We start from the raw sequence: 72,089 nt of genomic DNA on the forward strand, positions 1-72,089 counted from the left end.
AGCTCTACAAGGAGGGCAACATAACCAAAAAATTTGGGTCAGAGGTCTTTTCTGAGACTGATACTCCAACCCAGGATCATGCATGGAAATCACCTAGATGTAACCCCTGCACAGATGTAACCCATGGCACCTCAGTCTGTAAGTGGGTGCCCTAGTAATGGGAACAGGGACTGTATCTAACATGAACTCAATGGCTGGCTCTTTGATGACCTCTCCCTGAGGGGGGAGCTGCCTTACCAGGCCATGGAGGAAGACAATACTGCCAGTCCTGATTGAGACCTGATAGGCCTGGGTCATAGGGAAAGGGAGGAGGACCTCCCTATCAGTGGACTTGAGGAGGGGTATGGTAGGAGATGATGGAGGGAGGGTGGGATTGGGAGGGAATGAGGGAGGGTGCTAAAGCTGAGCTACAAAGTGAATAAACTGTAATTTATAAAAATGAATTCATTTTTAAAATTTTATCATATAAATAATACAATTGGAATAAAAACACTTTTTTCAAATAAAAGAGTTAACATGCACAGGTACACTTATTTTAGGCAGGCTAAATTAAGTCCTTTAAGCTCTTGCACCAATGAGTTCTCTAGGTGGGTTCTTCTAAAGTTGCTTAGCTCATGAATGTATATAATTGTGATACTTGGAGAAAATTCTCTACAGGAACTTAGTGATTCTGTATAAAGTACATGGTATGCAGGTGCTGATGTGAGACTTGAAGGACTGTATGAAGCCTAAAGTAAATTCCTTCCTGGAAAAACAACAACAACAACAAAAAAAAAAAAACACTATAAAATCTGAGTCATGTGAAGTTGGGAGCGTTTCTGAGGAAGCTCAAGGAGAAAGGATAAAGAATAACAAACTTAATTAGGGCTATTACCACTGGAAGCTTTGGGTAGGCAGGCAGTCAGAAACCCCAGTTAAACAGACTTCTAGGCACAAATCAGCAAACCTTACAAGCCACGTAGGCAAACTGGAAGGCTTTACCAAAAAAAAAAAAGACATGATGGCTTCCCAAGTCACACCCCTGGATACTCAGGAATGGAGGAAAATTAGTTTGCAGTAGCAGCTGAGGTAGCCAAACTGATAAAACAATGGCCCCCGGGAGACTCCACTGTACAAGGAAGGAACCTGGTGATAGAGAGATCATTCTTGGGGGAAGCTATCTCACAAGGTAATGGACTTATAATTGCACATATTTTTTATAAAGTTTCAATTAAGCCACTGGATTCATTTCTGTCTAATTTGGTGCTCCAAACACTAGTTTCTCTTCTAGAAATCACGGTCTGTTAGGTGTTTGACCAGAGGAACCACCCAGAATCAGAGCAGGCAGAACTGCTGGAAGCTAGAGTTTCAGATTCCAGACACATTTCTCTAGGAGATTACTTTCACATTCATTTGCAGCTTTCTTTGGGCTTCCTCTTCTGGGAAAGGTGAGGGCTGCCTCCTGCCCCCAAGGCCTCTGTGTAACTCCAGAAAGCCAGCTCCTTTGAACAGGCCCGCACTTGCTTTCTTGTCACTAATGGAGAGGTGGATTCCTCACACCCTCAGATGCTTCTGAAAGGAGGGGTATGTAGGCCTCCCTCTACCTCAACACATTTATTCTTTCTTCATTCAGGCTTCTTGCACAGATTTTTCTTCACAATTTCCTCTGTGACAGCTTCAAGAACAGTTTCTCCAATCATCTCACCTCAGCTGACACAGACCTTTCCCTTTCCTGAGTAACTGTCAGAGGTAAGCAAGGAAAGACCACAACGAAGAGAAAAGCCAAGGTCAGACAAGCTCTGACTTGAGTGCCAGCTCTCGAATTTACAACCCAGGAAATTTTACAGAAATTTCATCTCTCAAAGGCTCCTCTCATTGTTAAAGTGACTATATTTAGCCATATATTCCCCTTTCTTCATAGGCATTTATAAGAATTAAAAGCTGGAATAAATAAAAATCACATATATTTACAGTGTACTAGACTAGTCTTTCAGTTAACTGTATACGTTTCTTGACTTATTTTAGAGATTCAGAGAGGATTTGCAAAGGGTAATCAGCTAGTGGATAGAGAAAAATTAAACTTAGTAACCAGTTCTTGACTTTAATTTTTATACTATATCATACTATATGTAAAAATGAAACAAAAATACAATACCTCAAATCATGAATGATCCAGAGTGATGAAGATTCTCCCAATGTTTGTCTCTAAAATAGAGTATAGTGTATTCCGTAAGAAGAATGTAAACTTTGGAACAGAGAGAAAACTTCTAGACTTTTCACTTCTTATATCTTTGTATCTAGGAAAAAGTAACTCTACATCTATAGTTTCCCCATCTGTAAAATGGGGATGGTTATAGCACAATCCCTACATATTGAGCAAATGATAGCTAGCTTATTTCCTCATTACATTCATCATTTGACATTTCCCTATGCTGTTTAATACTGGAGTTCTTTCTTCATTGGTGGCTCTCATGTCTACCAGTGCATGAAAAGATTTAAGAACCAAAATCATATCCTATACTTCTTAAGAAACCCTTATCATAATGTTATTTTTCTAAGGTATCTATTCACATTTCAGACTCTTTTCTTGTAGTCATGTTTCGTGAGGACCTAGTCATTAGGTTATGATTCACACAGAGTTTTTATGTCTCCTTCAAAATACATTATCTTATTGTTACTACAAAAATGCACACTCAAATACTTTGCAAAAGCCAAATTCTAAGGTTAACTTACTTTATTCACTATAAAAACCAACCCAAGCCCTGAAATATCTAATGTGCATGTACTATCCAGCAGTAACTGTCATATATTTTTAATTATAATACGGTTGTTTTTGCTATAAAGCAATTGTACAGGTTTCAGTTTAACAAGGTAAGTAAAATAAAGGTTCATACAAAATGAACAGCATCCCCAGGGTCAAATAGTTTAGAAACATTGAGTCAGGTGTCCAAATTTTAAAACTGTGGTTTAAAAAAATCCATAACAAAAATAACTTTTGTTTTGGTTTTGGTTTTAGAGAGAGGGACAAAAACAAACAAACAAACAAACAAACATGAAGTTGTATAGGTAGGGAAGTGTGGAGAATCTGGAGGAAGGGGAAGAAAATGATTAAAATGTATTTTTATGGAAAAAGTTAATTTAAAATATATCCTATATGTTAAAGGAAACATTAGAATTTGGAATTTGGAAAAAGAAATATTCTTGTGTGATTTTATTGCATAGGCAACCATTTCCATTAAGTGTTTAGAACAAGAAAATCTCTCCCCCAAAGACAGTAGTACCACAGTATACAAAGTAGCAGTGTGTCTCCTAAAGCAGTTTCCTACAGAAGAAAAAAAAGAGTATGATGAAAACTTGGTACTCCAAACAGAAAAGAAGACCAAATTGACATACCAGGCAATTCTCAGACTGCCACTCTCTGGTTTACCCTGAAAAATTACTTCTAGTTGTTCTAATATAGTATATTTTGTCTTTTCTTCATGCCTTCACATGAACTGTTAATTTTTCCTAAAATATTCTAAGTCTACAACTTTACCTTTTTATTCTTATTTATCCTTCTGACCTCTGTAAAATTTGGCACTATCCAAAAGTTTTTTTAGTAACCCCTCTCCACAGTGTGAAGTAGTAATTATTGTTATAAGTGAACAAAAGACATATAATATAGAACTGGTATCATATCACATTTTAGTAAAATTGTTCACTTGCTTGGTCATTCATTCCCAGTAAATGCAAGCTTACTAAAAGAGAAAGAGCATATTTCTTTTTCAAAATCATGTCACACTGCTCAAAGTACATACACTGCCCAGAAGTACTTACTAAGCCAATTCTTTTTTCCTTTTTTTGATTTTTTTGTTTTAATTTTTATTAATTATACTTTATTCACTTTGTATTCCCCATAAACCCCACCCTCCTCCCCTCCTAATTCCACCTTCCCTCCCCATTCTCCACACATGCTCCTCTCCAAGTCTGCTGAGGGGAGAGGTCTTCCTCTCCTTCCTTCTGATCCTATTCTATCAGATCTCATCAGGAGTGGCTGCATTGTCATCTTCTGTGGCCTGGTAAGGCTGCTTTCCCCTCAGGAGGAGGTAATCAAAGAGCAAGCCAATCAGATTATGTCAGAGGCAGTCCCTCTTTCCATTACTATGGACCCCACTTGGACACTGAACTGCCATGGCTACATCTGTTCAGGAGTTCTAGGTTATCTCCATGCATGGTCTTTGGTTGGAGTATCAGTCTCTGGAAAGTCCATTGTGTTCAAATTTTCTTGTTCTGTTGCTCTCCTTGTGGGGTTCCTATCCTCTCCAGCTCTTACTATTTCCCAACACTTGGCCATAAGTCTCAGCATCTGCTTTGATAGTCTGCAGGGCAGAGCCTTTCAGAGGCCCTCTGTGTCAGGTTCCTAACTTGTTTCCTGTTTTCTTCTTCTTCTGATGTCCATCCTCTTTGCCTTCCAGGATTGGGATTGAGAATTATAGTCAGAGTCCTCCCTCTAGATTAGTTTCTTTAGGTTTCCTTTTCAAAATCATGTCTCACTGCCCAATGAAGTACTTACTAAGCTAATTCTTGATCAATTGAATTTAAGTGTACTAGAAGTATGAGAGATAACAAAGAAGTAACCTTATGACTGGGAAATAATATTTTTGCAATATAATATACGTGGTATGAAGTACATTTTAAAATTACCTCCCTAAAGAATAAGAATCATAGTGTAGTTACCATAATAGTTAAGGTTACTACTATGCCCCTAGCATATCTAACTATGTAGAGGTTACAGAAGAAAGTCAATCAAAATTTATTGAATTTATCAATAAATGAAGCTATCTGTAATGATACACACCGGTATCCCCAGCACTTAAGTGGCTGAGGCAGGAGAAATACTATCAGTTCAAGGCCAGCCAGGTCTGCACAGCACAACACTGTCTCAAATAAATATAACTAATTAATTTGATTAAAACATTTCATTGTAAACAGTTTCTTCAACTCAGGAGCTTTCCTAAACAAACTGGGTTTACCACATGAAAAATAGTACTGGCATATAACAGTGTATAAGTCAGAATAACCACTGTCCTAAAAAAGGTTGTATTATTCAGATTTTAAATATCTTTTAAAAACAAACCAGCTAGTTTATTTTGAGAAGAATTCCCCCAATGGATCTTTCATAGTTTTTGTTTGGGTGGGCCTTTGTACATGCTTATGCATACACACATTTATGTACATATATATATATATATATATAATGTTTTGTAAATACACTACTCCATGCTCAATGATAAATGGAACATCTATACCATACTCCTTCTCCTTAGAGCTCAGATATCATTATGAAAGATGGAATGGAAATATTATAAGAATCGGAGGACAGGGAATATTAAGTGCAAATGTATATTCTAGAAATGACAGGACCACTGAAATCAAGAGCTCACAGCACCTGTGGTTGCTTATGCAAGACTCAACACAAGGTCATGTCAGTCAGCATTGAAGCATGGATTAGGGAGAGGCCCATGAGCCACCACTCCTGGTTGAAGAGTTGTTGGCAGTTAAAAGCTACTAGAGAAAGGAAAGTCAGTTTTATTTAAAAGTATGGCTCCTGGTAGGTCAAGCTCATGCCTCAGTGGATGGACGCATACCCAAAAGACTATGGGAATTAGCCGTATTGGATGGGCAGACTGGTCTGAATGTGTTTTTAAAAATAGTAGGAGTCATGAAGTTAGGGGAGTGGTTGGGAGGGTGGTATGAAAGGTAGACCTTGGAGGAGTTAGGCACAGGAGTAGTGGATATGATCAAAACACAATGAATGTATTATGAAGTTCTGAAAGAATTATTACAAATACTATATTCAAATCTACTATAAGGCAAACAACAATTGACTATACCAATGAGAGTTCGACTGCTGGTTATGTTGTTTACACAAGCACTTCACATATAAATAGTTTCTATAAGTTATATGTAATTTGCCTCTGAGCTGAAGGCAATGAGTTTTTCAAGGGAAACAGGATGTCAAACATCTGGATTGGGGCCTGAAGAAGTGGCATACTGGTTAGGAGCACTTGTTCCTCTTGCAGAGGACACATGTTCCATTTCCAGCACGCACATGATGGCCCACAACCATCCATAACTCTAGTTCTTAGGGAGCCAATGCCCTCTTCTGACCTCTGTAGACAAGGCATGTGCAAGCTGTACACACATACATATAGGCAAAACACTCATACACATAAAACATAAATCATTTAATCTGAATAGGCATTAGATAAACTTTATGTAAGAGAAGGGTTATTACTATTCTGATTCAAATACATCTGAAATAATGAGGTCTTCTTGGTGAAAGTCTTTAAACCAAAAGTTGCACTTCAGCATGGAAGTGCTATAGAATAAGAATGACTTTTTTGAGCTTTTATATTTGTGTTTATTCTTTACTTAACTTTTAAAACACTACTACAGTGGAATATTAAAAAAAATAGACAAGTAGTGAGCATATTATGATTACAGTCCTTCCCACATTCAGTACTGCATATAGAATACCAAAGAGTGACTGGTGCATTAAGAGGTCTGACACTGAATGCCACCTATGGGGTGATGTTCATGTTCCTCATATGCTCCTCCATTAAAATGGTGCCATCTTTCCTGATTTGGATCAAAGTCTACCAGTTCTACCTAATCCATTTCATCAGTCTCTTCTACTTCTTTCCTTTTGGGAAGGAGTTTTTCCAGCAAAGAGAGTTTACAAGGAGAGGGAAAGCATTTTCAGGGAAGTTTACCTTATACTCAATGATTAGACATCCTTTTTCATATGGCGAATGGTATATTAGCATACTTTCATTTAGCATGCATTTTATATTTCCATGCTTGACAATCTGACCTGGATTAGACTATGGTTTGGCTGCCAAGAGTGGATATTGGCTTTTGGAAGCCACACAGTTCTTCAACCAGCTATATGTCCATCCACATGAAAAGGTCTTCTCCTGGTCATGTGACAACAGCATGCTCCATCTGGTCTAACACAATGATAATGTTTCCTGGTTCCAGTCCTGGTTCTTGGTCTCCTTCACCATGGCATGTTATCTTCTGACCATATTTCATGTCTTTAGCAATATGAACTTCTAAAATTTTCTTCTCTCAAACTATCTTTCTTCCATTGCAGCTTTTACATCTGTCTGTAGGGCTGGTGCATTCTCCATGACCTTGACACTCCATGCACACTGACTGGATTTATTTAACCATTCCTGGTCTTATCTGATGAATCCTTATTTGCAGGCCAGTCCCCCTGGCAGTTGGGACAGAAGTCCACTACTCCTTTCTTACCACTTCAGCCTTCACATTTGTCACAAATCGCATTCTTTTGCAGAGCCAGTTTTCTTGTTGCACCATAATACAAGACTTCTAAGGTCACTGAGAGCTGATGCACAACATTTTGACCTCTCCTGTCTCTTTGCATCCTTCTTCCTCCTCCACAGAACATATAAAAGATATCCATGGGCAAGCCAAAACCACCACCTGCCTACTCTCCTCCTTTTACATATAATTGCCTTTTATTGACATCAGCAAGAACTTCATGAGCTTGAGAAATCTGTTTAAACTTCTCTCCTTCATTTGGATTCTTATCAGGGTGCTACTTCAAAGCCAATTTTCTATATTTCCTTTTCAATTCTTCCTGGGTAGCATTGGCTTTGACCCCAAGAACATCATAGTAAGTGGTTTCTTTTACTATGTTTTACAGCCTGTGAGTAGGCCAGTGCAGAACAACGGAGAGAGGAACATAGCACAGTGCAGTTGAGCCAGATACTGCTCCTCCAGCACCCACCAAGTGTTCTGAAAAGTTCCCAAGAATGGCTTTTATTAATAATTATCTTTCAAGACAGTGTATATTATCTTAACATTCAGGGAGTAGTAAGTTTTCTCGCCATTGATTCTAACCTGATTATTGGCTTCTGTCTACTATACTATAAAGAAATGGATAATCAGACTATATGATAAGGTACTTCTAGTGAGCAACACAGTGCATAACATTCAATGCTTGACAGCTCAGTCATTGTAAGAGTGTAGAAATAGAATAGCTGATTCTGGTCTGTACATTTTAGGGTACAAAAATGTCAGCTTCTGGGAGTCACATTAGGATAGAAGATATGAATGGTACCTGTTTTCAGTCAAGTGAGCATTACTGACCACTTTAGTCATGATGAAAAGTATTTGGGCAGGTGATTTAATTCCAGACATTGGTCACTGGAAAAAGGCTTTGAAAGTCTGTCTGCATACAAAAGAGTGTCAAAGTTATGGTTTCTCCTTGACTTGGGAAGATGTCAGGTGATTGTTCAAGAATAGCCAGATGTTCTCTAAGTAGAAGTCAAGGATGTCTGAATCTATCTCTAATTTTAGGTTGATAATGTTTTTAATTATGTAAAACCATTGATTAAGAAAGACAACTGTCACAGCACAGAATAAAAAGTATGTAAACAATTCAAGTGCATTATTATGTTAGCAAGAATATTTAGCAACGAGAAACTTTCAATTGAAGATTCAATGATCTCAAGAGAAGAAAACATTTGTTTCTCCCCCTACATATACACAGCAACCCTTTCAAACAACTCCTTCCACTGTTTTGAGCTAATCTACAGCAAAATACAAATAAGGCCTGCTGAATGTGAATAGCACCAATGTCACATTCCTCACTTAGGTAAAGCTGAAACCACAAAGCACACACCCAAACCAGTGACCCTCTCTCATCATACTGAAAAACAGTCCAGAAACCACAAAAAGACTGTCCTAGACTGAAGTATAGACTCCAGGAACAAACAGTGAGAGTTACAGATAAGCAGATGTCAAGAGGCCGACATATGAACACACCCAACAAAAATCAGGAGATCATGGCTCTACCAGCAACCTGCCAAATCAATGGACACTTCAATTCACTAGATACAGAAGAAAACGACTTTAAAACTATGCTGTTCCAGCTATTAGAGGCTCATAAAGATGAAATGAACAAACCTCTCAAAGAAATAACCACACAAATGGAGGCAAAAAAAGAAGAAATGAACAAAGCTCTCAAAGAAATACATGCAAATACAGCCAAACAAGTAAAGGCACAATTAATGACATATAGAGAGGAAACAAAAAAAAAAAAAATAGAAGCCATCATTGAAAAACAGAACTCCATAAAACTAAAAAAAAAAAAAAACAGAACTCCACATTCAAACAGATGAAAGAAACGGTTCAAGACGTGAAAACAGAATTAGAATAAATAAAGAAAACACAAAATGAGAAAAACCTGGAGCTGGAAAACATAGAGAAAAGATCAGGAACTACAAAGGCCTCAACATCAACAGCCTCAACTCTCCAATAAAAAGACACAGACTAACAGAATAGTTGCAGAAACAAGATCAAACATTCTGTTGCAAACAAGAAACACACCTATGCAACAAAGATAAATACTACCTCAGAATAAAGGTGTGGAAAAAAGTTTTTCAAGCAAATGGATCCAGAAAACAAGCTGTAATAGTTATCTTAATATCTATCCTAATATCTAATAAAATAGACTTTCACCCAAAATTAATCAAAAAAGATGAGGAGGGGCGCTATAGAATCATGAAAGGAAAAATCCACCAAGAGGACATGACAATTCTGAACATCTATGCCCCAAATACAAGAGTGCTTACATTCGTAAATTAAACATTATTAAAGCTTAAATCACACATTGATCCCAATACCTTAATAGTGGAAGACTTCAACACCCCACTTTAACCAAGGGACAGATCAACTAGACAGAAACTAAATAGGAAAATAAAGGCACCTACAGATTCCCTAAATCAAATGGACCTAATAGACATCTACAGATCTTTTCACCCAAACTCAAAAGAGTATACCATCTTTATAGCACCTCATGGAACTTTCTCAAAAATAGACCATATAGTTGTTCACAAAGCAAGCCTCAACAGATACAAGAAGATTGAAATAATCCCCTGTATTCTATCTAACCACCATGGACAAAGCTGGACCTCAACAACAATGGAAATATCAAAAAGCATACACCCACATGGAAACTGAACAACTTCTTACTCAATGACAGCTGCATTAAGGAAGAAAGAAAGAAAGATATTAAAGATTCCCTAGAATTCAATGAAAATGAAGGTGCAACATACCCAAATTTATGGAACACATTCAAAGCAGTGCTCAGAGGAAAATTCAAAGCACTAAATTGCTTCAAGAATAAATTTGGGACATCTCACACAAGCAACTTAATGGCCCAAATAAAAAAAATCTAGAAAAGAAGAAGAAGAAGAAGAAGAAGAAGAAGAAGAAGAAGAAGAAGAAGAAGAAGAAGAAACAAATACACTAAAGAGGAACAGACAGTTGGAAATAATCAAAATCCAGGCTGAAATCAATCAATTAGAAACAAATAAAACGATTCAAAGAATCAATGAAACAAAAAACTGGTTCTTTAAGAAAATCAAAAAGATAGACAAAACCTTAGCCAAACTAACTAGAAGGCAGAAAAAAAATCTATCCAAATCAGTAAAATCAGAAATGAAAAGGGGGACATAACTACAGACACTGAGAAAATCCAAACAATCATTTGGTCATACTACAAAAGCCTTTATGCCACAAAATTTCAAAATCTAAATGAAATGGACAGTTTTCTTGATAGAGTCCATCTACCAAAATTAAGTCAAGATCAGGTAGAAAGGCTGAATAACCGTATATCCCACAAGAAAATTGAAGCAGTCATTCACAGTCTCTGCTCCAAAAAAAAAAAAAAAAATGCTGGACCAGATAGTTTCAGTGCATAATTCTACCAAACCTTCAAAGAAGTGCTAACAACAATCATCCTCAAACTATTCCACAAAATAGAAAGAGAAGGAACATTACCAAATTCATTTTATGAAGCCACAGTCACCTTGATACCTAAACCACAAAAAGACCCAACAAAAAAAGAGAACTTCAGTCCTATTTCTCTTAAGAACATTGATGTAAAAATACTCAAAAATACTGGCAAACCGAATCCAAAAACACATCAAAGATATCATCCACCATGACCAAGAAGGCTTCATCCCAGGCATGCAAGGGTGGTTCAAAATACAGAAATCCATCAATGTGATCCACCACATAAACAAACTGAAGGAGAAAAACCACATGATCATCTCCTTAGATGCCAAAAAAGCATTTGACAAAATCCAACACCCATTCATGTTTAAAGTCTTGGAGAGATCAGGGATACAAGGCATGTACCTAAACATAGTAAAGAGAATATACAGCAAACCTATAGCCAATATCAAACTCAATGGAGAGAAACTCAATCCAATCCCATTGAAATCAGGGACAAGGCAAGGCTTCCCACTCTCTCCATATCTCTTCAAATTAGTACTTGAAGTCCTAGCTAGAGCAATAAGACAACTAAAGGAGATCAGGGGGATACAAATCAGAAAAGAAGTGGTCAAAGATTCACTATTTGCAGATGATATGATAGTATACCTGAGCGACCACAAAAATTCAACCAGAGAATCCTTCAGCTTATAAACACCTTCAGCAAAGTGGCTGGATACAAAATTAACTCAAAAAAATCAGAAACCTTCCCGTACATCAAAGACAAATGGGCCGAGAAAGACATCTGGGAAATAAAATCCTTCACTATAGCCACTAACAACAAAAAGTACCTTGGTATGACTCTAACCAAGCAAGTGAAAGACCTGTTTAAGAACAACTTCAAGTCTGTGAAAAAAGAAATTGAAGAAGATGGAAAGATCGCCCATGCTCATGGACTGATAGGACTAACATAGTGAAAATGGCTATTCTGCCAAAAGCAATCTACAGATTCAATGCAATTCCCATCAAATTAACAACATAATTTTTTATAGACTTTCAGAGAAAAATTATCAACTTCAAATGAAAAAAAAAAAAACAAAAAAACAAACACAGAATTTCCAAAACGATCCTATACAACAACAGATGGTCTGGAGGCATCTCCATCCCTGATCTCAATCTGTACTACAGAGCAATAGTAAAAAAAAAAAAAAAAAAAAAAAAAAAAGAAAGAAAAAAAAGAAAAAAAAAAGCATGGTATTGGCATTGAAACAGAATAGTTTCAATGGAACCGAATAGAATCCCCAGAAATAAACCCACATACCTATGGATACTTGATTTTTGACAAAGAAGCCAAAACTGTACAATGGAAAAAAAGACAGCATCTTCAACAAATGGTGCTGGTCCAACTGGATGTCTACATGTCTACAGATAAATGAAAATAGATTCATATTTATCACCTTGCACAAAACTAAAGTCCAAGGGGATCAAAGATCTCAACATAAAACCAGACACTCTAAATCGGTTAGAAGAAAAAGTGGGGAAGAGCCTAGAACTCATCGGCACAAGTGACAACTTCCTGAACAGAACACTAAGAACACAGGCTCTAAGAGCAACAATCAATAAATGGGACCTCATGAAACTGAAAAGCTTCTGTAAAGAAAGGACACTGTCATCAGAAGAAAACTAATGCCCAAAGATTGGGAAAGAATCTTCACCAACCCTCTATCTGACATAGGGCTGATATCCAGAATGCATGAAGAACTAAACCGGTTAAAAAGCAACAAATCAAGCAATCCAATTAAAAAAATGGATTGCAGAGCTAAACAGAGAATTCTCAGTAGAGGAATAGAGAATGGCATAGAAACACTTAAAGTAATGTTCAATGTCCTTAGCCATCAGGGAGATGCAAATCAAAACGACCCTGAGATTTCACCTGACACCCATATGAATGCCAAAGATCAAAAACTCAAATGACAACACATGCTGGATAGGTGTGGAGAAAGGGGATTCCTCCTCCATTGCTGGTGGGAATGCAAACTTGTACAACCACTTGGGAAAACATTCTGGCACTTTCTCTGACAATTATGAACAGTGCTTCCTCAAGACCCACCTATACAACTCCTAGGCATATATCCAAAAGATGCTCAAGTACACAACAAGGACATTTGCTCAACCATGTTTGTAGCAGCTTTATTTGTAATAGCCAGAACCTGGGAACAACCCAGATGTCCCTCAGTTGAGGAATGGATACAGAAATTGTGGTTCTTTTACACAATGGAATACTACTCAGCAAGAAAAAACAAGGAAATCATGAAACTTGCAGGCAAATATGGGACCTAGAAATGATCATCCTGAGTGAGGTATCCCGAAAACAGAAAGACACACATGGTATATACTCACTTATATAGACCTATAAGATAGGATAAACATAATGAAATATATACACCTAAAGAAGATAGACAAGAAAGCAGACCCAGGGTAAGAAGATCAATCCTCACTTAGAAAGGCAAATGGGATGGACATTGGATATAGGAGAAAACAAGTAACAAGACAGGAGTCTACACAGAGGGCCCCTGAAAGATTCTTCCTAGCAGTGTATCAAAGCAGATACTAAGACTCATAACTAAACCTTCTGCAGAGTGCAGGGAATCATAAGAAGGGGGAGTTAATTATGACCTGGAGAGGACAGGAGCTCCACAAGGACCAAATATATCTGGGCACCAAATATATCTGGTCTTATATGTGATTGTATCTCCAACCAAAGACCATGTATGGATATAACCTAGAATCTATGCTCGGATGTAGCCCCTGGTAGCTCAGTATACAAGTGGTTACCCTAGTAAGGGGAACAGGGACTATTTCTGACATGAACTCAATGGCGAGCTCTTTGACATCCCCACCCACCAAGGGAGGAGCAGCCCTGCTAGGCCACAGAGGAGGACTTTGCAGTCAGTCCTGAAGATACCTGATAAACCAGAGTCAGATGAAAAGGGAGGAGGTCCTCCCTTATCAGTAGACTTGGAAAGGGCCAGGGAGGAGATGAGGGAGGGAGGGTAGGTTCAAGAGGGAATGAGAGAGGAAGATACAGCTGGGATACAAAATTAATAAACTGGAACTAATATTAAAAAATAAAAAAATTTAAAAAATGCTCATGAACTGTGTCTTTACAGGGTACCATTTAATTGCTAGAGTTGGAAGCTAGACATTTACTAAGCACCTTGTATGAAAATAAGATGCAATGAATCCACAATGAAGCATTCATGATGTATCTCCTCTCTTAGGATATCTGCAAAAGAAATCTTTCTGAAAAAAAGGAGACATCTTTACTAGCTGGTAATGAAGTAACCACTTTCTTAGAAATCTCAGTGTGTTCAGAAAAGAAAATTGTCAGTAGAGTTCATCAGAATATCTACTCTTCCAGAAAAGGACTCTTGACTAAGCAGAAGCCACTTGGCATCATTTCAAATCTAAGTTCCAAACAGCTAGATGCTGTTTCAACAGCTTCAAGTTTTTTAGAAGTGGTTATCCCAGATTCCTCTAGAAGAATGAAGGTTCCTTATTTGTTAACATCAAATAATCATGTTGCTCAACCAAACAGAACTTAAGAATACAGAAAACTGTGCCTATATCTAAACACCCAGTAAAAATTCCCAGTTCTGTGCTATGAAGATGATTATTGGCAAAGAGAATCCTGAAATTACCCTCATGGTATGTTTCTCCTCGGCAAAACACCAAATAGCCCTTTCTTTTCTAGCCAAACTAATGGAGAAGGATACATCCACAGATGGCAACAAGACCTGTATTGAGCCAATCATTATAATCTTTTCTCCCACCAATGATTTTACCATACATCAAGCAGCTATCAAAGTACCAGAAAAATACCCAGAAGGCATGCAGCAGAAGGGAGGTGTGGTCTGGCTAGTCAGAGTCTGGACAGTTATTCCTGAGTAATTAAAAGCTGGCTTAAACATCAGTCCTTCATAAGCTTACACATAAAACCAGTTCCTAACTAACTTTATGCTGTTTGTTAGTTATTCCTCCTAACTTCTCCAATTTTTAGTGATCTTATGCTATACTAAGATGATAAAATCTCTGATAAACTCAACACTAATGTTACTTATCTATATTTTCAAAGAGTATTTCAGAAAATAATATTCCTTCTAAGATGTCAGATGGAAGGTAGCCTGATAGAGATTGAAGGCAAAATCTCCAGAACTGACATTAAAATCGTGTCATTTTCAGTACTTCTCTAGCTTTCCTTTAGAAAACTCCTTTATTGCCATGTTTTCCTTCCACTGCACAACTGGACACAAATGATTATCAGTGCACAATTAGACATAGATGATTGTACCTCAGGTACTAGTAGTCAACACTGATCAGAAGAATGTCCATCTACATAAATAACCCTGCTCATAAGTGCATAGTGCCTGAAACAGACATATTTTAAATAAAAGCAAGAAGGGTAGTATCTCATAGTAGATTAAGAGCGTGGATTATGTGTTAGATGGCACCCAGTTCGAATGCTAATGGTATTGTTTATTAATTGTATAGTATTGGAAAAATAAAATTACCTTTCTGTTCACACACATACACACACACACACACAATTGAAATGCAATTCCATTGTAAACTAGTAAGTGTGAGTATGTGGATGTGTGTAGTATTAGGCAGAATAATGATCACTGGCACAAATTTCTTTAAACTCAGAAACCCATGAATATATTACCCAATGTGATGAAAATAACTGAGTAGACATGATTCAAGTTAGAGACTTTAACATGTGAAATTTATCCCAGGTTTTCTAGGTGGAGTCACTGAAGATAGAATAGTGAGACAAAAGAGAAATGACTACAAAATAATAAAAAAAATACATTATTGCAGGTTTGAAGACTGAGAAAAGATGTCTAAATGAAGAAATAAATTCATTTATTTTTATTTGAGGTAATGATGTAAAAGCAACATTTCATTTAACAATTTGCATATATAGCTAGCTAGTGTTTTTGTGAAGAAGTATCTTTTAGATTTAGAATAATATAGAAACTTCTTAAGTCACAGATCATATGAATCATTACTAAGTATATCAGTTCTCAATTGTCAGTATAATAAAATGACATGGTCAAGGTAACTTAAAGAAAGAAGAGTTATTTGGGCTTATAGTAAAAAAAGAAATAGTTCTAATTGCAGGGGAGGCATGGCAACAGATGACTAGAATAGAAAGCTAAGGTATCGCATGTCTATCTAGACATAACAAACAGACAACGCAAGGTGGTAGTTAGGTATGGCTATAAAATCACAAAGCCTGCCCCACCCTATGATATACTTCCTTCAGCAAGGCTCTGTCTCCTAAAATTTCTATAATCCCACCAAGCAGTGCCATTTCCTTGGAACAAGAATTCAAATACCTGAGCCTATGGGAAACATATCTTATTCATAATACCACACTGTGTTCTGTTGTTTAAGTTATACTTTGTGGTTTCAGTTTCAGAATGGAGTCTTGCTATGCAACTCAGGTTGACCTAAAATTTCTATGCAACCCCAAATCTGTTCTGGCTATAATTATAATAATATTTAATTGTATCTACTTAGTATAAAGGTTTTTAAAGTATAATTAAAATAAGACAAACACGTAATTTCTATTTTAAATATGTTAGTTCCTATAAATTATTTACTGATATAAAAACTGGAAATTTTCTAGTGTTAAAAAATGGTAAAAGGGGGCCAAGATGGCAGCACCAGGAGAACACTGTGTCTAAGAAGCGGGACAACACACTCCTTGCAGCGACCAGGAGACTGAACTCTGGGCCCTAAAACTACAGAGATTGTGTTTCCCAGGTGAGGGGAGGCTCCCACTACGTGGGAATCAGTCGGGTCCACTCTCGGCTGCCACACAGCCAGAACCCGGAAGAGATCCCGGGTAACTTGGGCTCTGGATTTCAGGGCTGGAGCCAGCACCCCTGCCTGTCCCGATCACTTTCCCAGGCTGATTGGTGGGCACAAGGGTGCCAGAAACTGGGAGTCCCAGTCGCAAGAAAACCCCACGGGGAAGCAAAATTGGGAGACTGATCACAGGTCACCCAATCTTTCCCTGGAAGGTCTCAGAGACCGCAGGTACACACCGCCATCACAACTAAGCCCCCTCCACTCAGAGAGCAGCTGCACACCCAGCTCAAAATCCCTACTCCCTCTTCGGAGGAGGCAGGAGGCGTCCAGCAGAATCTACCAAAGACCACATTGTCTGTACCCCAACACGAGATTGGGGCTGAAAAAAGCCAATCCTTTCGGGCACTCTCCCAAACACCACCATAACCCTGCCACAGCAGAGCAGAAGGATAAAGAGGCACACAGCAGATGGATTCACAGTGCAGGGACACCAGTGCTGCAGGCTGCTCCTAGAAATCAAACTTCAGCTCAGGACCTGGGACTGTGGTCATTCAACAGGTCCAGCGCAATAAGGTCTAGCACCAAGTCCTAGCACCGGGGGCCCCCCAACCCCTGGCAGAGAAACCCCAGCTCAGGATCAGTCTGAGAAATCCCAACCCCTTCTTGGCACTCCCCTGAGAGCACCACCATAAGCTTGCCCCGGCAGAGGGGAAGGTCAGAGGGGAAGGACAGAGAGGCAGCCTGCCACAGGACACAGCAACCCCTCTCCAGCTCACCCAGTGGCCCCGGGCAGAGAAACCCAAGCTCTGGATCTGAGGACACTCAACCCTACCTGGTACTCTCTCAGGATCAGCAAACATAGGTTCTACCACCAGGCTGCTTCTGGCAGAGAGATCTGGGCCTGGGATCTGGGATTGAGAACACTCAACCTAACTCTTTCCCGCACTACCCCAGGACCAGTCAACATAACCACTCCTGGCAGAGGGAAAGGACAGAGAGGCAGCACACAGGAAAGGTAGACACCGAGTCCTGTGGCCACAGTGTCACAGAGCTGACTGTTAGCCTACCCCCGCATTTTCTGCAGCAGGACCAAATCAGAGAGTAGAGAGCAAGGGGGAACCCTTGTGCTTTCCAACTGGTCCTGCAAGAGAGTGAGTGAGCCTTCTGGGGATAGTTTTCCCCAGACCCAGGGCTTCTCCACAGAAGCAACCAGACGAGATCCCTGCCAACCACAACCCTAGTGTGGGCATCATCGGGATTCTTGGGATAGCGATCCAACTTTGAAGCCTCTGCCTTGTGGGTCCACCAGTGTAATCCAGGCAAACAATCCATGGATCTCAGACAGAACTGCATAATAGTGGCTTGCAAGCCACTGCAATAGTCAGAGAATCTGTGCATGCACACTGTGCCCGCTAAAAGCGCCAGTGTCACATTCCTTACTTAGCTAAAACTGAAACCACAACGCACACTCCCAAACCAGCAAACCACTCTCATCTTCCTGAAAAAACAGTCCAGAAAACAGAAAGAGATGATCAAAGCCCGAACTACAAACTCGAGAAACAAACAGTGAGGGTTATAAATAACCAGATGGCTAGAGACAGACGTAAGAACACACCCAACAAAAATCAGGACATAATGACCTCACCAGCAACCCCACAAACCAATGGAAACTTCAGTTCACTAGATATACAAGAAAACGACCTCAAAACTATGTTTTTCAGCTATTAGAGGCCCATAAAGATGAAATGAACAAAGCCCTCAGAGACATAGCTAAAGAAATCGAGACGAACCAAGATGAGACAAATCGAGCTCTCAGAGAAATAACCACGAAAATTGAGGCAAACAAAGAAGAAATGCACAAAGCTCTCAAAGAAATGTCCACACAAATGAAGGCAAACAAAGAAGAAATAAACAAAGCTCTCATAGAAATACAGGCAATTATACCCAAAGAAGTAGAGGCACAATTAGTGTTACATAGAGAGGAAACAGACAAAAAAATTAGAAGCTGTCATTGAAAAGCAGGACTCCACATTCAAACAGATGAAGGAAATGGTGCAAGACATGAAAACAGAATTAGAATCAACAAAGAAAACACGAATAGAGAAAAACCAGGAGCTGGAGAACATAGAGAAAAGATCGGGAACTACAAAGGTAAACATAACCAACAGAATACAAGATATGGAAGAAAGAATCTCAGGACCTGAAGATACACTTGCAGAAATTGACAAATCTCTCAAAGAAAAAATAAAAAGAGAAAAGTTCCAAACACAAAACATCCAAGAAATCAAGGACACCATGAAAAGACAAAATCTAAGAATAATAGGAGTAGAAGAAAAAGAAACCATCAGGCTCAAAGGTCCGGAAAATATTTTCAAGAAAATTATAGAAGAAAACTTTCCCAACTTAAAGAAGGAAATGGCCATAAACATACAAGAGTCCTACAGAAAACCAGTAGACTAAACCAGAAAAGAAATCCTTCATGGCACATCATAGTCAATACGCTGAACCAACAAAACAAAGAAAAAATTCTAAAAGCAGCAAGGGAAAAAGGCCAAGTAACATATGAAGGTAGACCTATCAGAACCATACCAGATTTCTCAACAGAAACTATGAAAGCCAAAAGGGCCTGGACAAGAATCATACAGCCCTTAAGGGACCACAGATTCCAAACCAGACTACTATACCCAGCAAAACTTTCAATCAACATAGACGGAGAATTCAAAATATTCCATGACAAAACCAAATTTAAACAATATCTACATAGTAACCCAGCTCTACAGAAGTTACTAGAAGGGAAACTCTAAACCAAAGAAAACAACTACATCTAAGGAAACAGAAGAAATAGATAACTACACACAAAAAATCCAAAAGAATACAAGCAATGAAACTCAGTGACACCACCAACCCCACATCAAAAGTAAGTAACAATTGTTGGTCACTAGTATCTAATAACATCAATGGACTCAACTCCCCAATAAAAAGACACAGACTGACAGAATGATTACAGAAACAGGATCCAACATTCTGTTGCATCCAAGAAACACACCTGTGCAACAAAGATAAACACTACCTCAGAGTAAAGGGCTGGAAAAATATTTCTCAAGCAAATGGTTCTAGAAAACAAGTTGGAGTAGCCATCCTAATATCTAATAAAATAGACTTTCAACCCAAGTTAATCAAAAAAGGTAAGGAGGGCCACTATATTCTCATCAAAGGAAAAATCCACCTAGAGGACATCACAATTTTGAATAACTATGCCCCAAATACAAGAGCACCTACATTCGTAAATGAAACAATATTAAAGCTTAAATCACACATTGATCCTGATACTTTAATAGTGGGAGACTTTAAAAATCCACTCTCACCAAGGGACAGATCAACTAGACAGAAAACAAATAGGGAAATAAAAACTTACAGAGTCCCTAAATCAAATGGACCTAATAGACATCTACAGATCTTTTTATCCAAACTCAAAAGAGTATATCTTCTTTTCAGCACCGCATGGAACCTTCTCCAAAATAAACCATATAGTTAGTCATAAAGCAAGCCTCAACAGATACGAAAAGATTGAAATAATCCCTTGTATTGTATCTGACCACCATGGACTAAAGCTGGACCTCAACAACAACAGAAACAACAAAAAGCCGACACGCACATGGAAAATGAATAACTTGTTACTCAATGACAGCTGGGTTAAGGAAGAAATAAAGAAAGAAATTAAAGACTTTCTAGAATTCAATGAAAAGGAAGGCACAACATACCAAAATGTATGGGACACATGAAAAGCAGTGCTCAGAGGAAAATTTATAGCACTAAGTGCCTTCAAGAAGAAATTTGTAACATCACATACAAGCACCTTAATGGCCCAACAGAAAACCCTAGAAAAAAAGAAGCAGATACACCCAAGAGGAGCAGACAGCTGGAAATAATCAAACTCAGGGCTGAAATCAATCAATTAGAAACAAAACTATTCAAAGAATCAATGAAACAAAAAGCTGGCTCTTTGACAAAAATCAACAAGATAGACAAACCCTTAGCCAAACTAACTAAAAAGCAGAGAGAATCTATCCAAATCAGCAAAATCAGAAATGAGAAGGTGACATAACTAAAGACACTGAGGAAATTCAAACAATCATTAGGTCATACTACAAAAGCTTATATGCCACAAAATTTGAAAACCTAAATGAAATGGACAATTTTCTTGACAGATTCCATCTCCCAACATTAAGTCAAGATCAGGTAGAAAGACTGAATAGCCCTATATCCCCCAAGGAAACTGAAGCAGTCATTCACAGTCTCCCCTCCAAAAAAAGGCCTGGGCCAGATGGTTTCAGCATGGAATTCTACCAGACGTTCAAAGAAGTGCTAACACCAATTCTCCTCAAATTATTCCACAAAATAGAAACAGAAGGTACATTACCAAACTCATTCTATGAAGCGACAGTCACCCTGATACCTAAACCACACAAAGACCCAACAAAAAAAAAAAGAACTTCAGACCTATCTCATAAGAGAGAACATTGATGCAAAAATACTCAATAAAATACTTGCAAACCGAATCCAAGAACACATCAAAGATATCATCCACCCCGACCAAGTAGGCTTCATCCCAGGCATACAAGGGTGGTTCAACATACGGAAATCCATCAATGTAATCCACCACATAAACAAACTGAAGGAGAAAAACCACATGATCATCTCCTTAGATGCTGAAAAAGCATTCGACAAAGTCCAACACCCATTCATGTTTAAAGTCTTGGAGAGATCAGGGATACAAGGCACATATCTAAACCTAGTAAAGGCAGTATACAGCAAGCCTATAGCCAACATCAAACTCAATGGAGAGAAACTTAACTCAATCCCACTGAAATCAGGGACAAGACAAGGCTGCCCACTCTCTCCACACCTCTTCAACATAGTACTTGAAGTCCTAGCCAGAGCAATAAGACAACTAAAGGAGATCAAGCGGATACAAATCGGAAAGGAAGAGGTCAAAGTGTCACTATTTGCAGATAATATGATAGTATATGTGAGCGACCCCAAAAATTCAACCAAAGAACTCCTCCAGCTGATAAACACCTTCAGCAAAGGGGCAGGATACAAAATCAACTCAAAAAAATCAGAAGCCATCCTGTATACCAAAGACAAAAGGGCCGAGAAAGAAAGCTTTCCAGAGTGGTTGTACCAGTTTACATTCCTACCAGCAGTGGAGGAGGGTTCCCCTTTCTCCACAATCTCTCTAACATGTGTTGTCACTTGAGTTTTTCATCTTGGCCATTCTGATGGGTGTAAAGTGATATCTCAGGGTTGTTTTGATTTGCATTTCCCTAATGACTAATGAGGTTGAGCATTTCTTTAAGTGCTTCTCTGCCATTCGATATTTCTTTACAGAGAATTCTCTGTTTAGCTCTGTTCCCCATTTTTTAAGTGGATTACTTGGTTTTCTGCTTTTCAGCTTCTTTAGTTCTTTATATATACTGGATATGAGTCCTCTATCAGATAAAGAGTTGGTGAAGATTCTTTCCCAATCTGTATAGGCAGTCGCTTTGTTTCGATGACAGTGTCCTTTGCTTTGCAGAAGCTCTTCAGTTTCATGAGGTCCCATTTATTGATTGTTGCTCTTAGAGCCTGTGCTGTTGGTGTTCTGTTCAGGAAGTTTTCTTCTGTACCAATGAGTTCTAGGGTATTCCCCACGTTTTTTCTAGCCAATTTAATGTGTCTGGTTTTATTTTGCGGTCTTTGATCCACTTGGACTTCAGTTTTGTGCAGGGTGATAAGTATGGATCTATTTTCATTTTTCTACATGTAGACATCCAGTTAGACCAGCACCATTTGTTGAAGATGCTATCTTTTGTCCATTGTATGGTTTTGGCGTCTTTGTCAAAGATCAGGTGTCCATAAGTGTGTGGGGTTATTTCTGGGTCCTCTGTTCGGTTCCATTGATCCACCATTCTGTTTCTATGCCAGTACCATGCAGTTTTTAAAACTGTTGCTCTATAGTACAAGTTAAGATCAGGGATGGAGATACCTCCAGAAGATTTTTTATTGTAGAGGATTGTTTTAGCAATTCTGGGCTTCTTGTTATTCCATATGAAGTTGAGAAGTTGAGAATTTTTCTTTCCAGGTCTGAAAAGAATTGTGTTGGTAATTTGATGGGAATTGCATTGAATCTGTAGATTGCTTTTGGTAAGATGACCATTTTTACTATGTTAATCCTGCCAAGCCATGAGCATGGGAGATCTTTCCATCTTCTCATATCTTCTTCTAATTCTTTCTTCAGAGACTTGAAATTTTTTTCATACAAGTCTTTGACTTCCTTGGTTAGGGTTACTCCGAGGCACCTTATGTCATTTGTGGCTATTGTGAAGGGTGTTGTTTCCCTAATTTCTTTCTCAGCCCTTTTGTCTTTTGTATACAGGAGGACTACTGATTTTTTTTTTTAGTTAATTTTGTATCCGGCCACTTTGCTGAACGTGTTTATCAGCTGTAGGAGTTCCCTTCTAGAGTTTCTCACGTATACTATCATATCATCTGCAAATAGTGATAATTTGACTTCTTCCTTTCCAATTTTTATCCCCTTGATCTCCTTCAACTGTCTTATTGCTCTAGCAAGGACTTCTAGCGCTATGTTGAAGAGATATGGAGAGAGTGGGCAGCCTTGTCTTGTCCTTGATTTCAGTGGGATTGCTTTAAGTTTCTCTCCGTTCAAGTTTGATGTTGGCTATAGGTTTGCTGTATATCGCCTTTGATAGTGAAAAATTTTACTACTAAAAATGCAGAAGACAAATGACAGACTAAAAAAATTTGTTTTTCTTTTAAGAGAAAAATAAATTCTAGCATAATTAAAGAGCTATTAAAATTCAGCAAGAAAATTGAGTAAATATAAATGAGTAGGAGACAGAATAAGAATTTCAAATTACCAATAAACATACAAGTACACATTCAAATTCACTTATACTTAAATATAAAATGAAACAATAAGATACCATCTTCTGCTTATCAGATTGATAAAGACTATGATTGTTTTAACACTTTAAAATCAGTGTATTAGTATAGGTGTGTTCATAAATGTTGTATATGCATTAAAAATATCTAAGAATATACATAGGAACCTTAGTAGTGAATCCTAGCAAGAGTAGGTAATAAAAGAATAAGACTTTTATTTTTCATTTATTTTAGTTTCTATCGCTGTGATAACAGGCCATGACCAAAAGCAACTTGGGAAATTATTACCTGGCTTACACTTTCAGGTCACAGACCATCATGGAGTGAGTGCAGGGCAGGAACAAAAGAAGAAACTTGAAAACAAACCATAGAGGAACACTGCTTGCTGGTTCACTCACAGGCTCAGGTTTAGATTTGCCTGCAAGTTTTATGATTTCTTTGTTTTAATAGCTGTGTAATATTCCACTGTGTACCACAATTTCTGTATCCATTCTTCAGTTGAGGGACATCTAGGTTGTTTCCAGTTACTGGCTATCATGAATAAAGCCACTATGAACATAGTTGAGCAAATATCCAACAAATGATCCTGGTCTAACTAGATCCCTGCACGTAGAAAATTGCAAATAGACCCTTATTAATCACCTAGCACAAAATTCAAGTCCAAATGAATAAAAGACCTTGACATCAAATGTGAGACTCTACATCTATTACAAGACAAAGTTTGGAAAAGTCTGGAACTCATAGGCATAGGAAACTACTTCCTGAACAGAACAGCAACAAGCTCTGAAATCAACAATCAATGAATGGAATATAAGTGTAATGTTTCTGTAAGTCAAAGGACACTGTCAATAGAAAAAAATGGTAGCCTGCATATTGGGAAAAGGTCTTCACCATTCCTACATCAGACAGATAGCTAATATCTAAAATAGAGAAAGGACTTAAGAAATTAAACACCAACAAATAAAATAATCCAATTTAAAAATGAGGTACAGAGCTAAACCGAGAATTCACAACAGAGGAATTTTGAATGGCTGAGAAGCACTTAAAAAATGCTCAATGTCCTTACCATCAGAAAAGTGCAAATCAAAGTGACTCTAAGATTCCATCTTATACCAGTCAGAATGGCTAAGATCAAAACCACAAGTGACAATATATGCTAGCAAGTATGTAGAAAAAGGGTAACTCTCCTTAGTTGCTGGTGGGAGTGCAAACTTGTACATCCTCTCTGGAAATCAATCTGGTACTTCCTCAGAAAATTGGGAATAGTTCTACCTCAGGATACAGCTCTACTACTCTCTGGAATATACCTAAAAGTTGTTGCTTGTTTTTGATCACTTCCTCCTGGTGGGGAGGCCTTGCAAGGCCACAAGGGAAGAGAATATGTTCAGTTCTGATGTGACTTGATGTGTTAGGGTAGGTTTGTGTGTGTGTGGGTTCCAGTTTTCTGAGGAATAACAAGGGGGAATAGGAAGAAGGAAGGGAAAGTGGGACCAGGCAAAGAAGAGAGAGAAGGGCTACAATTAGGATGTAAAGTGAATAAATAAATGAATTAATTTAAAAATAAAATATGAAAAGAAAAAATGCCTAAAGAAATGGGGATGTAGGAGATCAAGGGGATACAAATCGGAAAGGAAGAGGTCAAAGTGTCACTATTTGCAGATGATATGATAGTATACATGAGCGACCCCAAAAATTCAACCAGAGAACTCCTTCAGCTGATAAACACCTTCAGCAAAGTGGCAGGATACAAAATCAACTCAAAAAAATCAGAAGCCCTCCTATATACCAAAGACAAAAAGGCTGAGAAAGAAATTAGGGAAACAACACCCTTCACAATAGCCACTAATAACATAAAGTACCTTGGTGTGACCCTAACCAAGCAAGTGAAAGACCTGTTTGAGAAAAACTTCAAGTCTCTGAAGAAAGAAATCGAAGAAGATATCAGAAGATGGAAAGATCTCCCGTGCTCATGGATTGGTAGGATTAACATTGTGAAAATGGCCATACTGCCAAAAGCAATCTACAGATTCAATGCAATTCCCATCAAAATACCAATTCAATTCTTTACAGACCTTGAAAAAAAGATTCTCAGCTTCATATGGAGAAACAAAAAACCCAGAATCTCCAAAACGATCCTGTACAACAACAGATCATCTGGAGGTATCTCCATTCCTGATCTCAAGCTGTACTACAGGGCAACAGTAATAAAAACTGCATGGTACTGGCATAGAAACAGAAAGGAGGATCAATGGAACCGCATAGAAGACCCAGAAATAAATCCACACACCTATGAATACTCGATATTCGACAAAGAAGCCAATTCCATTCAATGGAAAAAAGACAGCATCTTCAACAAATGGTGCTGGACCAACTGGATGTCTACATGCAGAAAAATGAAAATAGATCCATATTTATCACCCTGCACAAAACTAAAGTCAAAGTGGATCAAGGACCTCAACATAAAACCAGATACCCTAAATCAATTGGAAAAAAAAGTGGGGAACAGCCTAGAACTCATTGGCACAGGAGACAACTTCCTGAACAGAACACCAACAGCACAGGCTCTAAGAGCAACAATCAATAAATGGGACCTCATGAAACTGAAAAGTTTCTGTAAAGCAAAGGATACCGTCATCAAAACAAAACGACTGCCTACAGATTGGGAAAGAATCTTCACTAACCCTTTATCTGACAGAGGACTAATATCCAGTATATACAAAGAACTAAAGAAGCTGAAAAGCAGCAATCCAAGTAATCCAATTAAAAAATGGGGAACAGAGCTAAACAGAGAATTCTCGACAGAGGAATATCGAATGGCAGAGAAACACTTAAAGAAATGCTCATCCTCATTAGCCATCAGGGAAATGCAAATCAAAACGACCCTGAGATATCACCTTACACCCATCAGAATGGCCAAGATGAAAAACTCAAGCGATAACACATGCTGGAGAGGTTGTGGAGAAAGGGGAACCCTGCTCCACTGCTGGTGGGAATGTAAACTGGTACAACCACTCTGGAAAGCTATCTGGCGCTTTCTAAGACAAATAGGAATAGTGCTTCCTCCAGACCCAGCTATACCACTGCTAGGTATATACCCAAAGTTTGTTCAAGTACACAAAAAGGACACTTGCTCAACCATGTTTATAGCAGCTCTATTTGTAATAGCCAGAACCTGGAAACAACCCAGATGTCCATCAACGGTGGAATGGGTACAGAAATTGTGGTATTTTTATACAATGGAATACTACTCAGCAATCAAAAAGGAGGAAATCATGAAATTTGCAGGCAAATGGTGGGATCTAGAAAAGATCATTCTGAGTGAAATATCCCAGAAGGAGAAAGACAAACATGGGATATACTCACTTATATAGACCTATAAGATATGATAAACATAATGAAATCTATACACCTAAAAAAGATAATCAATTGAGCGGACATGGGGTAAGATGATCAATCCTCGTTTAGAAAGACAGATGGGATGTGCATTGAACGTATGACAGGAGTCTACTGAGCGCACCTGAAAGACTCTAACTAGCAGTGTTTTCAAAGCAAAGATTCATGACCAAACCTTTCGCAGAGTACAGGGAATCATAAGAAAGAAGAGGAGTTAGTCTGATGGGGAAAGGATAGGAGCTCCACAAGGACCAAATATATCTGGGCACAGGGTCTTTTCTGAGACTGACATTCAACCAAGGACCATGTATGGATATAACCTAGAACCTCCACTCAGATGTAGCCTGTGGTAGCTCAGTAACCAATTGGTTTCCCAAAGTGAGGGGAACAGGGACTATTTCTAACAGGAACTCGATGGCAGGCTCTTTGACCTCCCCACCCCCGAAGGGAGGAGCAGTCCTGTTAGGCCACAGAGGAGGGCTTTGCAGCCAGTCCTGAAGATACCTGATAAAACAGGATCAGATGAATGGGGAGGAGGTCCCCCCCATCAGTGGACTTGGAAAGGGGCACGGTGGAGATGAGGGAGGGAGGGAGGGAGGGACTGGGAGGGAATGAGGGATCGGGACACGGCTGGGATACAAAGTTAATAAAATGTAACTGATAAAAAAAAAATAAAAAAAAAAAAAGAAATGGGGATGTGCTGCATGAATTTGTTGGGTATCAAGCAGAGAAGAAAAGAGAGGGAAAGGCAAAGATCCAAGCAAAATTCAAACTATTGTTTTCATATTGCTTACAGAGAAAATGGCCATATAGAAATGAGGAACAAAGTGCCTGTTTGTTTCATTAAGGTATATAGTTTCATTAAGGTTGAGAACAGAGAAGAAAGCTGTCTTTATGCAAATGCAAATCCTGGTACTATGACTTTGAGGCACTGTGTACTTGACAATATTGCTTAACTTCCCTGAGTTACAGTGTCCATTTCCTTCTGTATAAAACTAAAGCCATGAAAAGCCTCCAAAAAAATCTCTTAGGAAAAAATAATCAAGGTGATTAACAAAATATTTAATACAGTACTTGGAACATGGTAAATAACCTATAATGTGAATAATTAATTAAATTTTGAAGACCTAGAACTATTTTAAAATCATGTGAAGAATAATCTCCCTTATCATAATGCAGCTGAGAGAATAACATGAAGACCAAGCTGCACATTTGCTACATACGTGCAGTGGCCTAGGACCAGTCCATGCATACTCTTTGGTTGGTGGTTCAGTCTCTATGAGCCCCCATGGGCCCAGTTTAGTTGACTCTTTAGCTCTTCTTTTTTTCCCATGGTCAATTGTCAAGCTTCAAACTGGAGTTATTGAAACCCAATATTGTTCATTGGTAAGTATTCATACAGCTCACCATCAAAATGAAAAAAGTATAGCAGTTAAATTCCAAGGCACAATGCTTTTCTTACCAACAGTCCATCCAATATGGGAACATTTTTAAAAGGTGATGAACAATGACATCATCATCAGAGAAAGAAAGATAAATACACAGAGGAGAAAAATAGGTCTTTAGTAATATTTAACAGTCCCAATAAACAACATTGCTTATTTTAATAACATATATTCTCAAAACAAGCTGCTAATTATATTTTCAGAACTTAATGACATGAGTAACTCCTTGATTTTGTACAAGCTGGGAAGATAGCCAGCCAGTCCCTACAATGGAGGGAAGGCCTGTCCTTCCACAGATGTTCCCTAGAAAAACAATGCATAAGTCAAGTGGCTTACAAGTAGAGGACAATTGTACATGTTGCTGTTGGAGGTGACAGTGGAGAGGAAGTTTATAATCACTACACTGACTGATAATCCATCTCAGAAGTATCTTTAGCTATGATAAATAGCAAAATGAAATAGGTATGCCAAAAGAAACATCTGTATCTTCATATTTACTGTATTATTCACAGTCACTAAGAAATGCAAACAATCAAACTGTCCACCAACTGATGAATTCTAACAATTTTATGGAAGAGATATAGAGACAAATTATCTAGGCTTTAAAAGGAGGTAGAACAATCCTGTCATTTATCCCATCTCATTTATTATATGACGGAATCTAAAGAACTTTATTCTAAGTGACATACAAGACACAGAAAAACAAAAAATAAAACAAGGCAAAAACTTTCATTTTAAGAATGGTCCTAATTTTTAGATTTTTTTCTCCATTAATTTATTTATTTATTCACTTTAAATCCTGAACAAAGCCCTCCTCCTCTCCTCTTAGTCTCCTACACATACCCCTCCCTTTATTCTCCCCTCTCCTTCTTTTCAGAGAAGGGGGAGGCCCCCTCATAGGTACCAACTTACCCTGGTTACAAGACTAGGCACGTTCTCTCCAACTGAAGCCAGACAAGGCAGTTCAGTTAGGGGATCAGGATCCAAAGGCCAGTCTCATAGCCAGAGAGAGAGGGTCCCCATTCCAGTTGCTGGGGGACCCACATGAAGACCAAGCTGCACATCTGTTACATATGTGCAGGGGCCTAGGAAGAGTCCATGAATGCTCTTTGGTTGGTGGTTCAGTCTCTATAAGCTCTCATGGGCCCGGTTTAGTTGACTCTTTAGGTCTTTTTTTCCCCCCATGGTCAATTGTATTATTTTTCTATTATTAGTTACATTTTATTGACTCTGTATCCCAGCTGTATCCTGCTCCCTCATTCCCTCCCAATCCCACCCTCCCTCCCTCATCTCCTCCCTGCCCCATTCCAAGTCCACTGATTGGGGAGGACCTCCTCCCCTTTCATCTGACCATGTTTTATCAGGTATCTTCAGGCCTGGCTGCAAAGTCCTCCTCAAAGGCCTAGCAGGGCTGCTCCTCTCTTGGGGGGGGGGGGGTCAAAGAGCCTGCCTTTGAGTTCCTGTCAGATAGTCCCTGTTCCTCTTACTAAGGAAAAACCAATTGGTTACTAAGCTACCATGGCTACATCTGAGGAAAGGTTCTAGGTTATATCCATACATAGTCCTTGGTGGAGTATCAGCCTCAGATATATACCTGTGCCCAGATATATTTGGTCCTTGTGGAGCTCCTTTCCTTTCCCTCTTCTTTCATATGATTCCCTGCACTCTGCCAAAGGTTTGGTTATGAGTCACTGCTAGGTAGATTCTTTCAGGGGCCCTCTGCAGTAGGCTCCTGTCCCATTACTTGTTTTCTCCTACAGCCAATGCACATCCCATTTGTCTTTCTAAGTGAGGATTGATTATCTTACCCCGGGTCCTCTTTGTTGTTTTTCTTCTTTAGGTGTATAGATTTCATTATGTTTATCATATCTTATAGGTCTATATAAGTGAGTTTATACCATGTGTGTTTTTCTCCTTCTGGGATACCTCACTCAGAATGATGTTTTCTAGATCCCACCATTTGCCTGCAAATTTCATGATTTCCTTGTTTTTGTTTGCTGAGTAGTATTCCATTGTGTAAATGTAGCACAATTTCTGTACCCATTCCTCCGTTGATGGATATCTGGGTTGTTTCCAGGTTCTGGCTATTACAAATAAAGCTGCCATAAACATGGTTGAGCCAATGTCCTTGCTGTGTACTTGAGCAAATTTTGGGTATATGCCTAGGAGTGGTATATCTGGGTCTGGAGGAAGCACTATTCCTAATTGTCTGAGAAAGCACCAGATTAACTTCCAAAGTGGTTGTACCAGTTTACATTCCCACCAGCAATGGAGGAGGGTTCCTCCTTCTTCACAACCTCTCCAGCATGTGTTGTCACTTGAGTTTTTGATTTTAGCCATTTTGATGGGTGTAAGGTGAAATCTCAGGGTCGTTTTGATTTGCATCTCTCTGATGGCTAAGGATGTTGAGCATCTCTTTAAGTGTTTCTTTGCCATTCTATATTCCTCTACAGAGAATTCTCTGTTTAGATCCATACCCCACTTTTTAATTAGGTTGCTTGATTTATTGCTTTTTAACTTCTTTAGTTCTTTATATATTCTGGATATCAGCCCTCTGTCAGATATAAGGTTGGTGAAGATCCTTTCCCAGTCTGTTGGCTGTCATTTTGTTCTGACTTCAGTGTCTTTTACTTTACAGAAGCTTTTCAGTTTCATGGGGTCCCATTTATTGATTATTGCCCTTACAGCCTGTGCTGTTTGTGTTCTGTTTAGGAAGTTGTCTCTTGTGCCAATGAGTTCTACGCTCTTCCCCACTTTTTCTTCTAACTGATTTAGAGTATCTGGTTTTATGTTGAGGTCTTTGATCCATATTTATCACTCTTTAGGTCTTTTTATGGAGTCTTTGACCCTTCCAGCTCCTCCAATTGTTCCTGCACTTTTCCATGTGACTTCCATGTGACTCCATTAGACTCTGTTTAATGTCTTGTTGTGGGTCTCTACATTTGTTTCCATCAACTGCTGGGCAAAGCTTCTCAGAGAAGTTATGCTAGGCTCCTGTCTACAAATATATGAGAGAAACAATAATAGTGTCAGGGATTGGTTCTTTCTAAAGTCTATGCTAATTTCACAGTGATTGGTTTAATTTACATCAGCAGCAGCATACAGTAGTTCCTCCTCACTGACATAGCTTCACTAGTATTTACAATCATAGAGCGGCCAATTGTCATGGATGTGGTAGGAAGAATTTATGCAGTAAGTAGGAGGGTGGCTTAATTTCAAAGATCTTTCTAATCTCTGTGCTTCAGATGGCCTAGCTATCTGATTCTGTCCCTGTTTTAAAAGCTATCTCCAATATTATTTTCTGCCCAAGCCCTTGCCAAATTACAAAATTTGTTTGTTCTCCATAGTTAAAACTAATTATCTATGGCTTTACATTTTTAGTTCCAGGTGTCAATACAGCTATGCCCAGAAACACAGAGGACATCTCTGCACATGTGCATTCTCTCCAATGCACACACCCACATACCCCACACATTTCTTACAGAAGAAATGAATAAAAATCTTCCCTAACTTTTATGTCATTGTTGAATTTTGTCCTAAGCCCAATACAATCCCCACTGTTTCACTCATTGTTAAGCTCTATTTTATTTGAGATATTTAAGCCTCTACCTTCCTTCCATCAACCCTTTAACCCTTGAAAAGAGAGTTGTTGTTGTGCTTTTTTGTTTTGTTTTGTTTTGTTTGTTTGTTTGTTTTTTGCTATACCCATCTCTGCCAACAGCAAACACAACAAGTAGTCTCCTTCAAGTTGTCTGCCAAACTGTTTCTCCATCTTTCTCCTTCAAGCCTCCACACTGTCCATCTCTGGTCTTTCCAAAAGGCCACAATTTCTCTTTCTGAGCTCTGGTATTTATATACCTCATAGTCTTTGACTGTGCTCCTCTCATACTGCAAGAGTCAGGCCTTTACCACCGGGGAAAAATCATGCCTCACAGGAGGCAACTATCACCCTTGCACAAACTATGGCTCAAACTAAAATCTCACACTTGGGATTAAATACAAAACTATATTTAAATAACATAACTGAATGTTTAAAGAAACCAAAACTTCAGTACACCCACCCTTTGGGGAATCCAGGATATAGTAAAAGTGAAAGAATGTATAATTTCACCCATACAAAACACTGATTTTGTTGTTGTTGTTGTTGTTATTGTTGGTTTCTTGACTTCTTATTCTACGGATCACAGAGCAAAGTAAACTCTCTGCCTTGTGAATCTTGCATATATATGAAGTACAACTGCATAAAAAGCACAGTGTATCTTGGCTTACAGTCTCCCAAATCTCCTTTCAAATATGCTCTGCTCAATCAGGTTTATAGATTTCATGACCTAAATTTAATCCTTGGAAAACACACACATTCGAGAATGACAACAGATTGTAGAATTGTTCTCTGACATCCACGCACACAGATACTCTTTCTCTCACACACACAACACACTCACACATGCACTCACACATATAATTAAAATAATAACAATAATAAAACACATAAATTCAACATTTATGGAACACTTACTGTGTGTTGTGTACCTTGAAATTGCACTCAATCCTGCAGCAACCCCAAGTAGATTTTTTTTTATCTTCACATTTATAACATACAAACCATGGCTACTAAAACTAATTTACAAGTAGCAGTAATTTAGATTATGGTAAATTGAGCATTTAAGGTATACATCATGATGTTATGGGGTATATAGAGATGATTTTAAAAGTACTACACTGAAGCAAATTAACATACCCATAATCTCAAATGGCTACTCATTTCTTTTATTCTTCTTCAAAAATAAGCTAAAATGTACTAATTAAGTAGGAATCCTGAATATTATATATTTTTCCAACCAGACTCTGAGCATCTCTTATCCAAAATTAGCTAGATAGAGAAAAACCGGTATTGCATGCTTTCTTTCATATGTGTATCCTAGATTTTATAGCATTTATATAATATGTGATATATATATATATATATGAGACACAAAAGTAGAAAGAACACTATTTTTTTAATTTTCAAAAACATTTTTTATTTTTTAATTCCTTATTATTTATATTTTATTCACTTTGTATCCTCCCTGTGGTTTCCTCTCTCCTCCTGTCCCAATGCCTCCATTCTTCCCCTGCTGCATGCATGCCCCTCCCCAAGTCCACTGATAGGGGAGGTCTTCTTTTCCTTCCTTCTGATCCTAGTCAGTTAGGGCTCATCAGGAGTGGCTGCATTGTCTTCTTCTGTGGCCTGGTAAGGCTGCTCCCCTTTCAGGGTGAGGTGATTAAAGAGCAAGCCAATCAGTTCATGTCAGAGACAGCCCCTGTTCCTATTACTATGGAAACTTCTTGGATACTGAACTGTTATGGGCTACATCTGTGCAGGGGCCTAAGTTATTTCCATGTATTGTCCTTGGTTCAAAAACAATTTTTAACACTTACAGTAGAAGAATTAGTCTTCCCCAGAGAAGAACACAGCAATTGGCCATCCAATACCAAATTGTCATCATTGAAAACATACATCAGGGAAACACTTAAAGAAATGATCAACAACCCCTGCTCGGATGTGGCCCATGGTAACTCAGTATCCAAGTGGGTTTCCCTAGTAAGGGGGACAGGAACTATTTCTGACATGAACTCAGTGACTGGCTTCTTTACCTCCTCCTGCCTCCAGAGAGGAACAGCCTTTCCAGGCCACAGAGGAGGACATTGCAGCCAGTCCTCAAGATACCTGATAAGCTACCATCAGATGGAAGGAGAGAAGGATCTCCCCTAGCAGTGGACTTGGAAAGGGTTAGGGAGGAGATGAAGGAGGAGGGTGGGATTGGGAGGGAATGAGGCTATGGCTGGGATACAAAGTGAGTAACCTGTGATTAATATTTAAAAAATAAAAATAAATAAATAAATAGATAAATAAATAAATAAGAAGAAAGAAAACATACATATAAGTAATATTATACAGGGGGAGAAGGTAATACATGTATATAGGAATACAGTGTATATACATACTTATGCAATAACAAATAATGAAAAAAGTAATCCACTTGAAAGATAACAAAGAGTGGTAGATGGGAGGTTTGAAGGGAAGAAAAGGAAGGGAGAAATAATGTAATTTTATTATAATCTCAAAAGTAAATAAAATTTAGATTACTAAAATTTAGATTACATTTTACCAACAATAAGGATGAAATTTAGCTAGCATGTTTAACAACAATATGACCAAAAAATGGGAGATAGTGCGGAAGGAGATATCAACAAAGATAGTGTGAATAAGATGACGATCCATTATGTGAATGGATGAAAATATCACAATGAAATTTGTTACTCTGTACAATAAGTATATGATAATAACTTTCTGACAGCTCTTCTGTGTTAGACTACTATGCTCCATAAACTTTATATGGAAGGCAAGTTCTTATTTCTGTAAATCTTTGGCTTTTGCTGATGATGACCTTTGAGCTTTGGCCTGCTTACTTCTAGGTTAGTATCATCTGCAACCAGCTATAAATGTTTATCAAAGAAGTTAATAACCATATCTGACTTCAACAATAGATGCTAAGGCAAGAACAAAAATGAAAACAAACATACAAAAAATACTCCAGGAGATATAATTGCCTTTTGACAACAACCCAGATGTCCCGCAACTGAAGAATGGATACAGAAATTGTGGTACATCTACACAATGGAATATTACTTAGCAATTTAAAAAAAAAAAAAGGAAATCATGAAATTTGCCTGTAAATGGTGGGATCTGGAAAAGATCATCCTAAGTGAGCTATCCCAGAAGCAGAAAGACACACATGGTATATACTCACTCATATAGATATATAATATAGGATAAACCTACTACAATCTGTACACCTAAAGAAACTAATCCTAAGGGAGGACTCTGGCTATAATGCTCAATCCCCATCCAGAAAGGCAAAGAGGATGGACATCAGAAGAAGAAGAAAACAGGAAACAAGTTAGGAGCCTGCCACAGAAGGCCATTCTGATAGGTGTAAGGTAAAATCTCCGGGTCGTTTTGATTTGCATTTCCCTGATGGCTACTGACATTGAGCATGTCTTTAAGTGTTTCTCTGACATTCTATATTCCCCTACAGTGAATTCTCTGTTTTGATCAAGAGAGAGGACCCTGACTAAAATGCTCAGTCCCCATCCCGAAAGGCCAAGAGGAAGAACATCAGAAGAAGAAGAAAACAGGAAATAAGCTAGAAACCCACCCTTTCAGAGGGCCTCTGAAAGGCTGTGCCCTGAAGATTATCAAAGCAGATGCTGAGACTTGTGGCCAACTGTTGGGCAAGGAGCATGGAATCTTATGTAAGAAGTGGGAAATAGTATGATCTGGAGAAGACAGGAGCTCTACAAAGAGAGCAACAGAACCAAAAAATTTGAGCACAGGGGTCTTTCCTAAGACTCATACTACAACCAAGTACCATACATAGAGATAACCTAGAACCCCTGAAAAGATGTAGCCTATGGCAGTTTAGTGTCCAAGTGGGTTCCATAGTAATGGAAACAGGGACTGCTTCTGATTGGCCTGCTCTTTGATCACTTCCCCCTGAGAGAGGAGCAGCCTTACCAGGCCACAGAAGAAGACAATGAAGCCACTCCTGATGAGATCTGGTAGACTAAGATCAGAAGGAAGGAGAGGAGGACCTTCCCTATCAGTGGACTTGGGGAGCGGCATGGGTGGGGGAGGGGGAGGGAAGTTGGGATTGGGAGGGGAAGAGAGAGAGGTTTATGGAGGGGATACAAAGTGAATAAAGTGTAATTAATAAAAGTTTTTAAAAAAAGAAGGGCAGTTAAAAGGACTATGCATGTATATAACCTAGAACCCCTGCTCAGAAGTAGCCCATGGCAGCTCAGCACCCAAGTGGGTTACCCTAGTAAGGTGAACAGGGAACACAGTGGCTGGCTCTTTGACCACCCTGCCCCGCCCCCTAGAGGGAGGAGCAGCCTTGCCAGGACACAGAGGAGGACATTGCAGCCAGTCCTGATCAGATTTGATAAGCTAGGTCAAATGGAAGGGAAGGTGGATCTCCCATATTGGTGGACTTAGGGAGGGGCATAGGAGGAGATGAAAGAGGGAGGGTGGGGTTGGGAGGGAATGAGAGAGGGAGCTACAGCTGGGATGCAAAACAAATAAAATGTAATTAATGTAAAAAATAAAATTTTAATTTAAAAAAGAAGGGCAGTTAATAGAGAACTGATAAAGCACACGATACACTTGAATGAAAATACCATTTCGAAATTCATTATATTGTACAATAATACAGGTGAATAAAAAATAAATGAAAAAAAAAAACCTTCAAGATCAAAAAGGACAGTGCCAAATTTGGAAGTTCATGCTGTCCTGGTAGTTCTATATTGTAACTCATGCTAAACCCAAACCTGCTTATAACAGCTACCCTAGATCTGCCCTCTGAAACTCTAGACAATGCCTGCTTACTGTCCCCCACATGATGAGCTTCCACATTTTAGGACACAGATTTCTAGTCTTCCTGAATCAGGCTGTAGTTAGAAAGATATTTCTCTGTTGGAATCATGGAAAACATGTGTTGGCCCAGTACCTACAGGAACATTGTCATCTCATTATAGCCCACCCAAAGGGGAAAGCAAGTCTGAACAAACAAAAGAGATAGAAATGGATCTGGTGAAATAATCACCACTAAAAGCAGAAACTTGCTGGGTGGGCTCCAATTCACAAAAGAGAGCAAAAATACATTTAAATAAGGAAGAGGGAAAATGAATCCACTCTTTCCTGAAATGAAACAATAGTTGAAATATTTTTAACACACAAGGAACTATTCCCTAATGTTGAGTCCAGAGGCTCCTTAACTGGACAGTACCAGGGAAAACCAGAGTTTTTCCCTTTTGCCACCTTATTTCCACTACCTTGGGAGTAAATTTGTCTTTTATATCCAGGGCCAAAGTAAATGTCCACACAGTGGGTGAGCCTCACACAATGTGTGTTCATAAGATGACAAGGAGAGTAGCTGCACTTACAGAATTTCATAGCAAATTCAATAGAATGGTGAGGAGGTGAAGGATTTTAGCAAGAAATATTAAGTGTCAAAAGTAACATGTTTCTATGATACTCTCTAAAATTAAGCCATGCTTATCTCACAGAGAAATTGGTCATAAGCTAATGGAACAGACTTTAATTTCATACTCTGTCTATGAAACTCTTGTTTTCATTTAAACAGTGTTACTGGAGAGTACACTTTTACCAGCAAGTTTATATTCCCCAGATGGATTTCAGGAATGTTTTCCCTCCACAAACTGTGAGTACCCTACTTTTCCAATTTTAGCTTCAATTTTGCCACTTCTCTGATTGGTCTATTGGTCATGTTCCCAAACTACTCAGTGTTTTCCTGAGTACCTCCTGAATACACCACAATTTTCCTCAGTTATTTCTTCTACTGGAAAGTTTCACTGCCTTATTTGTTTTTTAATTGTTCTTTCTCCATGAATTTTCTATATTCTCTCATACTATCCCTTTCCTCTAAATCCTTACGGTAATTTATCAGTTCTAGCCCAGGACCAAAGCCTACTTGAGTGTTGACAAGAGAGGGAAAGATAATACTAGAAACAAAGAGTAAAATACCTTAATGTCCAAAGCCAATTAAAAATTTTAAAGGCTAGAACTGAGATTAATTAGTAGATCATAATATTGAACAAATATCTAGTAAGTCTTAATATGTGCAGACATCCTATGTAGCATAGTGCTGAAAAAATAAAAAAGAGATGATGAACAAATAATAATTAATATATAGATTAAAAAGGCCTTTTGCTTGAGCAGGGAAGTAGGTGGTGGTAATATTTTGGATGAGAGAACTGGAAGAAGTGCAAATTGGACTAGAGCAACAGGGATTTGAAATTTCAATTTTGGCCACTTAACTTTTGAAAATGATATGCAATCCTCCAGAGAAAATGTCAAGCAGGCAATTGCATATAGAAGTCACAGACTCAGAAGATGGGAGGAAGGGTAAAAGTCAACAACCAGGAAGTCAGAAAATAGTTGAAAGCAAGTGTACCCCACCCCTTCTTTTATAAGATTCCCTGCACTCTGCCCAAAGTTTGCCTATGAGTCTCAGCATCTCTGTCTATAATCTGATTGATAGAGTCTTTCCGAGGTCCTCTAAGGGAGGCTCCTGTCTTGTTCCCTGTTTGCTCTGGCTTCTGATTTCTAACATGTTTCCCTTTTGAATGAGCATTGAGTATCTTCCTTAGCACCCTCCTTCCTGCTTAGCTTCATTAGGAGTATAGAGTTTAGTGTCTTTATCCTATGTTATATGCCTACTATCTACTTATAAGTGAATATACAACGTGTGTCTTTCTGCTTCTGGACTACCTCACTCAAGATGATCTTTTTTAGTTCCATCCATTTGCCTGCAAATTTCATGATTTCCTTTTTATTTTTTTTATTTTTTTATTGCTATAACCCCTGCTCAGATGTAGCCCATGGCAGCTCAGGCTCCAAAGGAGTTCCCTAGCAAAGGTTTCAGGGGCTGTCTCTGACATGAACTCAGTCACTGGCTCTTTGATTGGTTCCTCTTCGGGGGTTCAGTCTCACCAGGCAATAGAGGAAGACAATGCAGCCAGTCCTGATGAGATCTGATAGACTAGGGTCAGATAGAAGGGGAGGAGGACCTCCCTTATCAGTGGACTCCAAGAAGGGAATGGGGGAGAGGAGGGAGGGAGTGTGGGACTAAGAGGAGATGAGGTTGGGGCTACAGCTGGGATACAAAAATGAAAAAAATTGTAATGAATAAAAATGAAGTAAAAAATTTGAATTGAAATATATTCAAAATAAAAAAAACAATAAACTTCAATTTTTAAACTCTTATAAAAAATGACCTCTTTCTATACTGGCAACAGGCTTTACAGAATAAAGAAGTGAATCTTAAAAGAGCCAAGCCATCTTATGGAACTTATCATTTTCCCCTTTCCTTAATTTTTATATGTGTGAGTCATACTTCTTATAGATTGGTAATTGTAAGGAGATTCTCCTCTGAATTCTGAGTCAGTTGCCTAATAAACACTTATACCAGTGTATCTTAATTAACTAATATTAAAGTCTTGGGTCAGAGATATAGCTTAGGTACCTTTCCTAATTTTTTATTTTTAATTTACTTTTTCTTTTTTATTAAATTTTAAATTTTTATATTAATTACAGCTTATTCATTTTATATTCCAGCTGTATCCCCCTCCCTCATTCCCCCCAATCCCACCCTCCCTCCTTCTCCTCCCATGCCCCTCATCAAGTCCACTGATATGGGAGGTCCTCCTCCCATCCCCTCTGACCCTAGCCTATCAGATCTCATCAGGACTGGTTGCATTGTCCTCCTCTGTGGCCTGGCAAGGCTGTTTCCCTCTCAGAGGGAAGGTGATCAAAGAGCCAGCCACTGAGTTCATGTCAGAGACAGTCCCTGTTCCCCTTACCAGTGAAAAATTGAATACTGAGCTGCAATGGGATACATCTGAGTCGGGATTCTAGTTTATTGAGGTTATGTATATGAATGGTCTTTGGTTGTAGTATCAGTCTCAAAAGAGACCTCAGTCCCCAGATTTTTTGTCTCTGTTTCTAGTCTTGTGGAGCTCCTGTTCCCTCCAGGTCTTTTATCTCCCCCACTTTTTTCATAAGAATTCCTTGCACTCTGCCCAAAGTTTGGGTATGGGTCTCAGCATTTGCTTTGATATCCTGCTGAGTAGAGTCTTTCAGAGGCCCTCTGTGGTAGGCTCCTGTCCTATTCCCTGTTTTGTCCCTCTTTCGTTGTCCAACCCATTTACTTTTTTGATCGAAGATTGAGCATTTTTCCCAGGGTCCTTTTCTAGCTTAGCTTCTTTAGTGTACACATTTTAGTATGTTTATCATATATGTCTATTACCTAGTTATAATTGAGTATATATCATGTATGTCTTTCTGTTTTGGGGATACCTCACTCAGGGTAATCTTTTCTAGTTCCCACCATTTGCCTGCAAATTTAATGATTTTTTTTAATTGCTGAGTAACATTTAGTTGTGAAAATGTACCACAATATTTATATCCATTCCTCAGTTGAGGGACATCTGGGCTATTTCCAGATTCTGGCCATTACAAATAAAGCTACTATGAACATGGTTGATCAAATATCCTTTTTGTATACTTGAGCATAGTTTAGATATATTCCTGCAAGTAGTATAGCTGGATCTTGAGGTAGCACTATTTCTAATTTTCTGAGAAAGCACCAGATTGATTTCCAGAGTGGTTTTACAAGTTGACATTCCCACCAGCAATGGAGGAGTGTTTCCTTTTCTCCACATCCTCTCCAGCATGTATTGCCACTTGAGCTTTTGATATTAAACATTCTGATGCTTGTAAAGTGAGTTTTCAGGGTTGTTTTGATTTGCATTTCCTTGATGACTAAAGACATTGAGCATTTCTTTAAGTGTTTCTCGGCCATTCAATATTCCTCTATTGAGAATGCTCTATCACAGGCTCTAAGATCAACAATCAATAAATGGTACCTCATGAAACTGAAAAGTGTCTGTTAAGCAATGGACACTGTCATCAGAACAAAATGACAGCCTAGAGACTGGGAAAGGATTTTCACCAAACCTGTCTGACAGATGGCTAATATCCAGAATATATAAGCAACACAAGAAGTTAAACAGCAACAAATCAATCCTTTCCTAATTCTTAAATCCAGGTATTGAATGAATCATCAGTCACAAATGGTACTGGATGTTAACAGATCTCACCAATGTGGATATTTACACCTTCCAAAAAGACTTATGCTTGAAGGAACGGACCAGACGGCATGTTGCTCCTGTAAAACAGCCAAATAGAATTCACATGGTAGCTAGAAGGCATAGCTGAGCATCACGTACTGCCTTGAAAAGTCTACAATAACTATGCTTTGTGTTTTTAAATGAGCAAGTTTATTAAATAGCAAAAAAGTAAGAACAAATAGCAAATGGCAGGCAGACATAAAGTAGCAGATCAAAAACATCATCAAAGCAGCAGTTTCCAACATTTAGAAAAGACCATTAGAATAGCCTGAGTTAGAGAAAAAACAAAGGAAACATCATCAAATTGGGAGTATGCAAATATCCAGGAAATTTGACCAGGGAAGTTGAGACAGTCATCTGGATTTCTCAACTGGGATTTCTTCATGGAAGAGCTTTTTCCTTTCTCTTCTACTATAGGCTTTTTATTCCATGAAATAAACAATAGTAACCCCTATTGAATATATTTTTTATTTAGCTCCTTTCATTGTTTTTGATACTCTTAGCTGTTTGCTCTGTTCCCTGCTCCCCATTGTAGAACCAAGAAGCCAGCCTAATGCAGGAGATTTTTGAGATGATAAAAGAAGGCTTCCTTAACCCCAAAGTCCATTTTCAGCAAAAGTACACAGCACATGACGGTATACCAATATCGTATCATACCTGCCTAGAACCTGCTCAAGAATAGTGAATGTGTGAACTTCCTTGGAAGACCTGAAGTTACTGGGAAAAGGAAGCAAGTCTAGACCTTTGTAACTTCTTGAATCCTCAATGCATTCTACACACTGCTATACTACAGCAGATATTAGATAAATACTTAACTGAATAAAGAAATGGCAACAGTGTTATGAACCTTCATCTTTCAAAACTTATCTTACAATTCTTATCCTTTGGAAAGCCTTTTCTTATTAACCCTGTTTCACTGTGATCAGCTCTTAAATTTTGAGAAACCAGTGGAACATTTGAGTGAAATGTCAACCAGAACATTGCATCCTGGGCTTCTTCAGCCTTTCCCTATTCTATTTGTACCACGTTAATTTTCACTCATTCTTATGCTATTTTCCAAATGATATTGTAAGTCATTTCTTCAACCTATAAAATATTCCTTTTGTAAAGTACTTACTAATCAACTTATCACCAAGTGTGTTATCCTGCGTTCTCATCTTGTGTGACTAAAACTGATAGATGCACAGTAAATCAGAGACTTTTATGACTGGCAGACCTAATTTCTGAGGTAGTTAAGACTCACATGAGTTGTTGAGTACAGTATTTTCCAAGAGAAAAGAACCTAAACCAAGGCTCAGCCTCTGTACTAGATGCATTTCTCAGTGCTCTCAATGTTAGGTTTTCAGAACATGATTCTATGCTAGTGCCATTTTCTATCTATCACAAAGAAAAAACAAAGAATGATGGTCTCTTTCTGCTCCTGAGTTACCTCACTTGAGATGATCTTTTCTACTTCCATCCATTTGCCTGCAAATTTCATAATTTCCTTGTTTTTAATTTCTGAGTAGTATTCCATTTTGTAAATTTACCACAGATTCTGTATCCATTCTTCAGATGAGAGACATCTAGATTCCAGATATTATGAATAAAGCTGTTATAAACATGTGTGAGCAAATGTGCTTATTGAATGGTGGGTCATCTTTTGGATATATGCCTAGGAGTGCTGTGGATGGATCTTGAGGTAGCACTATTCCTAATTTTCTGAGAAAACACCAGATTGATTTTGAAAGTGATTTTGCATGGTTACATTCCAACCAGCAATGGAGGAGGGTACCCCTTTCATCACCACCTCTCCTGTTTGTGTCATCCCATGTTGATGGGTGTAGGGTGAAATCTCAGGGTCATTTTGATTTGCATTCCCTGATAACTAAGGAGCATTTCCTTTTTTAGATTTATTTTTATTTTTATTAATTACACTTTATTCACTTTGTATCCCCCCATTAGCCCCTTTCTCCTCCTGATCCCACCATCCACCCCCTTCTTCATGCATGCCCCTCCCCAAGTCCACTAATAGGGGAGGTCTTCCTCTCATCCCTTCTGATCTTAGTATATCAGATCTTATCAGGTGTGGCTGCACTGTCATCTTCTGTGGCCTGGTAAGGCTGCCCCTCTTCAGGGGGAGGTGATCAAAGAGTAGGCCAATCAGATTATGTCAGAGGCAGTCCCTCTTCCCATTACTATGTAACCCACTTGGACACTAAACTGCCATGGGCTACATCCGTGCAAGGTTTCTAGGTTATCTCCATGCATGGTACTTGGTTGGAGTATCAGTCTCTGGGAAGACCATTGTGTTCAAATTTCTGGTTCTGTATTTCTCCTTGTAAAGTTCCTGTCCTCTCTAGATCTTACTATTTCCCACTTCTTACATAAGATTCCATGCACACTGCCCAACAGTTGGCCACAAGTCTCAGCATCTGCTTTGATAGTCTGCAAGGCAGATCCCTTCAGAGGCCCTCTGAAAGGGTGGGTTTCTAGCTTATTTCCTGTTTTCTTCTTCTTCTGATGTTCTTCCTCTTGTACTTTCAGGATGCAGACTGAGCATTTTAGTCAGAGTCCTCTCTCTTGATTAGAACAGAGAATTCACTATAGAGGAATATAGAATGTCAGAGAAACACTTAAAGACATGCTCAATGTCAGTAACCATCAGGGAAATGAAAATCAAAATGACCCTGAGATTTCACCTTACACCCATCAGAATGGCCAAGATGAAAAACTCAAGTGACAGCAAATACTGGAGAAACTGTGGAGAAAGAGGAACCCTCCTTCACTGCTGGTGGGAATGTAAACTTGTACAACCACTCTGGAAATCAATCTGGCACTTTCTCAGACAACTAGAAATAGCGCTTCCTCAAGATCCAGTTATACCACTCCTAGGCATGTATCAAAAAGAGGCTCAAGTACACAATAAGTACATTTCCTCACCCATGTTTGTAGCAGCTTTATTTGTAATAGTCAGGAGCTGGAAACAACCCAGATGCCCCTCAACTGAAGAATGGATGAAGAAAATATGGTACATCTACAAAATGGAATATTACTCAGCAATGATAAATAAGGAAATCATGAAATTTGCAGGTAAATGGTGGGACCTGGAAAGGATCATCCTGAGTGAGCTGTCCCAGAAGCAGAAAGACAGACAAGGTATATACTCACTCATATAGACATGTAATATAGGATAAACCTACTAAAATCTGTACAATTAAGGAGCATTTCTTAAATGTTTCTCTGTCATACAATATTCCTCTGTTGATAATTCTCTGTTTAGCTCTGTACCCCAATTTTTTTAAATTAGATTACTTGGTTTGTTGGTATTTAAATTCTTGAGTTCTTTATTTGTTCTGGATATTAGCCCTCTGTCAGCAGTAGGGATGCTGAAGATCTTTCCCAGTCTGTAGGCTGTTTTATTTTTATTGTTGTTGTTCTGTTGACAGGGTCCTTTACTTTACAGAAACTTTTCAGCTTCATGAGGTCCCATTTATTGATTGTTGCTCTTAGAGCCTCTGCTGTTTGTGTTCTGTTCAGGAAGTTATCTCCTGTGCCAAATGAAGTCAAGGATCTTCCCCAATTTTTCTTCTAACATATTTACCACAATTTCTGTACCCATTCTTCCGTTGATGGACATCTGGGTTGTTTCCAGGTTCTGGCTATTACAAATAAAGCTGCTATAAACATGGTTGAGCAAGTATCCCTTTTGTGTACTTGAGCAAACTTTGGGTATATACCTAGCAGTGGTATAGCTGGGTCTTGAGGAAGCACTATTCCTAATTGCCTTAGAAAGTACCAGATAGCTTTCCAGAGTGGTTGTACCAGTTTACATTCCCACCAGCAGTGGAGGAGGGTTCCCCTTTCTCCACAACCTCTCCAGCATGTGTTGTCACTTGAGTTTTTCATCTGGGCCATTCTAATGGGTGTAAGGTGATATCTCAGGGTTATTTTGATTTGCATTTCCCTGATGGCATGTGAGGATGAGCATTTCTTTAAGTGTTTCTCTGCCATTCGATATTCCTCTGTCAAGAATTATCTGTTTAGCTCTGTTCCCCACTTTTTAATTGGATTATTTGGTTTGCTGCTTTTCAACTTCTTTAGTTCTTTGTATATACTGGATATTAGCCCTCTGTCAGATAAAGGGGTAGTGAAAATTATTTCCCAATCTGTAGGCAGTCTTTTTGTTTGGATGACTGTATCCTTTGCTTTACAGAAGCTTTTCAGTTTCATGAGGTCTCATTTACTGATTGTTGCTCTTAGAGCCTGTGCTGTTGGTGTTCTTTTCAGGAAGTTGTCTCCTGTGAAAATGAGTTCTAGGCTGTTCCCCAATTTTTTTTTCCAATTGATTTAGAGTATCCGGTTTTATGTTGAAGTCTTTGATCCACTTTGACTTTAGTTTTGTGCAGGATGATAAATATGGATCTATTTTCATTTTTCTGCATGTAGACATCCAGTTGGTCCAGCACCATTTGTTGAAGATGCTGTCTTTTTCCATTGAATGGATTTGGCTTCTTTGTCAAATATCGAGTATTCATAGGTGTATGGGTTTATTTCTGCATCTTCTATGCGGTTCCGTTGATCCTCCTTTCTGTTTCTATGCCAATACCATGCAGTTTTTATTACTGTTGCACTGTAGTACAGCTTGAGATCAGGGATAGAAATACCTCCAGATGATCTGTTGTTTTACAGGATCGTTTTGGAGATTCTGGGTTTTTTGTTTCTCCATATGAAGCTGAGAATCTTTTTTTCAAGGTCTGTAAAGAATTGAGTTGGTATTTTGATGGGAATTGCATTGAATCTGTAGATTGCTTTTGGCAGTATGGCCATTTTCACAATGTTAATCCTACCAATCCATGAGCACGGGAGATCTTTCCATCTTCTGATATCTTCTTCGATTCCTTTCTTCAGGGACTTGAAGTTTTTCTCAAACAGGTCTTTCACTTGCTTGGTTAGAGTCACACCAAGGTACTTTATGTTATTAGTGGCTATTGTGAAGGGTGTTGTTTCCCTAATTTCTTTCTCAGCCTTTTTGTCTTTGGTATATAGGAGGGCTTCTGATTTTTTTGAGTTGATTTTGTATCCTGCCACTTTCCTGAAGGTGTTAATCAGCTGGAGGAGTTCTCTGGTTGAATTTTTGGGGTCGCTCATGTATACTATCATATCATCTGCAAATAGTGACAATTTGACCTCTTCCTTTCCGATTTGTATCCCCTTGATCTCCTTTAGTTGTCTTATTGCTCTGGCTAGGACTTCAAGTACTATGTTGAAGAGATATGGAGACAATGGGCAGCCTTGTCTTGTCCGTGATTTCAGTGGGATTGATTTAAGTTTCTGTCCATTGAGTTTGATGTTGGCTATAGGCTTGCCTTTACTATATTTAGATATGTGCCTTGTATCCCTGCTCTCTTCAAGACTTTAAACATGAATGGGTGTTGGACTTTGTCAAATGCTTTTTCAGCATCTAAGGAGATGATCATGTGGTTTTTCTCCTACAGTTTGTTTATGTGGTGGATTACATTGATGTATTTCCATATGTTGAACCACCGTTGCATGCCTGGGATGAAGCCTACTTGGTCATGGTGGATGATATCTTTGATATGTTCTTAGATTCGGTTTGCAAGTATTTTATTGAGTATTTTTGAGTCAATGTTCGTAAGGGAGATAGGCCTGAAGTTCTCTTTTTTTGTTGGATCTTTGTGTGGTTTAGTTATCAAGGTGACTGTGGCTTCATAGAATGAGTTTGGTAGTGTTCCTTCTGTTTCTATTTTGTGGAATAGCTTAAGGAGAATTGGGGTTAGCACTTCTTTGAAGGTCTTGTAAAATTCTGCGCTGAAGCCATCTGGTTCAGGGCTTTTTTTGGAGGGGAGACTGTTAATGACTGCTTCAATTTCTTTGGGAGATATAGGGCTATTCAGTCTTTCTACCTGATCTTGACTTAGTTTTGGTAGATGGAATCTTTCAAGAAAATTGTCCATTTCATTTAGATTTTCAAATTTTGTGGCATATAGGCTTTTCTAGTATGACCTAATGATTGTTTGAATTTCCTCAGTGTCTGTAGTTATGTCACCCTTTTCATTTCTGATTTTGCTGATTTGGATAGATTCTCTCTGGTTTTTAGTTAGCTTGGCTAAGGGTTTGTCTATCTTGTTGATTTTCTCAAAGAACCAACTTTTTGTTTCTTTGATTCTTTGGATAGTTTTATTTGTTTCTAACTGATTGATTTCAGCCCTTAGTTTGATTATTTCCAGCCATCTGCTCCTCTTGGGTGTATCTGCTTCTTTTTTTTCTAGGGTTTTCAGTTGGGCCATTAAGTTGTTTGTATGTGATGTTACGAATTTCTTCTTGCAGGCACTTAGTGCTATAAATTTTCCTCTGAGCACTGCTTTCAATGTGTCCCATAAATTTGGTATGTTGTGCCTTCATTTTCAATGAATTCTAGGAAGTCTTTAATTTCTTTCTTTCTTTTTTGCTTAACCCAGCTGTCATTGAGTTGTTCAGTTTCCATGTGCGTGTCGGCTTTTTGTTGTTTCTGTTGTTGTTGATGTCCAGCTTTAGTCCATGGTGGTCAGATAGTATACAAGGGATTATTTCAATCCTTTTGTATCTGTTGAGGCTTGCTTTGTGACCCACTATATGGTCTATTTTGGAGAAGGTTCCATGCGGTGCTGAAAAGAAGGTGTACTCTTTTGAGTTTGGGTGAAACGATCTGTAGATGTCTATTAGGTCCATTTGATTTAGGGATTCTGTGAGTGCTTTTATTTCCCTATTTGGTGTCTGTCTAGTTGATCTTCGTGAGAGTGGATTGTTGAAGTCTCCCACTATTAAGGTATTAGGATCAATATATGATTTAAACTTTAATAATGTTTCATTTACAAATGTCTTGTATTTGGTGCTCTTGTATTTGGGGCATAGATATTCAAGATTGTGATGTCCTCTTGGTGGATTTTTCCTTTGATGAGAATATAGTGGCCCTCCTTATCTTTTTTTATTAACTTGGGTTGAAAGTCTATTTTATTAGATATTAGGATGGCTACTCCAACTTGTTTTCTGGAACCATTTGCTTGAAAAACAGTTTTCCAGCCCTTTACTCTGAGGTAGTGTTTATCTTTGTTGCATAGGTGTGTTTCTTGGATGCAACAGAATGTTGGATCCTGTTTCTGTAACCATTCTGTGTCTTTTTATTGGTGAGTTGAGTCTATTGATATTGATAGATAATAGTGACCAATGCATGTTAGTTCCTTTTGTAATGGAGTCGGTGATCTAACCCTGTTTCATTGCTTGTTTTCTTTTCATTTTTTTGGGATATTATCTGTATGCCCTGTTTTCTTGGGTAATTCGTTTTTGTTGGATTGCAGTTTTCCTTATAGTATCTTCTGTAGGGTTGGTTTGCTGTGTAGATATTGCGTAAATCTAGTTTTGTCATGGAATATTTTGTTTTCTCCATGTATGTTGATTGAAAGCTTTGCAGGGTATAGTAGTCTGGGTTGACATTTGTGATCTCTTAGAGTCTCCATGAAACTTGCCCAGGCCCTTCTGGCTTTCATAGTTTCTGATGAGAAGTCTGGTGTGATTCTGATAGGTCTACCTTCATATGTTAGTTGGCCTTTTTCCCTTGCTGCTTTTAATATCTTTTCTTTGTTCTGTAGATTTAGTGTTTTGTCTATGATGGGACGTGATGTGTTTTTTTTTTCTTTTCTGGTCTAGTCTATTTGGAGTTCTGTAGGCCTCTTGTATATTTATAGACATCTCTTTCTTTAAGTTGGGAAAATTTTCTTCTCTGATTTTCTTGAAAATATTTTCTGGACCTTGGAGTTTGGAGTCTTCTTTTTCATGAATTCCTATTATTCTTAGATTTTGTCTTTTCATAGCATCCTTGATTTCTTGGATATTTTGTGATTGGAACTTTTCTGATTTCACTTTTTTTTTGAGAGAAATATCAATTTCTGTAAGTGTGTCTTCAACTCCAGAGATTCTCTCTTCCATCTCTTGTATTCTGTTGGTGATGCTTACTTTTGTGGTTCCTGATCTTTTCTCCAAGTTCTCCAGCTCAAGGGTTTTCTCATTTTGTGTTTTTTTTATTGATTCTAATTCTGTTTTCATGCCTTGCACCATTTCTTTCATGTGTTTGAATTTGGATTCCTGTCTCTCTACGATGGCCTCTATTTCTTTTTTCATTTCCTTCTTATATGCCACTAATTTTTCCTCTACTTGTGTATCTATTTGTTTGGCTGTTTGCCTGTGTTTCTTTAAGGATTTTGTCTATTTCTTCTTTCTTTACCTCCAATTGACTGGCCAACTCTTTGAAAGATTTGTTCATTTCCTCCTTATGAGCCTCATTTAATTGGGCAAGCATGGCTTTAAAATCATTTTCCTGTGCTTCTGCTGAATTGGAGTATCCATCGATTTTGGGGTTTGCTGGTGAAGTCATGATGTCCTGATTTATGTTCTAAGTGTTCTTTCACTTTCCCCTGGCCATTGGCTTATCTGACACCTTCCCTGTTTGTTTTTGGATTCTGCAGATCAGACTGGTACTGTCGCTCTCTGGCATCTGGAGAGTTCTTCAGGAAGCTGAGAACTCTCAGCGTGTGCTGAGGACTAGCTGTACCTGTGGGAGGAAAGTATGCAGGAGCAAATAGGGCAAATGCAAGTGTGTGCGCCTGTGTGTGTGTGTGTGTGTGTGTGTAAGTGTGCGTGGGACAGAGTGATGGCTAATGTTGAACCCTTGAGTGTGTGGGAGGAGCTCTGCACTGTATATGTTGCAGGTGCTAGTGATGATCACAGTGTAATTTCTGGCATTAACTGCTTTAACTCCTCAATTAGACCCACAGAGCAAGAACTTCAATGTCCTTAGTGCCCCTATGTTTCCCAAAGTGGGTATGTGGGTGGGAGGGGGTTCGATGCCTGGCTTCTGTTTTAGAAGGACCCAGGATCTGGGGATCTGCAGACTCTCAAGGGTGCACTCACTTACAGGCAGGTCTCTTGGCAGAGATTGGGGTATCTGGGCTCTCTGCTCTTTGGTTTGGCCCTGCTTCTTTGATGTGCTCCGCCAGTTCTGTGCTGCTGTCACTGCCAGGTTCTGAGGTCTTGCTGCAGCTGGAGATTTCAAGGTGGTCACATCAGCAGGGATGGGGTAACCAAGCTCTCTGTTCTCTGGTTTGGCCCTGGTTAGTCTTAAACTGGAGGGCTGTTGTGCCCTACCAGCTCAGTGTTGCTCAGCCGCCAAGTCCCACTGTAACTGGAGACTGGGTCGTTAGTCCCGATGTTTTTTGGGAAGTCCTGGGGTCTCTTCACTGTGCTCTCCAAGCTTGGGAGGCCCAGCGCCTGGTGTGTCTAGCTTGTATGGCGTTTCTGCCTGGTTTTGGTGAGTATATAGCATATTCTCTGTCACTGTGGGATTGGGCGGATATTACTGTCAGTAATGGCGATCCTGTGGAGCTAGTATGGCGTCTAGCAGACTCACGCCCTGGGAGGATGGTGCAGGCGCCGCACAAGTCTGGGACTCTGGAACACGTACTGCTGGCCTTTGCCTGCCGCTAAAGGGCTTGGAGCTCCGCCTCAGTGGCTGTATACCCCAGGCAGTTAAGTCTGCGCTGAGAAAGATGAGTCTGCTATGCTGCTGTGCAGAAGAGGAAGGAGGTCTGGGGGGAGGGGAGTGCTGTGAGATCAAAGGATCGTTTCTCTCCTTCCCCAAGCCAAAGGATCGTTTCTCTCCTTCCCCAAGCAAGTCCCCGGGTGACCCGAGACCAAAGTTTTCACCTCCGGTGATGTTCCCTGTTGTTTAGAAAGCCTCACCGTTGTTTTCCTGGGTTAGAAGTCCTTCCATTCACCAACTCAGAAGTTCAGATATTCCACCGCTCAGAAACTGTGTGTGCTAGTTGCCATCTTGGCTCCGCCCCCCTAAAATCTATATTCCTAAAGAAGCTAAACAACAAGGAGGAACCTAGGGTCATGCTTAACCCTCATTCAGAATGGAAAACAGGATATACATCACAAGTAGAAAAAGACAGGGAAAAAACAGGAGTCTTCTACCGAGGGCCTTTGAAAGACTCTACTTATCAATGCTGAGACTCATAGCCAGGTTTTGGGCAGAGTGCAGGAGGTCTTATGGAAGAAGGGGGAGATAGAAAGACCTGGAGGGGACAGGAGCACCAGAAGGAGACTAACAGAGCCAAAAGAATCTGCGTTCAGAGGTTTCCTGCAGAGACTGATGAATCAACCTAGAGCCTTGTATGGAGAGGACGTACACTCCCTGCTCAAATGTAACCCATGGACAGCAGTCTCCAATGGGTTTAAGTAGAGCAGAGGCTATCTTTGACATGAACTCTGTGGCCGGCTTTTTGACCACCTCTCCCTGGTGAGGTGGCCTAACTAATTCACAGAGAAAGAGGATCTAAACAGTCCTGATGAGACCTATTAGACCAGGGTCAGATAGTAGGGGAGGAGGACCTCCTTTATCAGTGTACTAGGGGAGGGAACAGGAGAAGAAGAGGGAGGGAGGATGGGACTGGGATGAGATGAGTTAGAGGGCTAATGCTGGGATACAAAGTGAATAAATTTTAATTATTATTAATAATAATGATGATTTTTTTAAAAAAATGAAAATAATTTCTCCTATATTCTTTATCTCATTTCTTACTGGCCAAAATCATACCCATGGCCACTAATATATACAAATGAGCTGGAAAGAATAAAGAAATTTGATTTCCTCAAAAAAAATTATAGTCTCTAAAGGGACTGACCTTCATCCCACATCTTTGTACTGTAGGAACACTCCTCAGTGACAGAATTTTTAACGAATTGAGAAAGACTAGCCCTGAAATGAATGTTGACAACTTGGGGATTTGTATACATGCAGTTGGTCTCACACTAATGCCTCTGTGAGCTGAGTAAAGGGGCACTCTTGGGTCACATAAATTGATAATGATTTTCATAGGGCATTAAAATGCAGATAGGAAAATCATCTAGAAAGAAGTCTTTGCTCTAATGATGTTCATAGAGTAAGAAAACAACCTGGAAGTTATTAAACAAACTGTCAGTTCAAAAATTGTGGGCTTTTTGATTCTTAGTTCCATCTTGATTTCTACTTCCATCCCCATCCACTGAATGATGATTTGCCACATACACGGAGTAAACTAAAAGTGAACTCCATAAAGAGGGCAGAACTCCAACAAAAGTTTAAGATGAAAATATTTAGCTAGATCAAAAATTTTGCTTTAACTAATCTATACACCTTATTACCAGTATGTGGTATGCATGTGTGATAAATAGGAAAAGGACCTAGTCCTTTCTGTATGACTGTTATGGCTAGAGATATATCAGACCAAGAAACTTCTTTAAACAAATGTCAAGTTGAAAATCTTCTAGAAACAAAGAAAACAAATCATGAAAGCATCAGTTCTTTGTTTACTTTTTTGATATACTATTTTAAAAAAAACATACATTAAATCTAGCAATATATATTTTTAATTTTAATATTTACTTAATCATTTTACATCCCAGTCGTGTTCCCTTACCTCCTCTTCTCCTGGTCCCACCCTCACTCCCTGTTTCCCCATCCTGCCTTCTCCATTCTTCAGAAAATGGGACCTCACCCTTCCTACCCATCCACCCCAGCCTATCAAATTGCACCAGCACTGAGCACAGCCTCTTTTTCTGGGGCATGGTGAGGTAGCCCCACAGGGGGAAAAGTGATTCAAAACCAGGAAACAGAGTTCATGTCAGAATCAGGCCCAATTCCCTTTACTAGGTGACCTACATGAAGACCTAGCTGCCCATTGGCTACATCTGTTTAGGGGACTAGGTCCAATCCATGTGTGGTCCTTGGATTTTAGCCACATAGTACAGGACAATCATACTACAACTCACAGACCCAAAAAAGATAAGTAACAAGGAGGATCCAAGGGAGAATGCTTAACTCCCACTCAGAAGTAGAAATAGAATAGACAGTGGAGGTGGTTAAAGAGAGGGGACAAAGTAAGAGAGGGAGCATGAAGAAAAAAAATGAGGGTTTATATCAGACCTGGAGAGAGTGGAGCCAGGAAAAAAGAGGGATTGGAGATAGACAAGAAGCCTTAGACAGGGATTTCTCCATGACAAGCTGGAGACCTACCACAGGGTAGGCCCCTGGGAGGATATGACCCCTAAGTGGGGTCATGGAGACTGAAGAGGCTACTCTTAACTAGACAGGACTCCTAATGGAGGGAGAACACCAACCCACCCACAAAAACTTCAACCCAAAATTACCTTACCTACAAGATGTGCAGGGACAAAATAGAGCAGAGATTGAGGGAATGTAAAACAAATGACTGGCCCAACCTGAGACTCACCCCATGGGAGACAGCCAACCCATAGACATCCTCTGAGTTATTCCACCCAGCAGGTGAAAACAGATGCAGAGACTCACAATCAATCATTGGGTAGAGCTCAGGGACCCTTGTGGAAGAGTGGGAGGAAGAATAGAAACACCCAGAGAAGACAGGAGTGCCACAAGAAAAACAACAGAGCCAACCAACTAGGACCCAGGAGAACCTGTGGATATTAGTAATATATCTTACATATTAACACCTTAACAGAATTATATGATCTGGTTTTGAGCACAATTGGAAAAAAATGAGTTTTTCAAAGTAGGTAAATGAGATAAATGTATTCCATGACTAATCATGTCTTGTTCCTACTGCTCTAGTTGTCAGTGGATTTGTGAAAAGAAAAGCCATCTTTGACAATCATAGCCTCAAAGGAATAGCAAATGTTGACGACTTTCCAAATGAATAAAAAGGTTTTTAATACATCTGTTCTTAAACAGATGCCTATGACTTGTTGCATGTGTCTCTCTCTTCCCTGCAGTATAGGTAGCTACTTAGAAGAGTTCTCAACTGATTTGCTCTCTTAATCACAAAATTTGTAACGGTATATATTATCAATTTTTAAACTTTTCTCACACAATATATTATGTTATTCTTTAACTGATTGACATCCATGTAACTCCTAGGCCACTCTATATTCATTTACCTCGACACTGTAAATTAAACAGTACACCTTTTTTTTTTAACATTTGGCTTGTGGTATCATTGTAGAACACTGATAAAATGCTGTTTTTTCCAATATCAAAGAGAGCATTATAAATTCCAGTATTGTATCTTTGTTCTATGGGCTATTTAGAAGATTGGACACTATGGGAAAATTAAGTAATATTTATTGTTGCCTAAATATAATGGGTTTTTATCTCACTATGTATTTTTTTAATTTGTGGTGCAAGGGATTAAAACCAGGACCTTGCACATGTTAAACTTTTCATATAATATCTTGACATCTATTTTTTTGCCTAGCATATCTTCCTACTAGCCAAGTAACTCCCCACTATCAAGTAGCAAAATTCTAACTTTTGAGGTACAACTCATGTTTAATATCAACTACTCAAATAAAATGATGCCTTCTCTTTAAGCGAAGAGTCTTCAGCTGATGCTATCCTCAAATAACTGTCAAATGTATCTTCTTCTAATGATACTTGGGACAAGCCCTATTGCTTACCTACTCACCGGTTTTCTGCACTTGCTAGCTCCAAAAACATGGTCACAAAGATGGCCTTGGTTAAACTCAATGAGTCACAAAACAAAATTGAAAGATATGCCTTGGGGAAATGTACTTGTATGGAAGAAGGAGAGATGAGAGGATTAGTGGTTTCATAGAGTTTTGGGGGTGATGTTAATCTGAATGTACTGCATACGTAGATGAACTTGTCAAATAACAAAATTCATAAAAATAGTTAATACAGAAACTTTGACTGAAGGAGAAGTACAGCTTTACATGGCAATATATTGTAACTTACTTAAGTCAAATGTTCTATTTTCCTTTGTTATACAATATCTCTGTAACCTTCCTTCATACACAGGAGTGGTCATATTTGATCAATGAGACCAAGGAATTGTGAGGGGTGTTGGGTTTTATCCTACTAACAAACTAATGAAATTGTTTACTATCTCATGAGGGCTAGCAGAACACCTAACATTTTGGACAGAACCAGAAGATGTTATTGCTCATAACAGTAATAACCATTGAAAAACTAACAACATTTTATTGAGCCTATTCTCTAGACCCTCATACTCAAAAGTTGATGCAATGAGACATGGCACCTGACATACAGTAGGTTGAAACACAGGAGAGGAACCCTGACTATAAGAATCCCAAATCCTTCATAAGAAACAGCAACCATTCCTGCCCTTTGCACTGAAAGAATAACTCCTACTTCCCAAGCTATGAATTAGACAAATATTAGTGACTAGTATTCTAGAATATAAGCATCATCTTCTTTGTTCATAAGACACATTGGAATGTAAGTTTTCACCATAAAATTGTTCCGTAACAAATACATAAAAAGAAATTTGCAGTAGAGGCTTTTGTGAAAGATGTTTTTTAAACATAATGCAAAGAAAGTCCTGCACAATTTGAGCTCCTAACTGTTCTCCTGCTTAGAGAATTTGCAAGTGAGATGACAATGCTTAATTTATTTTCAGCCACCAAGAACCTGAGGAAAAGCTAAAAGAGTAAGGCTATTCAGTTCCCAGACATCATAAAGTAAAAATTATCTACTCCCATTTTTAGCACCATCAAGCAAAAGAATCCAATCTGAAACATTTTCCATAAACTGTATTATTCACCTGTTTACTGAAGGCCAAAATCATATTAAACTTGGAATAATTAAGGTAGACTTTGGCTTGAATTTTCAGTCTACTATTGACTAGCCATATATTTGAGATTGTTGTCTAGCCTCTGGCTCAATTTTCAAATCAATAGAATATCATGATAGCACACATTCTCTTTAAGTGTTTTGTGAGGATTAAATGAAATGATGAATGGCCAGTACATAGCCTAATTCTGAGCACTCGGTAAATGCTAAATAGAACATAACTATTAGTGGAGATTATTTATTTCTCTCTTTATATTCTAGGGAAGACCTGGCTATATACAGAATTGGGAAAAGTCTGTAAAATTTGTTGACAGGGCTACATTGCCAGGAAATCAAGTGTAATTAGTTTTCAACTCATGGAATGAAGAGAAGTAAGAAGAACAAAGTTAAATAAAATTCCCATAATATACCAAATTTATTTTTCTGTAATAGTTTCAATTTGTAACTACTTCTTTCCCTGTATATTTGTAATGAAAAAATTTCCAAATATAATAGTCATGTGGGACTGAGGATGTAGCTTAGTTGGTAGAGTATTTGTCTAAAGTTAATGAAACCTTTGGCTTTATTCCTGAGTGTTTGATGAACTTGGCATGGTGGCAAATAACAATAATCCCAGCACTGAGTATTTGGAGTCAGGGGAATCAAAAGTTCAAGGTACAAAGTAAGTTCAAGACCCCAATGAAATGATTGAGATTCTTTTCTCAAAAAGTTAGTGATCCAGCTGCTGAAAACAATACATACTTCAAACATGGACTTGGAAAAACTAAGTATATGGAAGTATAGTACCTGAGACATAAACCTCATAGTATCACATGGTTCTATGTAATCTGTCAAGGAAGAAAGTAATCCCATTTTTCTTTAGATATAAAACAATGCAAAAGTTTACAATGTCTTTATTTATTCTCAATATTTTAGCTATATTACATTTTTGAACCAATGTTGTAGGCATTAGGTTATTGTGTGATTAAAATGCTGATTTCTTTACCCCCTAAAAAAATTAGTGATCCATATCAGAATAAAAACTTAGGAGGAAAAACTCCCAAAAATGTAAAGTAAGGAAAATGCTAGTCATAATGCTAATCCAAATCCAACCAACGAATCTAAAGAATCACTCTAATTTCTTTCAATTCTTTTTACTATATATGTATATTTAAATGTAATTGTATCTGCCCTGTATATAGAAACGTGCTATTTATTGCAAAATAAGTATTTTCTCATGTTATTAAAAACTCATTGTAAACACATTTCTAATGACTGCCTTGTAGCAAATAATGTGTATCATAATGTACTTAAATATATTCCTACACTAATACATTTTGGTTTTGTCTGATATTTAGCTAAAGTAAATAAGTCACAATGAGAATATATGTTCTGAAAACTTTATGTAGCTAATATGATTCCCTGGGGATATGCAGAAGTTAAAGTATTACATCAAAAGTTATAAACACTGCCATTTTCTCCAATTTATAGTCCCACTCAAAATATGGGAATGTGACTATTTCATCATGCCTTCATCAGCTCTACATATTTTTATTTTATCTTCTTTGATGTTTTGGTTAGGGTGGATCTTGAGACTCTATATTCGAATTTTCATTCATTTGATTATCAAAGAAGCTAATATTTTCCATGTGTTTCCACTGAATCTTTTGATAAGAGACACTGACATGTAGATCTTAGTAATTCACACTCTCCTTACTTCTCGTAAGAAGTAAGCCAAAACAGTACCCAAGAAATGCTTCAGAGGTGTAAGTTGGCATCTAAATGACTTGACCATGCAAATGTTTGGCCAGAGATTCTTCTTCCATCAGTGTTCATTGCTTCCAAGTCTGCACTCCATAAACATTTCATTTATTGACTGAACTGCATCTAGGAGAAAAGGGAGTAAATTACTTTCCCACAGCCTCTGGCTCTCATAAACACAACCTGTAAGAGGCTGATTAAAGATCAACCAAGGAATGTCTGCTTTGGAAACATCAACCTAGAAGATCTTGTTTAATAAGCACTTGAATCAGTCATCGTGGTTGCTTTTAAGTTTCCTTACCGCTAAGAAGCTTCTTGATTTACAAGTAGATCAGGGCATACCATATGACCTTATGCATCAAGTTGACATGTCTCTCACCTGCCTCCCACTTCACCTCCCTCATACCACACAGTTGTCAGTGGCATGACCAAAAGAGTGATTTAGGTTGACCTCTCTCCCTTACCACTCTGCCACAAACTGGGGGAAGGAAGATGTGCAGCTTCTCTGGGTGAATTTCTATGCTTTAAAAGCCAGGAAAGAGACCCTGGACAACAACTCCTTTGGTTTCCACCTATGCAGCCTGAGTCATACCTAGTAATTCCTTAGGAAGTTTTTTTTTTTTTAAATTTAAAAAAAAATTTAATTGCTTTGTCATTCTTATAAATGTTTCCTACTTGGATATAATGTTCTATAACAGACTTACCCTTTATCACATTTTTATATGACTTGGGTCTTTATGGTATAGTACAATTATGCCTTTAAAATTTTAGATCAATCGTGATACCATTATTCGTGTGTGTGTGTGTGTGGGTGTGTGTAGGCATGTCTGTAGGTGCATGCACATGTATGCATGAGAAAATGCATGTGGAAGCCTAGTGTCTTCCTTGATTGATCTCCATTTTGTTTTTTGAGACAAGCTGCCTCACTGCCCTGGAGCTAGCCGCTTCTGGTAGACTGGATGGCTTTTTAAATGCCAACTAGCCAGGTTTGTCACAGTGGTGACAGGTCAGGGCTATCCACACGTGTTTTTTTAATAAAAGTGGAACTTCACCTCAGTTAATATCAGTTTGAAGGTCAGTGACTTCTGAGAATCATCCTGTGGTGGGAAGGATTGAAGCTGTTGGGCATGTGATATGGAAATTCATTTCTGCTTGATCTATATTCTCTTGCTTACTTTCAAAGTGTAATTGGATCCAAGATCCAGCTGGCATCATTTTCTGAAACATGGGTACTATTGTGTTAGCCAGGCAACACAATAGATCACGACAGGAAAAGTCACCAAAGGTGTTTTAAGATTCCAGCCCATTTGCACTTACCCAGCTTGACATGAAGTCATCTTGCATCTTTTTAAAACTTAATGGGAATTTGTTATACAGCTTGCTGAAACCAAGAATATGAGGCTTATAATGGAAGTATCAACTCACAGCCATTCTCTGGAATAAATCCCTCTAATAGATGCTTACACTAGGGCTGAATGTACAATTATCATACTATCTTAGTCTGACTATCATGTCTCAGCCCACTCCTTCTCTCAGCAGTCCTCTGATCCACTGCTGACATGTCAGACAAGGAACAACCAGGAAATTATGGTCTTGCCTCAAGGAAACATGTAGAAGTTTGATGTGAAAAGATGTGTTTTACTCAGAAATCTTCTTTTAATTCTTATGTGATCATTTTACTGTCTTTTCTCTTTATTTTTAAAACACTGCTTCCTGGCCTAGTATGAACAGACTGACTACTTCAGAAGCCAATGCCATATGATAGAAATGATTCTGTTTTGTTTTAACACAAACACTCAGAACCGGAGTTCAGAGCCTAGCATTTGCTTAACTTGTAATAAATGGTGGGTTAAACTGAACTGAATTGAACTAAGCCACATGTAATTGAATGAAATTGAATAGAATTCAATTCTTTTGGATTTGTTAAATGAGGTCTTTCCTCTTGTATTTATGTCAGCTTTCCAAGCGTCCTTTTACAAACTTCCTCAGACAAACTGAGAATTAATGCATAATCAGTACACTCCAGAACAGATGAAAAACAATGAGCTGGTAGTTTGTTTTATGATGTTAACTATGGAAATAAAAATAAATCCCAATTAGTACAAAACAGCAGCAGCAACAACAACAAAGACTAAGGTGAAGTATCCATTAGAAACCCCAATAAGCAAGAAAAGGTTTTGTCCCAGCACTACTGACATTTCCATTCTATATCATCCTATAGCTCTCTCAAGCTTTCAGTGCCCATATCCTCATACGTTTTCTTTCATTCCTTTTCCTGTCAAAATAATAATAATAATAATAATAATAATAATAATAATCTTCTCTACAATTGGTGAAATACAATCATTCACAAATACAAATCACAAAAATATCTTGGAAATATTAGTCCTCTAAGAGATGCCTGCATACTATAAGGATTTAAGCAATTTACACTTAAGGTTACTGATTGGGGAGAAACACATATTGGCTTTTTTGTACCCTTAAATTATGCTATACCAACATACCAACAGAAAGAATTTTCCTTTGATTTTCAATTGGACCTGCTAGAAAGGTAAAGGGGATGTTATGGAAGAGATGTTGTGCTTTTTTTTTTTTTTGGTCTGGTGGACAATAATCTTAAAAAAAAAACCCAAAAACCAAACAAACAAACAAACAAAAAAACAGCTCTTCTTGCAGAATCTTCTAGATGACCATAAGATGACCATCAAAACTGGATATTTTTTTTGAGCTTGTTCAATTGTCCGTGGCTCCCAAAGAAGCTAATTACATCCAGGAAAATACAGGAAATAAATAACCTCACTACAAAAAAATTAAAAGTAGTCTAGGAAACAAATACACTATCATAACCAACATCAAAATAAAAAGATGTAACAGTCACTGGTCATTATTTCTCTCAGCATCAATGGACTCAACTCTCCAATAAAAAGACACAGACTAACATAACGAATGTGTAAACAAAACCCAACAATCTGTTGCATGCAAGATAATATACCTAAGTATCAAAGATAGACATTGCCTGAGAGTAAAAGTCTGGAAAAAAGTATTCCAAACAAATGGACCCAAGAAGCAAGCATGAGTAGCCATTCTAATATCTAATAAAATAGACTTTCAACCAGAATTAATCAAAAAGGATGGGGAAGGACACTTCATATGCATCTAAAAAAATTACACCAAGAAGACATCAAATTGTGAACACCTATGACCTACATACAAGGGCACCCACATTTGTAAAAGAAACAGTAATAAAACTTAAACCACACATAGATCTCCAAACAGTAATAGTGAGAATCTTCAACATCCCATTCTCAACAAAGGAGGCATTAATAAAACAGAAACTAAACAAAGAAACAATGACACTAACAGATGCCATGGATAAAATGGACCTAACAGACATCTACAGCACTTTTCACTTAAACACAAAAGAATTTACCTTCTTCTCATCAGCTGATGGAACCTTCTCCAACATAGGCCATAAAGTTGCTTACAAAGCAAGTCTCAATAGATACAAAACAATTGAAAAACTCCCCTGTATCCCATCAGACCACCATGGACTAAAACTGGACCTTAACAACGGAAATAGCAAAAAGCCTATACTCACATGGAAACTAAATAAATCTCTCCTCAATGACAGCTGGATCAGAGAGGAAATAAAGAAATTAAAGACTTCCTTGAATTTAAAGAAAAGGAAGGCACATATACACAAACTTATGGAACACAATGAAAACAGTGCTAAGAGGAAAGCACATAGCACTAAGTACCTTCATAAAGAAATTCGAATTAGGGAAACAACACCCTTCACAATAGCCACAAAGGACATAAAGTACTTAGGTGTGACCTTAACCAAGCAAGTCAAAGATTGTATGAAAAAAAATTTCAGCCATTGAAGAAAGAATTAAAAGAAGATATCAAAAGATGGAAAGATCTCCCATGCTCATGGCTTCACAGGATTAACATACTAAAAGTGGCCATGTTACCAAATGCAATCTACAAATTCAACGCAATCCCCGTCAAATCACCAACACAATTCTTTACAGACCTTGAAAGAAAAATTCTCAACTTCTTATGGAAAAACAAGAAACCCAGAATTGATAAAACAATAAATGATCTTCTGGAGATATCTCCATCCCTGTACTCAATCTGTACTATAGAGCAACAATACTAAAAATTGCATGGTATTCACATAGAAACAGAATGGTGGATCAATGGAATTGATTGGAAGACCCTGAAATAAATCCACACACTTAAGGACACCTGATTTTTTTTTCTTTTTTTTAAACTTTTATTGATTACACTTTATTCACTTTCTATCCTCCCCTCTCAATCCTACCTTCCCTCCACTTTCTTCACGAATGCCCCTCCCCAAATCCACTGATACAGAGGTCCTCCTCTCCTTCCTTCTGATCCTATTCTATCAGGTTTCATCAGGAGTGGCCTGGTAAGGCTGCTCCCCCATCAGGGGGAGGTGATTAAAGAGCAGGCCAATCAGGTTAAGTCAGAGGCAGTCCGTGTTCCCATTACTATAGAACCAAGTTGGACACTGAATCGCCACGGGTTATATCTGTGCACGGGTTCTAGGTTATCTCCATGCATGGTACATGGTTGGAGTATGAGGGTTTGGGGAGACCCGTGTGTTCAAATATTTTGGTTGTTGCTCTTTTTGTGGCACTCCTGTCCTCTCCAGATCTTACTGTTTGGACACCTGATTTTTAACAAAGTTGCCAAAACGATTCAATGGAAAAAAGATAGCATTTTCAACAAATGGTGCTGGTCTAACTGGATGTCTACATGAAGAAAAATGAGAATAGATCCTTATTTATCACCCTGCACAAAACTAAAGTCCAAGTGGATCAAAGATCTCAACATAAAACCAGATAGGGTAAATCGGTTAGAAGAAAAAGTGGGGAAGAGCCTGGAACTTATTGGCACAGGAGACAACTTCCTGAACAGAACACCAACAGCACAGGCTCTAAGAGCAACAATCAACAAATGGGACCTCATGAAACTGAAAAGCTTCTGTAAAGCAAAAGGCACTATCATCAGAACAAAATGACAGCAGACAAACTGGGAAAGGACCTTCACCAACCCTATATCTGACAGAGGGCTAATATCCAGAAAATATAAGGAACTTAAGAAGTTAAAAAATGAAAGATCAAGTAATTCAATTAAAAAAATGGGTATGGAGCTAAACAGAGAATTCTCTGTAGACGAATATTGAATGGCAGAGAAACACTTAAAGAAATGCTCAATGTCCTTAGCTATCAGGGAGATACAAATCAAAAGGACCCTGAGATTTCACCTTACTCCCATCAGAATGGCTAAGATAAAAAATTCAAATGACAACACATATTAGAGAGTATGTGGATAATGGGGAACCCTTCTCCACTGGTGGTGGGAATGTAAACTTGTACAACCACTTTGGAAATCAATCTGGTGCTTTCTTAGAAAATTAGGAATACCTAATTTTCCTCAATATCCAGCTATAGCAATCCTAAGCATAGATCCAAAAGTTGCTCAAGTATACAACAAGGACATCTGCTCAACCATGTTTGTAAGCAGCTTTATTCATAATAGCCAGAAGTTGGAAACAACCTAGATGCCCCTAAGTTGAGGAATAGATACAGAAATTGTGGCACATCAACACAATGAAATATTACTCAGCAATAAAAAAACAAGGAAATCATAAAATTTTCAGGCAAATGGTGAGAACTGGAAAAGATCATCCTGAGTGAGGTATCCCAGAAGCAGAAAGACACAGAGGATATATACTCACACATAAGTGGATATTAGATATATAACACAGGACAAACATACTAAAATCTGTATGCCTAGAGAAACTAATTAAGAAAGAGGTTCTGGCTAAGATGCTCAATCTCCATTCAGAAAGGCAAAGAGTATGGACATCAGAAGAGGGAGAAAACAGGGAATAGGAGAGGAGCCTACCACAGAGGGCCTCTGAAAAGCTCTACGTTGCAGGATATTAGAGCAGATGCTGAGAATTATAGCTAAACTTTGGGCGGAGTGCAGAGAATCTTATGAAAGAAGGAAAAGATAATAAGACCTAGAGAGGACTGAAGCTCCACAAGGAAAGCATCAGAACCAAAATTTCTGGGCACAGGAGTCTTTTCTGAGACTAATACTTCAACCAAGGACCACTTATGGAGATGTCCTGGAACCCTTGCACAGATGTAGCCCATGGCAGTTCAGTATCCAAATGGGTTCCATGGTAATGGGAACAGGGACTGTCTCTGACATGAGCTGATTGACTTGCTCTTTGATCACCTCTCTCTGAGGGAGGAGTAGCCTTACCAGGCCACAGAGGAAGACAATGCAGCCACTCCTGATGAAACCTGGTAAACTATGATCAGAAGGAAGGAGAAGAGGACCTCCCCTATCAGTGGACTTGAGGAGGGACATGGGTGAAGAAGGGGGAAGGAAGGTGAGATTGGGAGGGAAAGAGACAGGGAGCTACAGGGGGGATACAAAGTGAATAAACTATAATTGATAAAAATAAAAAATGAGAAGAAAAAGAAATTTGAAACATCTCATACAAGCATTATAAGGGCTCACCTGAAAGCCCTTGGGAGCAGGGGAAAGAAGCAAATACACCCAAGAAGATTGGATGATTTGAAATATTCAAACTCAAGGATGAAATCAATAAATTAGAAACAAAGAGAACATTTCAAAGAATCATTGAAAACAAGAGCTGGTACTTTGAGAAAATAAAAAATATAGACAAACCCTTAGCCAAACTAACTAAAAGGCAGAAAGAAATCAGAAATGAAAAGGAAGATTAAACCACAGACACTGAGGAAATTCAAAAGCCTGTACTCCACAAAATATGGAAATCTAAATGAAATGGACAATTTTTTTCATAGATTCCATTTACCAAAGCTGAATGAAGACCAGAAAAAAAATAGCCCTATATCCTCTAAGAAACTAAAAGCAGTCATCAAAAGTCTCCCATTCAAAAACAAACAAACAAACAAACAAAAAAATCCAGGGCCGGATGGTTTCAGCACAGAATTCTACCAGACCTTCAAAGAAGAGATACCACCAATACTCTTGTAAGTATTCCACAAAATAGAAACAGAAGGAATATTATTAAACTCATTCTATGAAGCCGCAGTCATCTTGATACCTAAAACTCACAAAAACCCAACAAAGAAACAGAATTTCAGGTCAATCTCCCACATGACCTTTGATGCAAAAATATTCAACAAAATACTCACAAACAGTATCCAATAACACATCAAAGATATCATCCACTATGACCAAATAGGCTTCATCCCAGGTATGCAGGTGTGGTTCAATATATCTACCATATAAACAAACTAAAAAAAATTACATATTCATTTTCTTATGCTGAAAAAAAATCATTTGATAAAATCCAACACTCTTTCATGTTTAAAGTCCTGGAGAGATCAGGGATACAAGGCACTTACCCAAACAGAGTAAAAGCAATATACAGCAAGCCTACAAGCAACATCAAACTAAACAGGGAGAACTTGAATCAATCCCACTGAAATCAAGGCAAGGCTTCCCATTCTCTCCATATCTCTTCAACATAGTACTTGAAGTCCTTGCTAAAGCAATAAGACAATTAAAGGAGATTATGGTGATTCAAACCAGAAAGGAAGAAGTCAAAGTTTCACTATTTGCAGATGATAGGTTAGCATTCATGAGTGATCCCAAAAATTCTATTAGGGAACTCATAAAGCTTATAAACACCTTCATCAAAGTGGCTGGATACAAAATTATCTAAAAAAAAAAAAAATCAGTGACCCTCCTATATACAAAAGACACGTGAAAAAGAAATTAGGGAAACAACACCCTTCACAATAGCCACATTAATATAAAGTATCTTGGTGTAACTCTAACCAAGCAAGTCTTGTATGAAAAAAACTTCAAATCTCTAAAGAAAGAAATTGAAGAAAATATCAGAAGATGGAAATATCTCATTTTTCATGGCTCCATAGGATTAACATATTAAAAATGGCCATCTTACCAAAAGCAATTTACAGATTCAATGCAATTTCCATCAAAGTACCCATACAATTATTACATACCTTGAAAGAAAAATACTAAACTTCATATGGAATAACAAAAAAAAAACAAAATAACTAAAGCAATCCTCTACAACAAAAGATCTTCTGGAGGTATCTCTATCCCTGATGTCAAGCTGTACTATAGAGCAACAGTAATAAAAACTGCATGGTACTGGCATAGAAACTGACTGGTTAATCAATGGAATCAGATAGAAGACCCAGAAATAAACCCACACACTTATGGACACCTGATTTTTTGACAAAGAAGCCAAATAAATACAATAGAAAAAAGATAGCATCTTGAACAAATGATGCTGATCTAACTGTCCACATGTAGAAAAATACAAATAAACCCATATTTATCACCCTGCTCAAAACTAAAGTCCAAGTGGATCAAAGACCTCAACATAAAACCAGGCACACTAAATCTGTTGGAAGAAAAAGTGGGGAAGATCCTTGAACTCATTCGCACAGTGGAAACCAACAGTTCAGTCTCTAAGAGCTATAATTAATAAATGGAACCTCATGAAACTGAAAAGCAAAGGACACTGTCAACAGAACAAAATGGCAACCTACAGACTGGGGGGTACAGAGCTAAACAGAATTCTCAACAGAGCAATATCAAATGACAGATAAGCACTTAAGAAATGCTCCTTAGTCATCAGAGAATGAAAATCAAAATGAGACCAATCAGAATGTTTAAGATCAAAAACTCAAGGGATGAAACATGCTGGAGAGGTGGTGGAGAAAGGGGAACCCTCCTCCATTGCTGGTGGGAGTGCAAGCTTGTGTAACCACTTTGGAAAACAAATTGGCACTTTCTCAGAAAATTTGGAATAGCAATACCTCCAGATTGAGTTATACCACTCCTGGGCATATACCCAAAAGATGCCCTACCATTCAATAAGGACAATTGGTCAACTTTGTTCATAGCAGCTTTATTTGTAATAGCTAGAATTTGGAAACAAGCTAGATGCCTCTCAACTGAAGAATGGTTACAGAAATTGTGGTACATCTACAATGGAATACTACTCAGCTATCAAAAACAAGAAAATCATGAAATTTGCAGGCAAACGGATGGAACTAGAAAAGATCATCCTGAGTGAGGTAATCCATAAACAAAATAAATGCATGGTATATACTCACTTATACGTGGAATATTAACTGTATTCTACAAGATAGCCATCTACAGACCTAAATAAAGCTAAATGCTAAAGAGGACCTTAAGGAGAATGCTTAAATCTCATGGAGAATGCCAAACATCATAGACACCAGAAGCAGTAGAAGAAAGGAAACAGAATGGGAGCCTACTATAGAGGGTCCTCTGAAAGGATCCACCCAATAGGGGATGGAAGCAGATGTTGAGACACATGGCGAAACTGGGCAGAGTGCGGGTGGACTTATGAAAGAAGAGAATGGTGGGAATATAGGGACATGAAGGCCACAGGAGCCACACAAGGATACCAAAAAAGCTAAAGGATCTGAGCCCAATGGGTCCTGCAGAGACTGATGCACCAACAGAGGACCACACATGGAGAGGACCTAGACCTGTGCTCAGAGGTGGCAAATTGGCAGTTCAGTCTCCAAGTGAGTATCTGAGTGAGTGAAGCAGGCACTGCCTCTAACATGAACTCAGTTGCCTATTCTTTGATCACTACTCCCTGGTGATGCTGTCTTACCAGGCCATGGACGAAGAGGATCCAGGCTGTCCTGATGAGACTTAACAAGCTATGAGCAGATGGCAATGGTAGAGAACTCCCCCTTTCAGTAGACTAAGGCAAGGGGATAGGGAGGAAGAGGAAGGGGGTAGGACTGAGGAAGTTGAGAGAGGGGGTTCAATTGGGATATATCATCAAAAATTGTGAAAAAATAAAATTAAAATAATTGTCTGTGGCTCTAGTGTGAGGTGTTTGAGAGTATATTCTGAGGATTTGGGAATAAAACAATGCAACCTTGTATTTGTCTCATTCTTTTCCCCAAGGAAAAATTAAGCTATGGACTAGGCAGTTTCCAACATTAAATCATCTCTTTACACTCTCAAAAAGTATGCTTTTCATTCATGGCAGATGGAATGAACTCTCAACCAGAGTCAGACTGCTGGTAAGAAAAATGCTGATGAGTGTACTCTGATTGGAATGTGAAAAAATAGAATTTTTTTCTTAAAAATATCATTTTGAGAGGGAAAATTCACTCTTCTTGCTCTTAAGACTTACAGTATCAATAAAGTAATCAAGAGAAGGAGGAATTCACAGAAGGATATGGAGAATCCAGAAATAACACCACATAAACATGCTCAAAAAACTTATCACAAAAAAATGCAAAAGTAAGTCAATAGAGGAAAGACTGTCTTTCTAGAAAATTGTGTTATAGTAATAGGACAATTAGACAACCATGTGTAAAGTAATCACAATCAAAATGAAATACTGCCATCTGGACAGGACACAGCTAGGGCATATAAGAGCTGACTGCAGCTGTGGTTATCTGTACAAGATGAAGCCATTTAAAATTCCAGCATGAAGAAGGTGGGGTCTACTGAGACACTACAGCTAGCAGAGGAACTATAGGTACTGAAGATTTCTGAAGGAGAGAAGGTGTCTTTTCTTTGGAGGCATAGCCACTAGTAGACTGTCCTTGATCCAGTATATGGTCTCAAATACATGTACATATGGCAAGTGCTAATTGGACTCAGAAGATTTTTGTTTAAAGGATAAAAACTTGAAAAGGGAGGCTAGAACAATGGCTCAGAAGCTAACAGCATTTTCTGCTCTTACAAAGAGGACTTGGGTTAGATTCCTAGCATGCACATAGTTACTCACAACTGTCTGTAAGTCTAGTCCAGAGGGATCCTGCATCCTCCTCAGGACTTTGCAGACACTGCATGCATGTATTACACATACAGACAGGCAGGCAAAACATCCATACACATAGATAGATGATAGATAGATAGATAGATAGATAGATAGATAGATAGATAGATAGATAGATAGATAGATAGATAGATAGATAGAGTTCCATGACAGGTCAGCTTCCTTTTTAGAAAATTGGCACCATTCAATATATTTTTTCACTTTTAAATTTTTATTTATATTTTTATAAATTATAATTTATTCACTTTGTGTTCCCACTGTAGCCTCCTCCTTCATTCGCTCCTAATCCCACCCTCACTCCCTCATCTCCTCTCATGCGCCTCTCCAAGTCCTTTGATAGGGGAGGACCTCCTGCCCTTCCCTCTGACCCTAGTTTATCAGGTCTCATCAGGACTGGCTGTACTGTTTCCTCTGTGGCCTGGTAAAGCTGCTCCCCAATCAGGGGAAGGTGAACAAAGAGCCAGCCACTGAGTTCATGTCACAGACAGTTCCTGATTAGGAAACGCACTTGAAGACTGAGTTTCCATGGGCTACATCTGTGCAGGAGTTCTAGGGGTTCTAGGTTATCTCCATGCATGGTCCTTGTTTGGAGTATCAGTCTCAAAAAAGATCCTTGTGCCCAGAATTTTTTGATTTGTTGCTGTCCTTGTGGAGCTCCTGTCCCCTTCACATCTTCTTATCTCATCCTTCTTTCATAAGATTCCCTGCACTCTGCCCAGTTTGGCCTGAGTGTCAACATCTCCTTTGATACCTTGCTGGATAAAATCTTTCAAGGACCCTCTGTGGTAGACTCCTGTCCTATTGTCTGTTTTCTCCCTCTTCCTACGTTCATCTTCTTTTTGTTTCTAAATGAGGATTGAGCATCTTGCCCATGGTCCTGCTCCTTACTTAGCTTCTTTAGGTGTACAGATTTTAGTGTGTTTATCTTATGTTACATTTAATATCCACTTATAAGTGAGGATATATCATGTGTATCTTTTGCTTCTGGGATACCTCACTCAGGATTATCTCTTCTAGTTCCCACCGTTTGCCTGCAAATTTCATGATTTCCTTGTTTTTAATTGCTGAGTAGTATTCCATTGTGTAAATGTACCAAAATTTCTGTATCCATTCTTCAATTGAGGGACATCTGGGTTGTTTCCAGGTTCTGGCTATTATGAATAAAGCTGCCACAAACATGGTTGAGCAAAAGTTCCTGTTGTGTATTTAAGAAAATTTTGGGTATATGCCTAGAAGTGGTATAGCTGGATCTTGAGGTAGCACTATTCCTAATTTTCTGAGAAAGCACCAGATTGATTTCCAAAGTGGCTGTACCAGTTTACATTCCCAAAAGCTATGGAGGTGGGTTCTCCTCTCTCCACATCCTCACCAAAATGTGTTATTCCTTGAGTTTTTATGTTAGCCATTCTGATGGGTATAAGGTAGAATCTCAGGGTCATTTTGATTTGCATTTCTCTGATGACTAAGGATTTTGAGCATTTCTTTAAGTGTTTCTCTGCCATTCAATATTCCTCTATTGAGAATACTTTGTTTAACACTTTACCCCCCTTTTTAAGTGGGTTACTTGATTTTTTGCTGTTTAACTTCTTGAGTTCTTTATATATTCTGGATATCCGCCCTGTGTCAGATATATGGTTGGTGAATATCCTTTCCCAGTCTGTAGGCTGTCGTTATGTTCTGATGACAATGTCCTTTGCTTTACAAAAGCTTTTTAGTTTCATGAGGTCCCATTTATTGATTGTTGCTCTTAGAGCCTGTGCTGTGGGTGTTCTGTTCAGGAAGTTGTCTCCTGTGCCAATGAGTTCAAGGCTTTTCCCCACTTTTTATTCTAAGAGTTTTAGTATGCCTGGTTTTAGTTGAGGTCTTTGATCCATTTAGACTTCAGTTTCCCGCAGGGTAATAAATATGGATCTATTTGCATTTTTCTACATGTAGACACCCAGTTAGACCAGCATCATTTGTTGAAGATGCTGTCTTTTTTCCATTGAGTGGTTTTGACTTCTTTGTCAAAAATCAAGTATACATAGGTGCGTGGGGTTATTTCTGGGTCTTCTATTCGGTTCCATTGAGCCACTATTCTGTTTCTATGCCAATATCATGCAGTTTTTATTACTATTGCTCTGTAGTACAGCTTGAGATCAGGGATGGAGATTTGTATTTATTTTATTTTACTTTAATTTTGTACAATTTATTTCAAAAATTTCAATTAAAGCAGGTGGATACATGTATTAAAATTTCAAAAATATGAGAAATAAGTGTTCAATAAGTGTATACAAGAATGGATAACTATACTAAATTACAATCTGACACCTTTTTTATTTAATGTGTATGGATGGGTTTTTGCATGTATGTGTGTGTTCCATGTGTGTAGTTGGTACTGGTGGAAGTCAAAGGGGGACATTAAATCCTCTGGAAATGAAACTGCAAATTACTGTGAGCTACCATGTGGGTGTGGGAATCCAACCCAGATCTTCTGCAAAAGCAATGAATGCTCTTGACCTTTGAGCCATCTTTTCAACACTCACATCTATTTTACATTAATTGAATAATTATGGTAAACATCTAATATCGGGAACATTATTCCTCCTGGATCCTTCAAAAGTTCTCTTTCTTGAGGCTCAGAACAGTGTTTGTGACTGCTAGTTGCTCTTTCAGAGGTCCAGGGTTCCAGGCTTTCTGATCCTACAGAGATCCAACACCCTCTTCTGGCCTCTGTGGACACTGTTCATGTGGTATATAGCCACTCATGCAAGCATAACATTCATACATATAAATTAAAACAATAAATAAAAAATTAAGAAGGGGACATATTAAAGAGGTAAGGACTGGTAGAAGGGTGAAATAAGGTTAGAATATGATTGGTGAACTCCAAGTTAGATAACAAGTCTCTTTTTCAAACACTAGGACAGTGTGGCTGAGGGCAATATTTAATGTTGACCTCTCATTCCCACATGCACCCACAAACAGCCGCACTCACAAACACATATGCAAACAAACATGTATGTAGGCATACTACCCTACACATATACATATGTCTATATATATATACATGTACATATCTATCAAAATGTGTAAAATTAAAAATACTGACAACACCAAATGCTATTAAAGTATTGATAGGTATCTTTACCCATGTATTGCTGAAGAGAATGGAAAGTGATATATTCATTTTGAAAAAAATGTATTTATAAGTTGTTTTTAAACATGAATATTCAACTATCATATGAACTAACACCACATGTGCAGCAGTTATATATGAACCTTATTTGTACTAGCCCCAAACTGGAAACACCTTAGATACAACTCAGCACATAAGTGGTTGAATATACTGTGGTAAGCCCATGTTGTACAATATTACTCAGCAATAAAAAAGAAACAATTATAGAGACATATTAGTTGAACCTCAAATGAATTGTTCTAAATAAAAATAATTCATGTATTCTTTTAATCCATTTATACAATGTTATTGAAACATTGTAATATGTAAGCATATAATATAGTGATTGACAGAGATTAGAGCTCTAGGGTGAGGGATAGCAACAAAAGAACAACATGAGGTTACTCTATGGTAACAAGACACCTCTCT

At 38.3% G+C, this 72,089-nt stretch overlaps 1 pseudogene; it reads right to left on the reverse strand.

Moving 5' to 3' along the window:
* Positions 1–6,516: 6,516 nt before the first annotated feature.
* Positions 6,517–32,205, reverse strand: LOC110542142 (dnaJ homolog subfamily A member 1-like; annotated as a pseudogene).
* Positions 32,206–72,089: the final 39,884 nt, after the last annotated feature.

Source organism: Meriones unguiculatus, chromosome X, assembly GCF_030254825.1.
Source record: "Meriones unguiculatus strain TT.TT164.6M chromosome X, Bangor_MerUng_6.1, whole genome shotgun sequence".
Taxonomy (NCBI): Eukaryota; Metazoa; Chordata; class Mammalia; order Rodentia; family Muridae; genus Meriones; species Meriones unguiculatus.